We start from the raw sequence: 72,089 nt of genomic DNA, 5'->3' as shown, positions 1-72,089 counted from the left end.
TATGGAACAATTTCCCCATGGGACAGGTAACAACTGACAGTCACTTGCCCCCAAGCATTTTATCAAAGTGGGGGCTCATATTCATGGGTTTCAAGTAAATTGTGCATTTGTGTTCACAGCAGTATTGCTATGTTTGCTGCTGGGCCCACACAAATAAAGATTCCCTTGAAGGGTTTTGACTTACTATTGAGCTGCAAAAGTAACTGGGCAGCACCTAAAACCTGAAGTTTTCAAGGAGTTTTTTAAACTTCTTGCCCTCAGCTTAAGGGCAAAGAGCAGAAGCTGGTCACCTTTCCCTTCTCCACTTCACAGTGCAGAACGCTAGGGACAGAGAAGCCAGTTTCCTTTCACAGGTGCTCCTCTGTGAACCCCTTGGGAGGCATTTTCACATCAGATGGAAGTGTGCCCTTATCTGTTGTTGCTCCCTGGGTTGGAAGAGCTGCCCTCCCTCACAGTTGCAAGAATTTGCATGCCCTGGCCTTGGTGCAGCGCATCAAAGCACAGGCAGAGCACGGCCCCCACCTCAGCGCAAGAAAAGGACTGAAATGGCTGTATCCCAGCTGCCAGGGCGCTCCCCACTTCACAGCCTCTGGCCACAGCAGCTCCAGTAGCCCCTGCTACCCCACGTTGTTCCTAAGACAAGCTGCCTTCCAAATCTGTTAAGCACAGCTCAAGTCATTGCCAGTGCCAAGCCAACGCGTGGGGGCTGCAGCCTGTCCGGGAGGAGAGGGAGACCAACGGCATCTCTGATAGAATGAATGAATCTCGGTAGAGCAGAGGAGGTAACGATTTGGGGAAGGTTTCTGAAGGCATTGAAGAGCATCCTCGAAGGCTGCGTTGCATGGTGCTTTGTGAGCTAAGCTCCACTCAACCCCAGCCAGGTCCCTGGGAATGGCCCCTGCTCAGCCTGGGGACAGGGCTGCTGCCGAGCTGGTGGCTGAGCCAGGCAGAAGTCGTCCGAGGGCAGGCGGGCTCTGACGCAGTGGGGATTTAGACCATTTAGAGCTTTGCAGAGTATAAACTGCACCTTACGTCTGCCTGCTAAAAAAGCCCTGACAGCCAACAGCAGCCAGCACAGCCTGGGAAACCCTCTCCTTCCCTCCATGGCCTCTGCAACTCCCAGCACAAGCAGTCACACAAAGTAGGAGAGGAAAACTCCATCTGCAGTGTCACTTCATTATTTAACCTTGGTTCTGCTACCTCCACGCCATCACACATACATACATCACACATACAAAACATGTATGCAATTCTGCTCTGACTTCTCTGTGCACAAACAGAGCCCCAGTTGCTTGGCCACTAACAGGAGTTCACTTTAAATTGTACACATGCTGCCTTCCCCCCCCATCCCAATACTCAAGAAATGCAGCTCTTAGTGTCCAGGTAGCACCAGAGTATGGGTCATGCAACCCATCCAGTGCAGGACTAATGAAAAGAGGAGCCTGGTGAAACTTTCCTGGAGCCACAGCAGGGTTGATGGTGCTTCTGGTGAGCAGGTCTGGTACTGGGGGGAAGGATTTGCAGTCAGATCCCCAGCACTATCCCCCCCTCACCCCCCCACACCAAGATAGCCAAGGGTGCTGCTTCTGTAAGAAATGGCAGGTTGGGCCTGGTCATCAGATCTCTGGCTTATGAGGGGAGGGAATTGCACACAGTGGAAAAAGGGAACCAGGAGGAAAGGAGCACACCAGTGGCTCCAAACCCTGTCCTGGGATTCTCTTGCATTGCGCTGAATCATTTGTTTCTCTGTGACTCATCTCCCCTTCTCCTTTATCTGTCCTTTTTTCTTCTAAACTTGTTAGAAAAAACAGGTCTAGGCATTTATAGAAGTGAAGCAACACAGGAGCCCTTACCTCAGCGGTGCCATGGGGCCACTTCCATCACTGCCAGGGTGTTGCCTTGCACAGGTGTTCCAGCCCCACAGAAGAAGCACCTGCTCCTTGCTCCCCAGCTGCACACCAGCCTCCCGCCCTGCAAGCTCAGCAATGCCTGCACCAGGACATGCTGCTCCTCTGGGGCAGGCTCAGGGTGCTCAGTGCCAGGGCAAGTGCCAGCCCAGGCTGCTTGGTGGCTCTTTGCTCTGAGTGCACATCTCCCAGCTTCTGGAAGTGCGGCAGTGTTGCAAGCCATGCTGGGAGGGTTATGGTTACTCACCAGGCAGAATATTCCTCTGCCTGCACTAAACTGCTTTGGGCATTATGGTGGACACATTCAGGGGAGGAAAGTCCTCTTCCCACTACCATAAGCTGCCATGTTACTAACCCCACAACATACTATTTTAGTCCTATGCAGACCCACAGGTGGAGCATGGTGGGCCATGTATCACCTGGGACACAACCATCCCAGAGGCAGCAGGCTACACCAAGATGTTTGGCCTGTGAACTCCAGGCTGAAGCAAATCAAATCCTCACACTATGCTGGCAAATCAAACAGATGCAAGCACTTCTGCTAGGAAACAGATAAGTATTTAAGAGGTTGGATAATAGTTCTCCCACCTAGAAAGAAGCACAGCATGCATGAGAATGCATGGCAGACCAAAGGGATGGCAACAAGGAGAAGGGAAACATCCTTGCTTGAAAAACCTGGGTACACATTGAAGAAAATACCAGCAACTTTTAGAATATCTTCCTGTATTTTTCCAAAACCATAAAAATTTCTCTCTTTTATTTAGAATGAGAGGGGGCATGACAACACGGGCAGGGAGTGTAACAAAACTCAAAGAATCAAGTTACTAAGCTTTTATTGATGCAGCACTTTATGATCCAACTTACATGAGGCAGAAATCTGCCCTTGCAACAAAAAGGCTAACAGTATTCCCAGCTGCATGAGGGGAAATATTGCCAGCTGGTGGAGGGAGGTGATCCTTCTATACTCAGCACTGGCGAGACCACACCTGGAGTACTGGGTCCAGTTCTGGGCTCCCCAGTACAAGAGAGACATGGACTTACTGGAGAGAATGCAATGAAGGGCCACAAGGATGATGAGGGGACTGGAGCATCTCTCCTACAAGGCAAGGCTGAAAGAGCTGGGAATGTTCATCCTGGAGAAGAATATGCTCAAGGGGAACCTCATCAACGTGTGTAAATACCTGAAGGGAAGGTGCAAAGAGGATGGACCCAGGTTCTTTCCAGTAGGGCCCAGTGACAGGACCAGAGGCAATGTGCACAAACCCAAACACAGGAACTTCCCTCTGAACTTCAGGAAACACTTTTTCACTGTGTGACCAAGCACTGGCACAGGTTACACTGGGAGGCTGTGGAGTCTCCATCCTTGGAAATACTCAAAAGTCCCTGACATGTTCCTGAGCGACCAGCTCTAGGTGGCCCTGCTTGGGCAGGGGGCTGGACCACAAGCCCTCCAGAGACCCTGCCAGCCTCAGCCATCCTGTGACTTCACACAGGAAGCAGACAGGCACCACGTTCCTTCTTCTTCCACTTTACAGAAGGACAGGAAGATGGAGTGAAAGGCTCACAGATTTTTCTACAGCCAAGGAGTCAGGTCAGTCCTGGCCCTTATGTCACTGGTTCAACAGCCCACAGGGCAGAGGAGCAGAAGGGACATTGAGGGACACTGCTGGTCCCTTGCTTCTGCAGGCAACCACGTTGTATACATTCTGTAAACCAACAGGCTCCCTTTTTAACCCTGCTCATGTTGCCACTGCATGCTGTAACAAAAACCACCAGCCACAAAACCAGCAGGAGCAGAAGCTGCCTCAGGCAACTCATCACTTGCACACCAGGCACTGACGCTTGCACAAGCGGGAGGACAACTAGATGCACCACCAACGCCCTTCTGACAACCGAAACAGCCTCTTAACACAGGCACAGCCAAAGAGCACCGGATCCAAGACAGAAACTGCAGACAAAGCTTCTCAGGCAGCAGCTTCAGTGCCAGGTATTTGCTGCCGAGCCCCACCTACCCGACCAACGCCAGGCGACACACATGAAACAAGCTGAGGCTTGTGGCTACCAGCAGACTGCAGTCTCTGTACTTGCTCTACTCACCAATTGCAAACTTCACCCAAACCCATCTGTACCCGAGGGTGATCTGCCCCGCACCCCCTCACCAGCTCTGAGCTACCCAGCCCACTCAGGTGGGGCTTGCAGAAGCACAACCAGGCAGCAGAAGAGATCCCAGCATTTCTTAAGAGTTGCTGTAGAGCAGTCAATAGCACTGGGCAACCCGTTGCAGAGCAGACAGACATGGGGTGTTTCAGCTGGAGCATGGCTCCTTCCCCATGCGTGGTTTTGGGATGGCATGGAGGGAAGTTACCTGTCACCACAGCAAAGGAGCTTCTGGAATTTGCAGCCATGAAGGATCATGCATTACACTTTTCAGCATTGATTTGTACATGCTGGCCAGCAACAGCAGTAACTGTTTCTCCTTCCCAAATCATTCCTGTCTCTTGGAACAAAGGGTGACAGGAACCACATTAGCACTGTACTCATCCACTGCTGAAGACTGGCTGTCACCACCTGTAAGCCTGAAGCCACCACCCTCCACTATACAGTACACGGGGACTGCTTTGTTTTAGGCATGAGGGAAACTGCACTGCACTTGTTTGAATCATGTTAAGTATTCCTGCAACAAGTAAAATGGGCTTATTCACAAAAAGCAGAGTTCTTCTTGGACCTAACACATTTAGCCTCCATTAAAGGAGGTAATAAACCCCTTTCATTACATGCACTACAAACACTAGGATGCAAGTCCCCCACAGAGGGTAACTTTGCTTCCAGAGACCTCATGTCAAAAGACAACTATACTTAAAATAGGCTTGTTAATGCATCCCCCCTCTCATACACTATTTTTTCAGTGCTGTTAAAAACATTACACAACTCACTTTTATAAAATCCAGGTTGGCCCTTCAAGCCATTAAGATATCTCTACTCAAAATACCAAGTTATGTAGCATACAAGTCAGGTCATTTGCACACAATGAGTTACACTATTACAGAGTGGTTGTTTTGGGTTTTTTTAAATACTAACTTTAGCTTCAGAAGAAAAGCCACAGAGCAGACTGCAGGACCTCTAAGGGGACCATTCTCTCTGAAGCCGCTTGCCTTTCCTTCTGCATCTGGCAGTAAGCTCCACAGCACTTTGCATGCTCAGGATAGACTGAAAGGCTGGGTCTTTCCTCCCAAACAATGTCAACAGAGTGTTCATCTTCTGAGCATAGCAATTAGCTCTGTTGTCTTCCTTAACCCAGCACACACATACACATCCCACATCCCTGTCAGACAGGAGAGGCAGGCTCAGCCCTCAGTTTATTCACCTTATCTTCCAGGGCGATACCTTGGAAGCAATGCCAGTATGAAGCAAGCCAGGTGGGGAAGGAAATGACCCTACCTATGTATTCACGTATACAGAAGCAGGTGTCCCAGCTCATTTTGGAGCTGTCATTCCAGAGAGAGAGCAGAGGCCTGGATTGGAGCAAATAGGTACCAGAAGGAAGCGAGTGCTATTTAAAGCAGACCAACAAGTCCCTTCCTTCACTGCTAGACTGCCAATGTTGTGCAAACCCATTACAAGCTCATAAGTCAGAAGTGCTCAACAGCAACACCAGGCTCCATAAAAAGCAGCTTAAAAAGCCTCAATTCTTGCTACAACACCGACTATGTTTAAATTTGCATATAGGTAACAGCTTTTAGAGAGAAAAACCTAAATACTAAGTCTAGCCAGAAGCTAAAATGAACTGCTAGCAAGCAACTCACAGCTGTAATAGAGCTGGCCACATCTACTTTTCATCAGCAAAAACAACTACCTAAGAAAGGTCAAGAGAAAGGTCAAGGTTGAAGATCTTTAAGCCCTTGAACTCATTAGTGTTCTGCCTCAGAACATCTGAAGAAAATGAGCTCTTGCTTTCTGCCAGAACACTACTTAGGCTGGGGGTGTCATCTTGTGTGAAAGGATTTCTAAAGAAGGTTTCTTTTCAATATGTTCTTACCACCTAATCCAGTTACCCTCTGTGTAACTGAGAACCCACAACAAGGTCGGGGGTAGAATCAGGTCTCTGTATCACCTTAAGTTTTGTTGCAGCTTAGTAGCTTTTTATGCTTGCAGAAATTAACCTGAGACAGAATTTCTTAAAATACGAGATAAAAATAACTGCAAGTTTTATAAATGTGAAAACTCATCGCAGTGGAAAGATTATTCCACCTAGGCAGGCTAAAAAACACTTAGATGCACTGAGTGACCCTGAAATGCCTCCTGCCCCTTAGCAGATTATTCCACTGTCAATTCAATCAATTTACATTGTTAGTTTTTATCCTTAATGTGTCCAAATGCAGTTGAAGAAGAGTTTTGATTTTTCCTCTGGGCACAGGTAGTGTTTCACAGACTATTACGATGTAATCTAGAAAGCAATGAAACTCTGCTCTGAAGACTGAGGTTCAGATTTCTTTTTCCTGAGTTTAAGAACATTTTCAGATACATGCAGTACAGTGCAGCTGTCTATCCCTGTGCAGCAGACCCATGGTTGCTGTGCTGCACTCCCCAGCAGGGCCAAACTTGATCACAGCAGGGGAACAGAGCAGAGATTCTTCGAGGCGAGAGCGACGCGAGCGATGAGTCACGAGAGCCCGCGCTGGCAGGAGAGCGGCCACGGGCACAAACAAGGAGTTCAGATTTCACCAAACGAAAGGCATTAAACATCCAAAAGACTTGATAGTATTTACTACATTAATTTTCTACAGAGGGGGGAGGGGGGAGGAATCAGTATCCCAACTCTTCTCCAGCTGTATCTGCTAACAGAACCAGGCATTCTTCTGTCGGATCAGAGAAATTACAGGAAAACACAAACATCACAATAACTTGATCCATAATCTGCTTCCACTTGAACATCAACCCGGCAACTGTTGTAACCACAGTTTCACTTGCATGAAGAGATTAGCTAAAGTGTATCCCCCAGGGGGAAAACCCCACATAAATACAAGGCTTTTGCATGTCATTTTCATAATCTGCCTGTTAGAGAAGAGACCTCAAAAGCCTCACTGCAAATGCAACGCTCATTAATCCACTCGCCCATGTTGTTAAGCTATATTTTAAACTGCATAACAGTGCCTGATTCCCAAAGATTACTCATTAGCTACAGGAAGCCCAGCTGCATCAAAACTGAAAGAAAAAAAAAAAGTCCAATGTCTTTTAATGTAACAACAGTTCAGGTGCAGAGGCTAAAATTAGTAGGCTTTAATTAAAACCTTCAGAAGAGAGACTTTTCCCTCTCCTTTAATATTCCCAGCAAATTAACTATGAAGTCCCAGAAAAGAGTATGCATAAAACACACAGAGACTGACAGCACCTAATCACTATTTTAAGATCTTAAGAGTGTAAAAGGTACAGGGAAAAGAACTAAGTTGCTCTCCAGTTTGATACAATGTAAAAGTCTTGTCTCCAATAGTGGGTTCGATGGGGTCCAGAGCAGAGACCTGCAGCACTGGGGCTGGGCTGCTCAGCACACTGCCATGCATGGGGCATCCTCCAGCCTCTGCCAGTGGCTCAACTGACACGGGTTCCACGAAAGCCAAACTTTGCAACTTGCGTAGTCATCCTTGTTTTAAACAGTTACTCAAATGAATAAGTGGCTTCTAAATCCATAAATACATTTATTTCCAACTTGCTCTTAAATCTCCTCCTGTATGCTTATACTCCCAGGTTATTAACCCCTCCTGACAGTGAATGAACTTGCTGCTAAAATACTAAGATAAAAAACAGCCACCCTATTTGCTGTCACCCTTAAAGGCCCACGGTTAAAGAAAAGTAAACACATAGGCTTGAAGCTACACCATATATTTGTAAATAAAATAGTTTGACAGAGCAAGACTACAAAGTACGAAATGAGCCCTTTCAGGAATTTTTAAGTACAAGAGAAATAAATGTTAAGTCCATTTTGTAAAGTTTTAAACAAACACCACTGAGGGATAGGAGTATTACCATAAAACACTTTTTTTTTTTAATGCTTTCTCAAAAAGCTTGGACCATGTACATCAATTCCAGATGAAAAAATCCCACACACACGCATTGGTTTGGTTACAGCTTCGGGAATCAGTGCAGCACAGTGCAAGTTTCATTCACAGATAAAAAGGTATTTGACGTAGGTATAAGAACATTCTGCAAAATATAGGATGTTGGCAACCCTCTTCCACCCCCTAAAAAGTGCTGAAAAGTAAGCACAACATACAGAAACACAGGGAAAAGTACACAAGGAGATGGACTCTCTAACAAGACCAGTTAATATTTGACAGCTTAAGAAAGAGGAAACAGTTGCACCAGGAAGAAAATTATTGTTAGTCACTAGAAGGCATGTACAAGGGAGGTCTGTACTTCAGGTCTGCAGAAAAACTGAAACTGACAAGTCTCTATTCCTGAAATATAAATATAGAGTAAGAGAGGTACAAAAAGGAAGCACTATTAACTGAAAGTACCCTTTCAGAATAGCCCATTTTCCCCTGCTGCAGGTCATCATTCCCCTCATCTTTCAGGGAACAAGTATATGTAACTACTCATTTCAGCTACTCTTTCAATATATACTTTTTTTTATTGCTTTTCTGGCAATTTTACAGAATCCTCGTAGTTCCTAGTCTCCATCAGAAAGCATTTTCCCCTCTTAAAGTTCATTTCAAAGTAGATCAAATACTCTTCAGTGCTTTTAAAATAACGTACTTTTGGAAATTGCCCAAGCTAAAAATATTAACACAATTTTCACCTGAAGCAATGTCTTGCAGACTATTAATGGAGAGTGCCTCCCTAAAGATGCTAAGTGCATCTTTAGCTACCAGAAATCTCATGGATGGCTTTGAAGTGCTTTGCTAATTTTTATAAACAAAATTATTACTAACATTTACAGTGTACAGAATATGGGAGACTAGTGCAATATGCAGCATTGATTGTTTATTCAATAAATATTTAACCCAATTATTGCCAACCAAGGCAAACAGTGCAGAAATTGTCAAAGAGATACAAAAGTTTAACATTTTTTTTAGAAAGTCGGTTGCTACTAAATTCATACAACTATTTCAAAGAGGTTTTTCTGCTTCAAAATTGACACTACCATTATAAAAATATAGAAACGTAGTATTTGGGGGTTAAACATGTCTTTGCAAGTCTAGCTTTTACATTTATAAAGGAACATGCCATTTCTGTATTCGAGAACTTATTAAAAATAAAAATTAATACTATGGTAGAGACATTTTCTGCACTGACAATTTCATTATAGCTCTTAAATACATCTTTCTTGGTCCTGGGTATACATTTAGAATGAAGTAACTTGCATCTCACATTTATCCTGAGGTCAGCTGTGTAAAAAGGAAAGCCAGTATTCTAAGGATGCTCGCAGGCTTTTTGTTCAAAATACTAGATTATTTTTAAACAAGCCAATAAAACTCCTAGGGGGGGAAAAACCAAACCAAACAAACAAACAAAAAAAAACAGTCTACAACCCAACCTTCTCACTAACGTTTTAAGAAACAATTTAGTGTCATTTGAGGGAATTATATCAAAAAATATATAGGCTATCACTCAGTAAGTATCTCAGTATGCATTTGCCAAATTTTTAACTTAGTAACTGTTCTGAAAAGAAACCATATAAATCCCCGTGAAGAGTCCCCCTAAGCTTCTCATCTCAAGATCCCGACCCACAGTGCAATTCCTGCGAGGAGAACCCTGCTGAAGCCTGTGGGAATCTGCAGAGTCTTTGGGTCTGCCTGCACAGGTGGGGACATGTGATCTCAGTCCCCATCACCTACCATGGGGTACAGTTATGACCTTGTCAAAGCTCCACTTTGAACACAGCAGTTATTTTCAATAGCACCAACAATCTCTCAGATACCAGCATCAGGCAAATACAGACGACACAGAACAGGTTTGTTTCTTCCTGAATCAGCACAATTGGTACAAGGCACTGCTTGGCGTAGAAGTCATAAATAAGAGCAAAACAAGACAATTTCCAAGTTTTGTGACACCTAAGTTTGTAAGTGATGTCACATTTCAACTTCTTATACAACATGATTAGAAAACCAAGACAGTCAAAGGGATTAACCAAAACATTGTTCCATGCATGCTTACAGTCTTCTGCCCTACATCTGAAAAAACCCACAGAACAGCCTATCGATACAAAGCATTAGAAAATATGGGTATTTAAATTAAGAAAGTACATTTTACTCTCCAATCTTCCACAAAAGTCTAACCTAGACACAACTCAAGTAAAAGAAGTTGGAAAACATTCCGGTAACATTTGCAACGGTCTATCCCTGCAGAGGAGTGAAAAATACTATTGTCTAGAGAATTCATAGACTGAGGCACATCACAACTGAAGATACTCAGGCATATTTTATGGCTAGAACACAATTTTTCTGAGGAACCTCACTAAAGACTTCCCCAAAAGCAGCTCCGTATCGTTTGAAACACAAACTGCAACACATGGAAAAAACGTTTGCTGCTTAATCGCTACTGTCTTCGTCGTCATCGTCATCAGACACATCATTTAAAGATGATTTAGGTGACTGGCTGTAGGAGTCTGATCTAGCGGACTGACAAGCTGTCATCTCCCCAGTGGAAAGAAGGTCATAGCAGAAGTCGCAAATCCGCACAGGTTTGGAAGACTGGCTTGGGAGAAGAAACCTCTTTTCAGAGCAAGGCCCGCACACGACAAAGCCGCACTTGCGACAGTGGTGGCGACGGTTGACGGGTGTGAATTTTGCTTTCTGGCAGCGCATGCACACGGTGGCTTCTGAGTCTGGCACCCAGACAGCTGCGTGTTCATTGCTAGGAGTCTTCCCGCTTTTGGAAAGCAAATCAGACACACACTTATTTATGTGGTTCATCCACTCAGACTTCTCTGTGGCGGTGGCAGCGTACACGGCAAAAGACTTTGTTGGTGTCTTGATAAGCCACCCGTTCCGTAAGTCTCCTTCATCCTGGATGGAATCAATAGTGACATTTTCCAGTGGGATTATGTGCTGTTTGTTGTATTTCTTCTTCTGGATGACAATGTTACCGTAAACGAGAATGTCATTGAACAGGAAGAACTGTCTTGCTTTGGGCTTCTTCCTACACAGCTTCGTTAGTACTCCCTCTCCGATCAGAACACGACCAGGAATAGTCAAAGGTTGACCGGCTGCTCCGAAGCAGTTTTCCACTATACTTATTCTTCTAGTATTTGCCTCACTGTTTGCCAAGCGATCCACCATCTTTCACAAGTATCCTGAAATTAGGAAAAAAAAAAAAAAAAAAAAAGGTTTGTTGTTAGAGCAGGACTGATTCAGCAGCAGCCTTCCCCAAGGAAGGTACCAACCCCGCATTTCTTAAAATATCTGACAGAACCTGCTGGCTCAGAGGCACCGACTTGGGCTAGATTTAATTAGGTATTAAAACCTAAGAATTTTTAGCAACCAATTAGTCTTTTTTCCAAAAGTAAAAATGTTCCATCCAGCTGACAGCTATCTTTATCACACAGACAGCACCCACAGCACTGCTCTTGAGGGCCTCTGACAACCAGCTGGGAAGCTTCCCCTCTATTAAGGTTACTGCATCCTGGTTTAAGGTTGTAAAGGCTGAGAGCTGGGTCTGTTTAGCTTAGAGAAAAGGAGGCTGAGGGGGGATCTCATTAATGCTTATAAATAGCTAAAGGGTGGGTGTTGGGTGGATGGGGCCCGACTCTTCTCAGTGGTGTCCAGGGATCAAGGGGCAGTGGTCACAATTTGGTACACAGGAGGTTTAACCTAAATATAAGAAAATAGTTCTTCACTCTGAGGGTAACAGAGCACTGGAACAAGCTGCCCAGGCAGGTTGTGGAGTCTCCATCCCTGGAGGCATTTAAAGACTGCCTGGATGTGTTCCTGTGTAATCTGCTCTAGGTGATCCTGCTCTAGGAGGGGGGTTGGACTAGATGATGATCTTCAGAGGTCCCTTCCAACCCCCACCATTCTATGATTCTTTTAATGTTCATCTTTATCTGTATATCCCCCTGCACCTACCACCTCTGGACGGCAAAATAATGTATCATTAATCATTCCAAATTCTAATACTGACAGAAACATCAAATTAATGGAGCAGTTTGAGGTCCACATTTGTGTTAAAGCGACAGAAAAAAAAAACAAGTATCGTTTATATTCACATAGGAAACCACCATACCCAAGCTCAGTATTGCTCTTTTTTCAGTATGCAAACCTTAAATCATGGGCTAAACTCACCAATCTACCTAAAAACATTTTGCACAAGCCACAGCTTGGAGCAGGGAGCAAGTTACAGCTAGTGGCCCATCACCTGCTCGCTGCTGCAGTCTTTTTGCAGGGGCCCCACAGTCCCTCCCTCCTCACCTACTTCAACCGTATCTGCATCCATCATAATGAGGGGACACAAAGGCAGACGAGCACAGAGGACAAGTCACACAGCTTGCAACTTCTGAGGAGAAGTAAGTGACCTGCACCAGCTGAAACTTATGCAGGAAGGCTTCATATTTCAGGAAGTGCTGATAAACTAGAGAGTACATATGTTTCAATTACAGATCAAAACCACCTTTCATCCCTACCCCAAGTGTGAGATTCCTAAGACTTCCAACAAGGAACTGAAAATAAGAAATTACTACAGTGATTCATACCTTGGCAAACCATTATTTAGCCTATCTTTTACCCAGAGCTTCCCAGGCAGAAATCAGGCAAAGGAAACTCCTGCCAGTCTGATCCAGATCTGCTTCCCCCAGGCTCCTCCTGAACCCCATGCATGATGGAGCAGTGAGACAGCCAGCAGAGACAAGAGCTAAGGACAGACCCGACACTCCATTCTTATAGAAGACTGCTCTCTTGTGCCTTCCTTTCCAGGGCTGATGCTCATGACACCCTTTGGTACAACCACAGCTTTGAACAAGCCTGAAGAAAATCAGAGCAGCAAATATGCTGGTGCCCTAAACCCAACAGTATCCCAATTTGGGAAGTTCTCTACATTCATAAAGCTTTTATTTTACATCTACACTGTGTGCCAACAATACAGTATCAGCCTATAATAACCAAGATGAAACTAGGCTCAGGCTTGATGCTGCTCAGACTCTTGCCATAATGTCATCCAGTCAATCTTCTTCCTATGAATCAGATACTTCCTTACAAAACAGAGATGAAACTTCTTGATAGAAATCTGGTGGCAGAGAAACCTTTCATGAAGTCTCATCTAAAGAAGTATGTTACCTGTGATTACACAAATCCACATGGCCGACATTAAGTGTAATTAAAAAATAACTTTTAAGTTACTGCTTTGAGAATTTAATTAGTTCCACATTAGAACAGCTTGACAAGTGGGCTTGCTCAGATAGAATTATAATGACCTTTTTTTAAGCTCTGCACATTACATCAGCTTGTACTAAAGTCTGACACCGAAGACAGAAGAACCTAATAAAAGATATTACTCAGCACTTCATTTGAATTTTCTTTATATGCCTTACACCATTAGTTAGAATACATAAGCATTGTGTTAACCATTGTGTTTTAGGGTTACTGGAATCACAAAGCCACCAAATCTGAAATTATTTTGATCAGCAGAAGGTCAAGACAAAATGCAAACTGACATAAAAGAGGTTCAAGAGATTTAACTGTGCTGCATCAAGGCACACAAACAAGTACACTTAAGCTAGTTCCAGCAGGTAACAGTTCAACCTCAAAAAAAAAAAAAAAAAAAAAAAAAAAAAAAAAAAAAAAGAGACCTCCTTCAGTACCCTGTCCAGTGGCTCCCCATTTGATCAGTTAGAAAGTCATCTTTGCTGCAAAACAAACTTTTTTTTTGGTCTTCAATCAGAATAACCATCACTACCTTCTTTATTAAGCATTTTTAGGTCTGAAATTCTTGTCATTTATCTAGAGAGGTCTGGGAGTCTGAGTGGAAGGGAAAAAAACCCCACACAAAACAAAACAAACCCTTGTTATTTCCATCTCCTTCATCAGCCCAACTTTTCTGAACCATTGTTCATCGCTCCCTTTAAGAGATGCCTACAAGTGGGACATTGTACTAAATCCCTAAATCCTTCTGCTACAACAAACTTAGCTGATATGGTTCTGCTTTGTTTCCTTCTGAGGCAATACCCATTTATGCTACCTGCCCCCCTCCCTGCTCCCTTTTGCCATTACAAAAGGTGCACACTGAATTAGATCAGGGCTGATCAAGTTGAGAACTAACTGGAGAGTTTCAAGGCTTGGGTTGGCAGGATTGCTGCAGTGGAGGGGGTCAATGGAGGAATGGGAAGGGAGGTACTTAGGCAGTGCCCTGCATATAAAGTACATTTGCTAAAACTGATCAGTAAACAGAAATACTTTGGGTTTTTTTCCTCTCAGAGAACAGCAAAAGACTCAAATTACATCAATAAAAATATTTTTTTTTTAATGCTACAACTATACAGGCATATCCAAAATTTACCTTTCAACAGACACCTTATTTCTTTCAAGCATTCCAAGCACTAATACTAACTTACACACATGGAGGGGACACAATAACCACCCTTTACATGTTTTATTTAGTGTTAAGGTCTAGCTGGTTTTATTTTTAAGTATACACCTTCCATCTATCTACTACCACATGACAAGGAGGCACAACACTGGCACTTGAGAATGAGTTTTTCAGGTAAGTGATCATTTTCACTTCTCCTACAGCCTTGTTTAACGCAGAGGTGCCACTCCACAGAAATGCTGTTGACTTATCCCAGCTATTCTCTGTCTACCACAGACTAAGGAGGGAATGCAAAAGATAAACTAGGAACTTTCTGATGGGCATTTACTGTAGTATGAAGCTCAAAAAAATAAAAATCACATTCAGGTGCTTGACTGCAGAAGCCCTGGGTGTGGAATATGGGGTTAATTGCCATTAACTCCCCAATAACCATTCCCATCTAACAACATACTAGGAATAAACTGCTTTTGCAAGTGCCAAAGCTGAACCAACAGCTGCTTCAGACTTAGAAAGGAAGGAGTCAGTCACAGGGTCTGCATAAAGTTATTTAGTAATCCCATGTTCCCTGTCAAGAGGGGCAGGAGATCAGTCAGCAGGGTGCACAGGGGACAGATCAGAAGAATACACTTTTCTGCAGGTAAGTATCAATGTGCACTGCTTCTAAACTTACACTTTTATACAAGTAATCTGCAAGTTACAGCAGGTTAAATGCTTTTGCTAGTTGACAAGGGGAAACATCACTGCCCCATCGCCCCCAAACCATACAATGGTACTAATGAGTGTGAGCTCTTGGTGTGAAGTTTCTGCAACCTGTAGGAAGAAGCACTCACTGCTCCACAGCTCCAACTCAGCCCTCTCTGCACTCCCTGCCAATAAACAGCAAACTCGATTCAAGGTCACCATGAAAACTTTCAAAATACAAGTCACTGGGAGAAGAAAACAGGGGGAGAAAAGGCTAAAGGTTTTAATTAACTGTTCTCTAGGATGACCTAAGAGAAAACAACTCTAACCAGGCTCATTTAATAATCATGGCTTGAAACCAAGACACATGACTCCAGACCTCGTGCTGAAGACTGTACTTTTAGCTTGCTGTGAGAATAATCACTAGACTTAAAGTCAGAATTCTGGGCAAGTTAAGAACTATTAAGAAACACAAGATAATCATATCTCTTCTAGATTGAAGATTTTGTCTATTAATGTTCAACAAAATTCTCATCTACCAACCTCAATTAAAGTACCTCAATCAAGGTAAAAATCAGAGTGCTGATTAATTACTCCACCTTTCCAGGGCATGAATTTTATTTCCCCACACTAATAGATCAGACTGTTTAAAATAAGCACTCTTGACATTTTTCTTATAAATTTTTAGAGAACTAAAATTCAAAATTTCATCTGAAATTCTATGCACACTAATGCTCATTCACTTTCACTGGTCTCTTCTGAGAAAGGAAAGAAGTCCAAAAAAAGGATAAACTACCTGGAAAGTACGATTACAAATAATAATGAACCATGGAAAAAAATTATCAGGAACACAAAAGAGAAGGCATCCCTAAGCCACAAGAGCTAGTTAGGAGAAAAGGTGCACCTCTTCTTCTCATTGAGCGCACAGTCCAAGGAGATGCTAAATTAAAATACTGTAACTCCTGTAATAAAAAACCTGTAACTCCAAGAGGTCACAGTCCAAAAGCTATGCAAATTTATAAATTACCAGTCTTTTAAAAAGGTAACAATCTTCTCTTAAAGCATATTCTAATGTATTGTGAAAGACAATAGATCATACTCTGGAAGCAGGTGGCAATGTAGTCCTCTCTGCCAGCTAAAACCTGAAGTTTTTACTGTTGGCCACTACAAGAAAAAGATTTTGGTTTACTGTCCTCAGGATGCAGGATCTCAAGACGTGATCAAACAAAGCAATTCCCACATGATGGCAACTTGCTAAGAACATGCACCAAATCTTCCCCAAAGCAAGTGAGGAATAAACCAGAACCAAGGGTCTCAAAATGACAGGCCAGACAGCTTCACTTAAGAAGACAGGAGGAGCATCTTATACATAGTCTCAGTTCAAGAATGCTATGAAGTCAAAAACTTCAGACCTATTGTTCATATTTTAACGTATCTGATTCCAGTTTCATGCTTTTTGCATACAAACCCCTGAAGGTCCCATGGCGCTTAGGCAAGGAGGACTTAATTTGTCTATAAGGAGCATCACTCCATCACACAAATTTCATTTTCTGTGTCCAGACTGCAGCGTAGTACTAGCTGCTAGTCAAAACATCACAAAAATAAGTAGATAAACTTGTAGGAAAAATTAGCTAGATAGAGCTGCATCATGCACAGGGTTCAGTAGCCTTCCAAATAAATCTCAGCTCTTAAAATGCTACAATACCTTCAGTTCGTCCTCCTCCTCACACATGTTCTGAATAAGCCTACTTCAGGATGAAGATGCTGGGCAAAGGCTTTCATTTCCATAGCCTAATACACTATTTAAAGGTGACAAAATATTTCATAACACAGGAAGTCTCAAGTCCTCTACCACATGCAGAGCTGCCGTTGACATTAAGTGACTTTTACTTTTAGTGACAAGAAGCTTATACAGAAATAACAATTCTGTTATCAAGTTCTTGCTCTCCTATTTCACTCCAGTTTTACATTTGTATTCTGTTGATGAGAGTAGTTAGTGAGCAAGTGTAGATATTGCAGAAACCTTTAAAGAACTAACAAGTTACACACTTACCTAAAACACAACTGATTTTGAAGAAGTCATACATTTACTACAGTACTAACATTCCAGACTACTACAGCAGGGAAGTAATCCTGCTAGGGTTGCTATGCACTGGATAAGTCACTTCCCACATAACTGGTTTTTTTTCTGTCACTGTATCCTGGTGACCAAACTAACGATCTCTCAGGACTCAATGCTCCTATAGGTCTTACTCAAAATAGAAGAATGTTTATTTTATATGCTAGCTCTGCTCTTGATAGAGGCCAGACTAAACTGCAAAGAATAGCAGCTGTAGTTGAAGACAGACATAAGGAGTCAACTAAAAAGAAAGCAATCCTGACTTAGCTACATCTAATTTTACACTGCCAGAAAAGCACTGTAGCAGCTGACCTGATCACCACGGAGCAGAACCAGAGATAATAGGGTGCTGGAGGGGAGAAAAGAGATGAAAAAAACCTATTATAGCATAGTAATGCAGACTGCACACAGGTCAGCACAAAAGAATTTCCTCACCCCAGCTCACTGCTTACTACCATCACAACCAGCACTCCCTTCAGACTGCAGGACAGGCACAAAAGATATGCAGGACAGGGACACAACGTGAATTCCCAAGCTTCTTCAGCACTACAGCAAAACCAGCAGTGCTCCATTACTTTCTGGCCTGGGCAAGCATAAGTCCCTGCTAACAAGCATTAATTAATAAGCATCTAATTTTTAGCATTATTTTTCTTCCACACTCCTTCAAGAGAGGAAAATGCTGCTGGCCTTACCATAATTGCTAGTTTATCTATCATAGTCTGTACAATTAGTAATTAGGCCATTAACAATTCATTTTAACACACTGCATTAATGCAAACCAGGCAGTCCAGATTTCTCAGAGCCATGGTATCAGGATACATGCAGCTCATCCATTATTACATACAATCACAGTTAAGGTGACAGCCTTAAAGAAAAAGTGTTTAAGCTGCTAGAAAACGCACCAGGGATCAAAACTAACCACACAGAGGCTCATCCAGTTCTAAAGCAGCAGCAGTTCCTGGATGTTTCCAAGTCAGATTCAGTAACACAAGTCCAATTAAAAAAAAGTCACTAACTGATCACACCATTAGAATAAATTAGATCATAGAATCTTGGAATGTCTAAGGTTGGAAGGGACCTTAAAGATCATCTAGTTCCAACCCCCCTGCCATGGGCAGAGAGACCTTCTACTAGACCAGGCTGGTCAAAGCCCCGTCCAACCTGGCCTTGAACACTTCCAGGGATGAGGCATCCACAAAATCTCTGGGTAACTTGTTCCAGTGTCTCACCATCCTCACAATGATTATTTTCTTCCTAATGTCTAATCTAAATCTACCCTCTTCCACCTTGAAAATGTTCCTCCCTTGTCCTATCACTTCATGCCCTTGTAAACAGTCCCTCCCCAGCTTTTCTGTAGCCCCTTCAGGTACTGGAAGGCCACTATAAGGTCTCCCAGGAACCTTCTCCTCTCCAGGCTGAACAACTCCAACTCCCTCAGCATGTCTTCATAGCAAAGGTGCTCCGGCCCTCTGATGATCTTCCTGGCCCTCCTCTGGACTCACTCCAAACAGCTCCATGTCCTTCCTGGATTGGGGCCTCCAGAACCGGACACAGTTCTCCAGGTGGTCTCATGAGAGCAGAGTAGAGAGGGAAAGTAACCTCTCCCTTGACTTGCTGGCCACTCTTCTTTTGATGCAGCCCAGGATATAGTTGACTTTATGGGCTGCAAGCAGGCATTTCTGGCTCATACTGAGCTTGTCATCAACAAGCACCCCCAAGACCTTCCCCTCAGCACTGTTCTCAATCCATTCTCTGCCTGATCTATAGCTATGCTTGGGGTTGCCCGCTCACACGTACAGGACCTTGCCTTGTCGAACTTCATGGATACTGATCTAAATATTGTTGAAGTGAAGCAAATGTAAAGAAATGAGAAGACTTGGAAATGGAGGAATAAATGAAAAGTAGGTAAAACTTTTACAAGACAGAAAACAGTAAATTGTAAATTTAAAGACTGACAAGGACTATCTGGAGACCAGATATCTAAAGTGCATTAATTACTAGTTTGTAAGATGACTCAACTTTTGGATCTACAGTGGAAAATAGGAAAAAAGAGTTCAACAGGCAGAATCAGTCATTTAGTACATAGTTACGTTTTGGATATTTTTTTAGTAATAGGTTCCAAATAATTGTAATACATTGTATCATAACAACAGACTTTCAGCTTTCTTCTTGCACTTTGCCTGTGCAAGGAAAACATGTTAATTTGACTTACAGTTGAATAAACACAAACAACTAAGTTTCCCTGAACCCTTATACATCCCTCTGATTTAACCCTCTGAAACAGTAATATCACCACTTTTTGTGGACAAACTCTCAGCTATGAAGGCATCTCAGTACTGTAATACCATACTCTAATCTCCATTCATATTAGATGTACTGCTCTTAGGAGCAACACTTGACTTTTTGCACCACTGCCAAGTAAAACACAGCGTAAATTTCTGAAGTGCAACTTGTTTAAGGAAACTTATCCATGTCTAAGGCTTTGAAAATAGTTTTAGTGTGGCAAATTGCTGAACTAAACACAGGCACAGCAGATACTCTTAAGTTTCTGACACAAGTCAGGAGAAATCAGCATACATTTTAAATCTCACTTTGGTCTCACGAGATCCACCTCCCGCATGTCCTCCTGCAATACACATAGAGAAGGATGATACCACTGCTTGTCCTGAATGTTGCACTGTGTCATCTGTGCTGGAAAAATCAAGCTTTCTCTATATACTTAGTTCTAATTAGCTATAATCAGAATCCAAGCATTCATGCATAAGTCAGCACTACCTGTCAAGGACCATAAAGGTAATCACAAGAGGTGCATTAAAGATGATACAGAAATACCAGCAAGAGGTATTTAATTAAAACTTTTTGTCTCTCCTTCAGTATGTAGGATAAAATATTAAGGAAAATGAAGTTTTAAGTATCCATTAACCCATTTATTAATTTGTTACTATTTCATTCTATATTTTACAGTTACTTAAATAAATCTGTAACAATTAACTGCAGGTTTTTTAACATTAATTATATATTTCCACTATTTGTGAGTTGCTTTTTATGAAACAGTAAAAAGACCAACTTGACCATTAAAGTTAAGTGGAATTAAAAGAAATGTCACCCTCAAAAAACTCAGTTGACAGGAGATACAAGTAGGACAAACACCTGCTAAAGGTTACTAAAAACTGACTTGACAGTAACAACTAAATGCCTCTACTGTGCTGGAGCGAGCTGTCCTGGATGCTATTTAAAATACTATGACAACTGTCACTTAAAGAGAAATACAGCCTTCAAAAGAAGAGTTCTCAATTAATTCTCTTCACAAAAGTATTCCCAACACTGTTTTATTTAATAAACTGTCTGGCTATCACTACTGTAACCCGCTGGTAAGGATGCAGATAACCCTGACGATAGCTGAAAGACAGGAGGACCAAGAATGACAAAAAGCTACATCATGATACTGCAAAGATATAAGCAGGACCAAGAGATTAAAACCAAACTGTATTAAAGGCAGAGATGACAGTAGGAAAGAAGGCAATAAGATCCCTCTAAATTTCTTCAACATAGTCTTTATCCAGAATCACTTTGATTAACCCATTAATGGCTGCGGCACTGAGAAAGGTACTGGTAGCAGGACCAAAACACTGACTTGATTTACAGACACAAAAAAATACTACTTTTTTATTTTTATGCACTATTTTTATTAATTACTGGCCTTTAACAACAGAAAAAAGCAGCAAGATAAAACACTGGAAAAGGAAGGCAGCAATAACAAGGCTGCTTTGTATCACAAGCAAAGATGCTCATGACATTTTCATTCAAACACTATAGAGAAAACATAGTGTAAAGAACAATTGATAATACTCTTGCAGGGAAGTGGAACAGATGATACCGCAGACCTCTCCCAACTCTCATTTCTAAGATCCTCAGTGTAATGTATCTACAGGAATGTAAAATTTTATTCTTCCTTCCCCACTGTGTAGACACAGCTTCCTGCATTGCACAAGCCTGTGGAGCAATGGCCGCAGTGTGGGGAAACTCCCTTACTGGTATAACCAGCACCAAGCAGCAGCCTTAACCTTTCATTTGTTTCAACCTGTGGCTGATGTTCTGGCACTGGCTGCAAATATGTTAACAGCAACTACGTTACTTCATACTGTGCAACCTGGCAAATACTCTACCTTGCCAATATTTTAGAAATCTTCAAAGTATTTCTCAGTCCAACATTCAGCCATGTCCAAATACATCATGAAAGCAAATACATGGATTTGCATAGCTGGATATCATCAGAAACCTGTAATTACTGTAATAACCCAGACCAGTTTTGTGTTGGTTTTTTTTAAATGCTACAAGTGACTGTCACAAGTCTAGTCTCACTAGAACTCTTATTGAAGGTACAACATAGAAATCCCCATTTGTACAGCCTAGTATCTTACAGTTTAGCACTTATTTCAATACTTTACAGTTAATTTTAGTATACTCTAATTTCCAACTTACAAGGAAGGATTGCTGTTTCACTTTAATTGATCAGCTGTGTAAGAATTACTCATAGAATATAAATTACTCTAAATGAAGAACAACAACAAAAAATATTTTCAAACCTGCATGGCAAGTGCATTACACTTCAAAACTGTAATAGCCATTATCCAACCAAGCTAGGAATGCCTAGAAAGGCCAATTCCATTTTGGGGATGGAGATAATTGTCTAGGTAAGTCTTTCAAGATGTATGACCTTACATTCCCCAACCCACTCAGAAGGTAGTTTGGGTAGAGAAAGCTATTTTTAGCAAACGACTGTTTTGCCAAGCAGCATATGTATTAGCACAGCAAGAGCAGAGCAATGTTGTTTTACTACCCAGGCTACTCTGCTGAATAGTTAGCACACTGCCTGAGCTACTGTATGCAGGAAAAACCATCCAAATTCTGTACATTAGCTTCTCACGAGGTTTGGTATTTAACACATTAAACCTCAGATGGAAAGAGAACACCAATTTAACCTGCTTATAAGCAGTCAGACTAGCTCCCATGCCCTGAATAAGTCATAATGCTAAATAATCACAGAGGAGAAAAACCAAGGCATGCAGAGGCGGGCTGCCCCACCAGACGAGTTCAGCCAGTTTGCAGCCCTCCCTGCATGAAGGGTGAAAGGAACCACTTTGGCCGTGACACGTGCCATAATGCCAGCATCCCTGCTCCAAGCAACAAACACGTGGCAACCATTACAGAGACTCAGAAATGCAGAATTGCTAAGTTCCAAAGATGTTCTCACTAACTTCTGCTTAGCAGCAACAGGGAATACAAAAGATGGAAACCCAGACAGCACTGATGGGCTTGTACCAGTGAAGTACATAACCAGGAAAGCCTTAGTCCACTCCTAGATCAGCTGGAAGTGGTTGTACTTCCCTCCTGTCTCCAACTTCACTGCAAGAAGTCACTGAATACCTCTTAGGGGACAACTCACTGCAGAAGCTCAAGAGCAGCATTCTTGTAAGAGAACCTGCTTTTTAATTAAATCAGATGCTTACTACCACTGTTAGTCTTCTATTTATAATTAACTGTGGTAGGCGATACTGGTTTTGTCTCTTGGCATAACAGAGATACAGCTGCTGCTGGAAAGAAATACAGAGTTCTCCATCCCCCACTTGCTGGCCAAGGGCTGGAGCAACAAAGGGAACAACTTCCTAAACTCATTTCAACTCCATGTCTTTACCTGTCCTCTAACGAGCTGCGCACTCCCCAAGCACTGACACAGGCTGACAGGGCTCTGGACAGCACTTGTGGCACATGGAACTGCCAGCCAAACAGCTGCCAGTTAGCTGAGAAAATTCTTAACGCCTTTCAAGATGTGAAGGAGAAGAAAGACAACACATGCCTGTGGAAACCAGGTAAAGGCTAGAATGAAAGGAATTTTTTCAAAAAGGCCACAACAAAAACCCCCCAAAAAACCCCACAGCATGGAGCCACACAACCCAGGAAGCCTGAGTTTTGCAAACAGAGGCAAACAGGCAGACTTAACCCACCATGAACAGTGTGTCCAATCTGACATCAAACAGATCTGCCAAAGCACAGAAAGCAAGATCCAGGCCACTATGGGCGTACCAAATACTTGCAGCTGTCAGCATACTGAAATGGGTGTAAGTAAAAAGGCTGAGATTTTTATGGCTTTTATATATACAAAATTTATCAAGCTCTGTATTAACAAACTATGTATAATATACATTTGCCCTCTTAAATTGATCAGCAAAGAATTAACTGAAAAAGGCCAATATTCAGATAAAATCTTTGACATCATGGGATAACAACCTATTATTTCAATGTGCATGTATTTAGAAGCACTAGCAGTGGTTAGACCAGCCTCCAATGCCAGTAAACTGCATCCTTCATCTTAACCAAGGCACTGGGAACATACACCAGAACAGTCTGAAAAGCAGCTTTCACAGGTCTAGTGCCCATAAAAGTTTAAGTTCCTTCTGAAGTTCTCTGCAGCAATGAGTAGCTAAGAGTCATCAGAAGAACAGCAGACAACAGACCAGCACCTTAAAAACGTGCCAGAGGAGTCAAGGGCAGAGGACAGGAGCCTTGGATCCTGCTGCTCAAGAAGCAGCTCCAGCAGACACAAACCCCACGTGCGAGACCTCTGCCTAGAGGACCACTTGACCAGGCTGAGACACTGAACACTGGAATACATTTTTCTGCTTACAATGTAATGTTTCCCTACTCCAATTGTTTAGCTGCGTGAAGAGTCTCTCCCAGCAAATGTTATTTTCCAGTTTGGCAGCAGCGACTTACCGCTCCCTTCCAGGCTGCCTGGCCAGGCGCCGCGTGTGCCCTTCCCATCTGATCCACTGCCTGCAAAGGAACAGCTTCCCTGCCAGCCGCCTGCTTTGGCAGCTCCAGAGCTCCCACCTGGGCTAGCCAGGACCTTGACATACCCCAATACTACCACATCTAACATTAAATAGACATTGGGTAAGGGCCATGAAAAATAAATCAAAAGGATCTGACCTATTTCAGAGCAAGCTAGATCCTGCCGTAAGTTTTGCCAACCAAGCACAACTAAGAGAATCCACAGCATCTACATAGCATTTAAATCTCAAAATAGACATATTTGAATTATTTCGGGGAGGGGTCACACCATTGTTAGTACAGAAAAAACAGACCCAGATGCAGCTGTTCTACAAGAAGTGTTGTCAAATCCATCTTGCAAGCAGTTCTCCAAAACCAGATTGGTTGTGTGGTTTGTTGTTCTTACAGATTATTATGTTTAAAGCACACACAGAGGCAACTCCTGAACAGCTAGCTACAAGGTCTCTCAGTCAATGTGAAAAAGGGGTTTAGTCTTCAGTGACTGAAATAAGTCATATTTATCAGAATGCCTTTTGCCATGTTTTAAAACACAGCAAAATTTTCCCATGCAGTCCTGTAAATTACAAGCACAGTAACATAACCACATCATCATCATTTCATTTTTATTGTATCAATATTATTTTCACATGCACGTGTCCTTTACATTCAGATATCCTGATATAGGAAAAATAGCTGGACAATGAAAAGGTTTCTTTTACCAGCTCAGTAATTCCAAGCATTTCCACAAAACTAAACAAGACACAAGCCAAGTAACAACTCTCAACCTCCTTCTCTGGCAACCCCCTCAACTTTCTGCTGCTCTTGATCTAAGTAAATTAAGAAATCCCCACTTTAAGGGGCAACTTTAATACTATATTATGCTGCAAAAATACTTCCAGGAGGCCAGACTACTGGTCGCTACGTAACAGGGTCAAAGTACTGCTGCAGCACATTTTCAATACCATAGTAGGAAAACAAGACTATTCAGACATACATTAAAATTCTTAACTCTTTAAAAAAAGAAAAAAGCCAAACTATTTCTACCAGCAGTTCACCAGCAGGAACAGACTACAAGCATGGCTGGCTGCAGGGAATTGTTTTTCCTACTATTTAAACCTCACGAAAGTTGCTCAAATTGGTACAAAAAACCAGCTCAAGCCCCAGTAACCACGCACACAGCAGAGCTGTCATCAGGCTGCAAAACACCAGCCCAGCAGAAACCAGGGTCTTGCAGGCAGCTGAAACACAGCTTGGGGCTTGGAATCAAACCACATTTTGGGAAGCCTGACAACAATGAAGTGCTGCAATCATGGACCTGTCACTGTCACCCCCCAGCAATATTTTAAACTTATTTACCCAGCAACATTTGAAATATGCAAGCCAAGAAGTAAATTGCTCCTTCTTAAGCACAGGACATAAGCTCCTTTTTTTAATACCAAATGCTGTTACCTGCTGACATGCCTGAACTGTGAAGGTCTAAAAAATCAACATCTGACAGCTATCAACAGAAGCCAAAAGGAAAGCTTTAGCAATGACATTGTACATAGAATTTCTCCTTCTTCAATGTAACTTGCTTTTCAGCAGTTATAAGGGCATTTATAAGGGCAGTCTACCTGCCTGCATGCTGCCAATCTAGATGAGAAGTGGGGGCTGAGAGAGAGGGGGAAGGGCGGGAGAGAAACTAAAACCAAAAAAAACAACAACAACCAAAAAAAACAACAACAACCAAAAAAAACAACAACAACCAAAAAAGTCCTTGTCACACAGCTTTCAGAACAGAAGTACACTGAAAATCAGCCTCAGTTTTATATTACCCAGTATTGACTGCTAAGTCAGGAACAATTGAAAACATAAGACGAAAAAAAAAAAAAAAAAGTCATTTCCTGAAAGAACCCTGTAATCACAGCAGCTTACTGTAGGTGGCCTTCCTGGGAAATGCACTCACTGGCCTATTTTCCCTTTTACTGCTTGTCAAATGTGTTTTGATACATCTTAAAGTTACGTGGAAAGCACTTGGAGTACAGACATCAGAGCACTCAGCACAATGCAGTCCTCTGACTGCAATAAACAGCATCCAGAATACCACAGGGGCTTGTGGTCCACGTGATTCTCATCCAACAGGCCACTTTCCTTTGCTCTTAGGCTCTTATTGTTGCAGCAAAGATGACATGATCTAAGGAAAACTCTGAAGTGCACAAGGCTTTGCACTGAAGCTAACCTGCACAGATCACTGTTCCGAGAAAGATGCTATCTGACACCCTGAACGGCAGCGTGTACAGTACACTCTTAAATATTAATTTGCATTAACAAATTATGTGTACACTTTAGAAATGTAAAAGAACATGCTGTAACTTTTCTTTTTGCAGAAGGCATACTAAGTACATCAAGTACTTAAAACAGTTACCAGTAGATGACACGTTTGAGGTCCAAGAGGTAGTAAACGAAAGTTCAAGCTGCTGATTGAAGATCAGATACTGGGGGGTCACTAGAGGGTGATGTATCTGAATCCCTACAGCTTCCCAAGAGATTGCATCTCACCACAGTAACTAACTGCTTTTGCATGTCATCTTATTCTATGCAGGAATGGTGAAATGTACAGAGAACATTCCTGTATCTTAAATTCTTAACTTTCAACTGTTTTCTTTTACACTTAGGCCAAATGCCAAAATCCTGCTATATCACATACACAATATGCCTAACAATGTTTTACTGTAAAACACGATGCCAAGAAAAAAAAACAGCCACTCTCTTCAAAATACATTTTTTTAATCATTAAGTTCTTTATCATCACAAAAAGGTTAAAAAAAAAAGCATCACTATGTCCAAAGCAGTAGCACTCTAACCTATTTATGTAACTTTAGAAAACCAAAGTAAACATGAAGTGCAGTTTTTACTATGTAGTACTAAAACATCAGGCTGAAAAACATGAAGCACTCTTCTGCTCAATAACACTTACGCACAATAATATTTATTTTCATAAAAGGAGAATCTTTGTCTACAACTCTCAGTCAAGCCACTTCTCATGCAAGCAGACACATTCAACTCAGCACGACTACACAGGTGGCTCATAATGTGCAGGCCTCTACTTGCTAACAGTTGTCATCACATCTTACAGCTTATGACCATGTTAAAATAATCTTTAGTATGGTAAACACCACACCTATCTACAGAGTAGCTTTTCGTCCTCTTCAACTGTAAAAGCAAGTCCCCCACTAAACAGTAGAAAAAAGTTACCTACCACAGCCAACTTTGCATTTGCTGCATAGAAAGGAAGTTTTAAATACACTGTCCCATTTCAAAAGTCTATTTTTGCACCTTATTTATTATCTTTCAAAACAATCTCAGTTATCACACATCAAATTAATCAGTCTTTGATAGGACATATATAAAAGTGTTACCTACAAATTAAAAAATAAAATAAATCATAACTTAAATGGAAAAGTAAGCTTAACTATTAACAGACTTTGGAATAAGTCACCAACATACCTTTAGAACATGAAGCAATACAGAACAAGGTTTAATTTCTTAAAACAAAAATCAAGTAGTTAACGAACTTTCTTACCTACCAACACCTAAGAAACTTATCCATCATTAATGCTGGGGTTTCCTCATTTGACACTGCCTGCTGATACATGGCCTGTAAGAACAAAAACTTGCATGCTGTTTGTTTGCTTGACCACCACTTCTGACGCTTCTAGTTAACAGACACTTTTTCAGAAAAATCTATCTGCAAGTTTTAAAAATTTCAACTCTCCCGCGTCTACACGCCATGCTTCGACCCTAAGCTGCCACTTGAACACCTCTAGTCTTCTTTGGAGATGAGTCACCAAAAATGCTGCAAGTGTAACAAAACCAGCTGTTTGTACGCTGCCTGCAGCCAGCACCCTGGCTCTATTGCCCTCACTTGGCTCTTGGCGAGGTCAACGAGATTTGCCAAGTTCTGTCATATCATGCCTCACCTGAAACTGCAGTTCTGTCTCTCTTTAATGCAGTGACTCAGGAGAGATGAAACCTTCCCGCGTCCACTAACTACTGCAGTGAATCCTAAAAGCCACCACGCCACTTGAGTACAACCACCACTTTACTGATTATAATTTTTGTAAACTAAAGGGCTTCAGGATGTTACACATAGATTTTTTTGTTAGTCCCAGGATGTATGTAATACCAGAGTTAAGGCTCAGCCCATAATTTAAGGGAAACAGAACAAAGCTCTTGCTAAAGAATGATTTCATCACTGCAGCTAATGAAAACTTGCTTCTAGGTGAAAAGACACTACTCTGTCTCTTTCCAGAGGACACAGCAGAGGAAACTGATCCAGCTCCTCCAGCTCCAAATTTCTACTCACCAGTTTTCATTTAGCATTTAAGGGACTTCCTCTATGTGGGTTTCTATGCAGAGCAAAAAATCACAGACACTCCAAAAGGCACATGGCCAATTTGCATTCAGAAGCAAGAATTTGGAGCTCAGGCTTACAACGCTTCACTTTCATTGCTGTTTTCAACAGAAGCAGCACGGCCCTAACACAACCAAGAAAACGTTATTTAATAAAATGAGCTGATACACATGACATTTAAATACATAAGGATTTGATTAGTCAACAGTATTTTGTGTTAACAGCAAAAAAACGTTACCTTCTGAGCTAAAGAACCAATTACTTTCTGCGTGTTGATGACTGCATACAAAGCAAGTAATCTGTAGCATCTCAGCAGTGATTACATTGCCATCTTTAAATACTACCCTCCTTTCAGACAGCTGTTCCTAAAATAACTCAATATACAGTTCTTAGACCTTGAATGCTGAGTATTTAAGTTCTTTTTATTTTGAGAAAGGGGAATTGGCAATCTCAGTTCTGAAACTGATTCTGGTGTTGTGGGTTTGATGGGAGACTCACTTTGCCAACTGTATTAACCCTGTCTGAACTGTCAGGCACATCACAGCCTTGGATGCAGTGTCTGTCAAACTGGCAGGAACCCCTACAATAACTACTCAGCAGCCCAGGCAGCCCAGGTAAGGGCTCAGGGATGCTTCTCATCAATTCAAAAGACAGGCACAGGAATCCTTAATCGCTGGTTGAGGATACAGCAGGTTATCAGAAACTACTGCACTGACACTTCACACCAAAACTTGAGCTACAGACGCTTCTCCTAGCAGGGACAAGCCTTATGCCAAGGCGCGCTGCACAGCAGACTCACTCATTGCTGCCTTGCCGTGCTGAGCAGTTGTGCCATGTATAAATACCCGTGTCTGGGCTCACAGTATTTCAAATGAGACGAAAGGAAAAACATGCGGCTGTCTTTTTCCTGAACCGCCTTCAGACAACAGCTTATGTGCCACACGTATCTTAAGCAGATCAGTCACGCTCCTCACCAAAATATGTGCCTTTTACAGGAAAAAAAAAAACCAACACCCAGCACCTGATGCCGGCAGCCGCACCACCCGCGGGTTCGCTGCCTTTTGTTGTTTGAGTTTTTTTTACCACAGCATCAAGACTTTCCAGGAGGCTCGCTCCGTGACCGACGACGAGGAGTTTAAAAACTCCAGGCGCTTCCCGGCGGCGGGAGAAGGCGGGTTCCCGAAGCGGGCTCCGGGGGGCAGGCTCCCGGGGGGCAGGCTCCGGGGGGCAGGCTGTCCCGGGGGGCAGGCTGTCCCGGGGGGCAGGCTGTCCCGCCGGGCCCGCCGCGGAAGGGAGCGCCCTCCGGGCCCCGTCCCGTCCTGCCCCTCCGCCCCACGGAGCGCGGCCGCCGCCCGGGCCCGTCACTGGGCAGTTTCAGGCACTTATGTAACACGGCGGGGCCGCCGCCGCGGTTGTTTTCCAACCCCTTCCGAAGGCGAACTCCTTTCCGAGGCCCCGCAATTCCCTTTCGCGCCCTGGGACCAGCCAGCGCCCGCCACCCCGCTTCTCCCCAGGCCCTTCCCGCCCCTCCCGGCGGGGAGCGGCAGCGCCGCAGCCGCGCGGCGGGACAGCCCCGCACCGCACCGCAGCGGAGCCCAGCGCCGCCTCCCGCCGCGGGAGCTCCTTCCCCGCCGGGCAGCCCCGGCTCCCAACATGGCCGCGGAAAAGCGGCCGGCGCACCGGCAGGGGAGGGCTCCGCCGGGAAAAGTTTTCTTCCCCCTCCCCGACCGACCGGCCGGCCCCGGCTGCCGAACGGCCGCCACCGAGAAGATCCCCGCACTGCTCACCCGGCGCTCCCGCTCCCGCTGCCGCCCCCGCGCCGGCCGCCGCCCGCCCCGCCGCTCGCAGCCCGCGGGGGCCGGGCCCGGCACCGCGCCCTGCGGGCGGGGCCGCCGTCCTGGGCGGGGCGTGCGGGGCGGGGCGGGCGCTGCGGGCCCGGGGCAGCGGGGCAGGGCCGGCCCTCCCCAGCCGGAGACCCACACCGGTTCGGTTTGGTTTTTTGTTGTTGTTGCTTGTATTTTTTAAACCCACATCGCCATTCTTTGTTCACCGTCCCGAACCCGTGATGTTCTATGCCCGCGCCTCCAAGCGCGCTGTCCCGGAATAAGGACGGTCGCGTTTTTCCGTACCTCTCTCCACGTAAACCTTTCCTAGCACACGAAGGATGTTACTAACGTGGCTGTGGGTCGGCTTGGAGAAACCAGCATCCTGCCAGTACGGCTCCCACCAGAAACAGCGTTGACCAAACTTAGCCAGCTGAACAGCAGCTAACCTGGTTCTTCCGAGATTCCCAGATGACGGGTGGCACTGGAGCGGGAGGGCGGCTGGGGGGCTCTGGGGAGCTGTGAAACGGGAGGGAAAGGGGCACAGCCCCCCTGCTTCGGCAGCAGTGCCGTGCCCTGTCACAGCCCCGCTCCGGTGCCAAGTCCTGTGCCCTGGAAAATGGCCCCAGGGTTTTGTTGTTTTGTTTTTCTTAAGCAAGTTTCACTTACACGCAATACAGCACAGTTTCGTTTTCCAAACTTCACATTATTCGGCAATAAAGCTGGTGGCTTTTCTGGGAAAAAAAAAAAAAAACCCAAACCAACAACAAAACAGTGTGGTTGGCTGGTGGGGCTTTCCAGTGGTAGTAACAAACCCACTGAAATTTCGTAACTTATCTGAATTTTGTATGCCAGCTCTGACAGGGAGATGGATAGGTGAGGGCGGCATCCCTGAGCCTCGTCCCTCCCAGCGTGGGAGAAGGAGAGAGGGAAGGGAGCAGGACACGAAGGGCTGACCACACCTGCCTCCTCCCACCCTCCAGCATGGCAGCCTGGCCATCTGCTTCTGCCATCAAACCCACCCGGGGTTCAGCCCAAGCTGGATGCTGCCCTAAGGGTTTTCTGAAGGACAGAGAAGACGGAAGGGCCCCCTTTCACTGCTGTGACCGACACGGCCTCCGCACACGGGGCACACTGTCTGGGGGTGTGACAAGTGACTGTGGACAGCTGTGAAAGACCATGAACACATGCTCCCAGCTCCACGAGTGAATTTCCTACAGAGCCAAAGCAAGTGAGGCTGCTTGAACCCACATCCCTTCTGCGAGTAGCAGACCTGACCCCTTCCAATGGACCCTGACAAACAGCGAATGAACAGTGCTAAGGAGGAAGTGCCTGATGAACGACACAGCAAATCTCCCACCAAGACAAGAAACCCATCTCGAGCCACTTGATTTCTATGCAGAAAGCAATAGTTAGAAAACCAAGTATACATGAAAAACATTTTTTATTAATGCTTTTTCTTTCTCTAAAGAAGATTGTGGTAGCTTTTTAAGCCCTGGTATAAACCCATATATGTTGCCTATCAACAATTTCATTTTTTGAGAGCATTTTTGCAAAATCTGAGTTTTCCTTATCACCCTTATCACTTCCTCACTCCTTTCCGAGATCTGTTCATTTTGTTGTAAACAAAAATAGAAAAAAAAAATCCCCAACAAATAAAAGTGCCAAAAAAACAGACCACTCTGTTCTTGAAACTCGCCAGGAGCCACAAGATGTGGTGTTTGACCTCCGTTTCACTTTGTGCCCTGTCCCCAACAGTGACCACTAGTGGAGACTTAGGGGGGGAAAAAAAAAAAAGTAAAAATAGAGCAATTACCTATTTATCTCATTAACTGAGCTTCTTCTAAGTCTTCTTTGGGGGGGGGAGCGGAAGGAGGAATGTGGGCTTCACGTGATAGAGGTTGCAATTAATATACTCCTTAAGAGGAGTTGATAATGAATCCCTACATTTATCTAATTCTTTTTATCACCTTCGTAACATAATGAGTTAATTTATTGTTTGGAAATTCATTATGCAATGATCAAATGATTCAATTAATTAATTCACACGTATATTACAAATTTTTTTTGTGACACCTATTTCTATTCATTCCATAGGATTCAACACACCTAAGAGTATAGCTTGTATTCAGGAAATTATTACACTTGCTTGCTAACCTTTGAGCAGTTCCTTCTTGGCAAACCCACCAACAGACGACTAAACAGCTGACTAGAGCCAAAGATGACCCATGGAAACTTGCTGTTAATCATTTCTGAACACCTTGGTTCTCTAAACAGAACTCGGGTCAATGAGTGTTCTACCTTCAGTTGGGTAAACGTGGGGTTAGAATTTTACTCTTGGCATAGGAAAACAAAAATTGTTAGTAGCAAGCAGACCACAGCTGCAATGGAAATAGCCAAGTGACAAATAAAGGTTCTCACACCATTTTTGTGGCATTGCTTTTAACACTCGTAACATTGATATATTATGGTTCCTATTTTCCATGTAACATAATGCAAAGCAGCAGACAAAAGAACCTAATCTGGTAATTGTCTGTCAACATTTCCCTTTTAAAAGAAAAACATCTAAATACATGGGCTTTTTTTTTCCTCTGTGAAAAGCACAACACTTGTCTATCTTGCATATCATTAACATGTCCAGTAAAACAGGCCCATCTGTGATTTTATATATAATTATAAAATATCTTGTCAAGCTTATGTTAACAATATAAATTTTTGGCTGTTAAACAACCTCAAAAAAATTGTGGCAATGGTTTTGAGAGTTGTATTAAAAGTACATACACTGTTGCTTAATGAAGAGCTTGCACTGACCTACTGAGAGTATCTGTACATGCACAATAGAAACTAAACCTGGGGGCTCAAATTCAAGGTAAGACTGCTTCTCAACCTCTCTAGGTTAAACTTGCTTATGTGTGTTCTGTCAATTAAGCCCCAGGCTGTGAACTTGAATTTGGATGATTATCTGTAGTTTCTGTCTCAGTTTTTGGTTGAGCTCTGTCCATGTACAACTATTGCCAGAGTTTAACATTTTAACCTACCTTGAAAGCTGAGCTGCAAATGGATGGGTTGTACTGGATGTGACATCAATGACTACAATGCAGTGCTTTTCCTCTCTGCCCTTCTGCTGCACATACCACACAGATGAGACTCAGCAATAACCACTTAAAACTGTATCTTACCAAACAATAGAGCCAGAAAGGCTCACTCCATGCTCATTTTCTGATGGATCAATTCTCTGACACTGACAGAATGGGATCACAGATTTTGACACAGTAAGGATTTCGGCACACCATCTGCATATTCAAAATCTCTTTGGAACTACTTGAGGGCAACTTCTAATCAGCCAAGGGAAAACTAGCAAAATACATTATTTGTGCTCAGAATTTTCATATTATGAGAATTCATCATAACCAAGAGGATGCACTCATTGTACACCTGAAGTATGAAAGAATTTGGCAAAGAAGTAGCTGTGACAAGCATGGCCTTTCCCTAGAAATGATGCTTACAGTAGGAAGAAATATAAACATAGAACAACCTTTTATTTATTTGGTGTTCATGCCTTTTTCTTTGCAGAAGATCAGTTCTCTTCCAAACAGCATTCTTTTTCCTCAGTTTCCACAGCCAAACTCTAGCCATGAGCCTGAGAAGACAAGGCGCAGAAGCTGAACCAGAAATAACCCTTAATTTCCTAGGGATGGACGTGTCTTGCTCTGTGCCTGAAAATATTCATGTCATTTTTAACCTTAGCTTTCATTAAATAATTCATAATGCTGAATTCTAAACTTGCACTGCTGAAATAAAAAGATTATTCTCTACTCCTTATTAGAAATTAATCTAATAGGATAGATTTTTTTTTTAAGGCATAACCTTGAAAAGGTGGTAAGTTTCTTGTTCTTGGGCTTTCCAAGTGTCAGAAAAGCATACCACTTCAGCAGTTCAAAGCATACTACCTTACTAAAAGTTTAGACTATATGATTTTTAAGTATAAAAATCGTATTAATCAGTTTTTGCAGAGGGTTCTACAAAACACTGGAGGAGTTCAGTCCTATACATTTGTTTCTGAATAAAAAATTAGATGAAATTTGGAATTCCATCCTTACAACAGTCTTGGTTAGAGCTATGGCTTAAGAGGTTGAACTCCTTTGTTGCACTTGGGCAATAACGAGCCATAGCTCAATTAAGAAATTGTGGAAGGATAAATCTTTAGGATGCTTTTACATCTCCTGACGTTAGAAACAGATGTTATGCTGTATTTGAATCCCTAGGGGTTTTTAAGCAGTGATATGAGTGTCTGAGTGTGGGCTGGCAGGAACGGAGCTTCAGGCCTCCATTCCTCCAAGAATGGTTTGCAATGAAGCTTCCCGACAGGCTGACATCCAAACCCACACTTTAAAAGCACATACATGCCTAGTTTGCATTCTCAGAAGTAGGTATCAGAGCTTTCTGCTCTCTTCTCAGAGGTGACAAATACAATTGCCAGGCCCGTACAGTCACGGTCCCTCTCACCTCTTTCCAAATGCATTGTGAATTTTGTGCTGCGTCAAGTAACTCCTGTGGAAGAGGCTGAGTCACACAGAGTACCATTTACATCTCTGACTACTTCAGGTTAGCAGTCTCCTGGTGGATAAGGCACCCTTCTGCACAGTGAGGACTGGAAAGGGCTACAAGTTAGAGGGAAGCTGGGTTGAGGTTCCCAGGATACCCGTGAAGGACCACAGCTGATGTCTGTGAAAGCCCAGCCACACTGTTATGTCCTTAGCTTGCCAAGGGGCTCAAGAGGCCTCAGTAGAAGGACACTGTATAATCAGAGCCTGTATGACATGGTCTCAAGTGAAACATCAAGCCACCCATGCTGGGGCAGGTCCAAACCTGCCCAGAGACACAGATGCAGGCACCTCAAGACCTTGAAAGACAGGGGTCTGTTGAGATTAGTGGCAGCTGTCAGGCAGCAGTTACTTGCACAGTGATTTTATAATTATGGGGCGATTTTCTCCTCTGCCTCATATTAGTTGCTTATGTCCTTCACTTACACTACAAAAAACAGTAATTGCAGGCAGGCAGATTTCATGCAACTCCTGCAGCTACAGTTCAGACTGCTCATTTCCAAACATTTCATCTGTTATGATGCCCCTTACACGTGTGAGCCATTAGTCCAGCCCTCCTATGGAGTTTGGTTTGGGTGAGGGGTGTTGGGTAGTTTTTGGGTTTTTTAGTTAGACTGAAAATATCTAGGGGAGTTTGACTGAATCTGGGAATCTCTAGATGTGTACAGAGTGAAAACAGCAGCAAACCTTTGCTTGGGCTTTTTCAATAGGACAGAGACCAGACTTGTAAACCAGAATGCCACGTGCAAAGTCTTTGCTGAAGGAACGTGGCTCTTCTGACACTGAAGAAGCCCAAGAGTTACATCTTAACTACTTTTCTTTCCCTTTCATTTAATTTTATGCTTGTTTAAGCATGGCAATCTAAATTGGCATGGATAACCTAGACCAAAATGTTTTGCTCTGCCTGTGGTAACTCAAGAAGGTGTGAAATTACAAAACCTAAGCTTTCACGCTTCAGCCTTAACTGATTATACACAACAATATGTAAAGGAACAGCATCTAGATACACTCTGGCAAAGCTGGACATGTTCTCTCAATCTTAAGTGTTCAATCAGTTTCATTTTTTTAAAAACTATAAACTGAGAGAAGTCTAAACCATCTCTCAATCATAGCCCCAATACATTGGCTTTGATTCTCCAGAGCACCGTAATTCTGATGTAGAAAGCCATGAGATGGATCCGCATACAAAATCTCTCCTATTACAGCCCCTCTCTTGTTGCACAGATGAAAGACAGAACAATAGTAGGCAGCAAACATGGTGACAGGAGTCACCTCTGGATGTATTCCCCACCTTGCTCCACTGGCAACCCAGTATGATTTAAAATGGCCTTTATGTTGCTTTAAAATAATCCTAGAGAATAGCTGTAAATCCTGAAAAACTGAAACCAAAAATTAGATTGAGTCCTTTCTGCCATCTTCCTAAACTGTAATAAATTCTAAATCCCAATCCCCTGACAACAGAAAAAAAAAATCCTCTTATTTGATGCATAACATAATGCATTTCTGTCCACAAAATGGGTAACTAGAGGCTATGACTATAGTTGATTCTGGTAATAGACGCACTGGTAGTTTAATTTCCAGGGTCCCTCTCAGCCGTTTTTATGATGCTGTACTGAATATCTTAGTGAAATCATCAAGATGCTTGCATAGCAGATCTGTTTGTCCAACTGACCTGATTTGCTCCTGCTAAGATATTGCCCATAGCAAAAAGCAAACAGAAGACACACATTTGTGGCTATCTGGGAAAAGAGGATCTTTCAACCTATTAAAGCAGCTTGTCAGTGAATATGAAGGTTAAATGGATATACTGATTCATTAGGTGCTTAAAGAAAAACATTTTTAAGGCTGATGAACTACAACTGAGTTAATTCAATAAAAGAACAAATCTAACAATCTAAACAAATAAAAGAACAATCTAAAAAATCTAAACTAACAAAAGTGCCCTGTCTTGCCACACCATGCCTACCTGCTACTTGAAATACAGTGAAGATTTTGTGCAGGCAAATGCCAACCTTCTGGATAGGACTGACAATTACAGTTTTAGGTATTTTTTTAATTCCTTTTGGAGTCTTTAGATTAATAAAAGAGAAAGTTTGAACAGCCTGAATAAGAAGGTAGTGTGCTTTGCTTAATATGAACAGAACAAAATAATTCTCAGCTCCAGACAGCAGTAGTTGGGTAGCTGCTCCCAGACCTTACAGGAGGCTCTACAAGAGTAGCTACCACTTAAAAGTTGTCTTCTAGCGCTGACTTGACAAAAAAACCTTCAACCACTTACTCCTGCACAATTAAAGGCTTCAGAATTTCCCTCTCTAGAATGAGGAAAACCAGCATCCTCCTTTAAAGACTCCCATCTTTTTTATCCATGAAACAGAAATGTACACCCATCCTATCTCTTTCTGACTTTGTGCAGATCCAGAGGGCCTATCCTAGAATAGGGAATCTAAAATATTCATAGATTAAACCTGAATATATAAATCAAAATTTGCTCCATCTGGGAACACAGAACAGTGAGTGATTACCTGCAAATTGTCACCTGTCTATAAAGGCAAATACCAATCAATGTATAGCCTTTGAAGCATAAGAGATTGCTTGTGTATTTATATGGTCCCGATTTATGTATCTGTGGATATTATCACATTTCTTTTACTGGATCACCTTCAATGGAAAGCTGCATTTTGAAAAAAAAAATAATCTGTAGACTGAGAGTGAGATTCACGAAATCTGAAAAAAAAGTTGGAGATGTTTTGAGATAGAAAAATGTAGTTGAGAATGTACAACTACCATCAGCAAACGCAATGGAAAACAGGTCCTGAGAACATCTGGCATAACACCCTATCCCCCTTCTAAATGCTTTTATAACTAAACCTTTGTAGTGCTTAACCTGGCATCAGAGCAGTTAAGTACAAAAAATCCTCACTATTTTGGTGGACTGCTCATAATAATCTAAATGGTTCCTCTTGTATTTGTACTGTTTTCCTCTTTGAAAAACACAAAGACAAAAGTGTTTGGCCTTCCCATTCTGCAGTATAGCAGTTCCTTTGTTTATGGCTGGAAAATGTTTTTTGGTAGTGTTGAAAGTTTTGACACCAGACTGGACTGAAATAAGATGCCAATCTTCAGATGCTGAGCTGTGAGGGAACTGGGGACAAGCCGAAGGATGTATTTCTCAAAAGCAATGACTGCGATTTTTGCATTTTTCCTTGAAAATTAAACTTTCCTTTGGTTTGCTTTTATTAAGACCATTATATGGCTAAATGGGAAATCAATGAAATGGAAGATCACCGGGCACATGATGTCTGATGTGTTTCAGTTCATTCAGGACTTTTGATCCCACAGCTGTTACCTACCATGGACAAAATACCACCTCTTACAGGACTAACACAATTCTCATGTTTTGCTATCTTAAACATGCAAATCTATGTGGAAAGAGATGCTGGAACAGACTCCAGTGAACTGCTCCAAAGAGAAGATGGAGATACAATTCTGTGCTTAACCAAAAGCAAACAAGACCATAAAGATCAAAGACACACAAAACATGTCAGCTCACTGAGGAAGTCATCCACTAGTGTGTAACTGATATTGCTCTTTTACATGGACCAGGCTAACTAGACCTGGAAATTCTCTTCAAACATGTAATAAGCAGCTAGCCACAGATTTGCTAACTGACAGTTTTCTGATGCGAACAGCCAGTAGGTTGGCATCAATATGAAAAAGTATTTTGTCATATCCAACAACAATCCCCAAAAAACCAAACCAAAACGAACAACAAAAAGGAGAAATAGAACATTTTATAGGATGTATAAATATAAATTATCAGAACTGATGAATGGAATTTCTTATAGGCCACCAATTGCTGTGAAGAAATAAAAAGAGATAATACTAGTGAAAGCAGGCAAATTAAGACTACCTTGTTTGACAGGTACTTAACGTCTCCTTTCACAACATTGTCCCTAAGGGTAGAATCAGGCCTGACGATCCAAGAAAGCTGCTCCCTGAAGGATATAAAGGAGACATAGATTGCTTATTCAAGCAGCCTCCTGTCATCTGCTTTACTTTCTGAGGTCACTCAAAACTGTCTTGTGACTGAAGACATAACTTGAATTCATTTATTCCATATCCTGTTTACTAGTTCACTAATAAGCCTCTCTCACCATGCTAACCATTCACTGCATCACATAGTTTCCTTTCTACACTAGAACAAATCAGCCCTTCTATTAGATACCTTTGTAAGCACATTGTCAAGATTTGTTCCACTTCAACACCAAGACAAAGTGCTGGCCTTGTGACCTGGAAGCAAGATATCAGTGCAGCAACTCGATGTACTGGTGATACTGCATGGTTTCCCTTCCCTCCCTCCTTACTGTACTGCGCTCTTGCCAAAAATTAACTTGACAGAAGAGTGACTTCTGAGAGGACAGACAGGGCTGCCTACACTGTCCTGACTCAGCACACTTAGAGCAAAATGACAGACCAACTGCAGAACTACAGACATTTGTAACACTTTCTCCAGAACACAAAATAAACAGAGCAAATGCACAGCTGCCCTGGTAGCAGCAGCAGAGCCTAAGGCTTTGCTCTTCGTCAGGAAGAGCTGTGGTGCCTGCATAGGAAGGAAATATCTTATTTTCACCAGACATGCAAGAACACCAATGATAAGGCAGAGCAGCTGACTTGAGAAGTGGACAGAGCCTGCTACGATTTTACTTCTAGAAAACCGCCAGTATTCTCCTGATCCCACATACAGAGATCTTTTCTCAGTTCATATCAAACTTTATTATCACATCTCCAGTAATACAGAAACCAATATCCTGAGCAGAACAAATTCAAAGACAAATGTCTAACTCAGGAATAGGAAACTGAAGAATTAACCAAAATCTTGTTCATAAATTGACTTCAAACGTGTAAAATAAAATCACCAAACAAAGGATTTAATGTTGGTTTCCTAAGACTTCTACCATGGTGACAGTCTCTGTGATTAAAAAAGCTAAGTATCTGGTTCTCAGAGATTCATTATGTAGCATTACACACTAAAATACAGGATGTTGTTACACAACCAAGCATCTGGGGAGATTAACCCCGATTAAAAAAAAATAAATCTCTGGAAAAAGCAGCTATTTAATAGAACAAGGACGACGGCAGAATAAACTACTAGATTTGTGCAAGTTGGATGCTAGGAAGTATTATTTTACCAAGTAACAAATCAAACAGAAATATTTGTGTTGATCCTAAGAGATGCTGAGTACAAAGCGCCCAGTAATTTCAGACAGGCGGCCAGGAGGAAGATACAGCCAAGCTAAGAGCAGAGTGAAGAAGCCTTTGGCTGAGCTGGAGATAAAAACTGCATAAGCATTCTCTTCCTGTGTTGTAAAGCTATCCTCCCACTACCTACAGTCACTTCAACGCAGAATCTCAACACAGTTACAGCTATATTTTACCATTCTGAAACTCTACACAAATAATTACAAAATTAAAACAGCTAAAGCTTTTCCTGACAGATTGCGTGCATTCAAATATCTGTGCTCGTTCTTCCAACTATGAAGCATCATCAGTACTTGCAAAAAGTCTACTCCTTGCACTGAATAGTGTTTCTTTGCTGATTTATAAGGCATTCACTGTAACTCCTCTTGGGCACAGTCTTTTTTTTTTTTTTCTTTTTCTTTTGTTTTTTTCAGTAAAGTGTAGAACTGCCACAAGTATCCATTAGAATAGAACTTGTCCAAGAGAAGTTTTATCATATTGCTGTTATTACAGGAAAGACAAGAAAAGTGATCTCAGACAAGGACGTAGGACTTGGCAGACATGTGAAGCAGAGATATCAGCCTAATATTCCAAGAACAAACAACTACTGCCAGCAAGCTGACAGCTCCAGTTCACGTGCATCTGCTGTTTCCCATGAATTGCAGAAGTGTCAGGTTAGACACTTAATAATTCTATCAAGTTAAGACATTAAAAAAACCCTCATCACTCTGAACCCATGCTTAAAAAAACTTTAATATGTTTTTTTCCAAGATCTAACATATAAACGCAACGGTAATAATGTATTCTTCTTTTGTAAGCTTGGATGAAATATATTGAAGTCCGTTTTTTGTAAATTACATAAATAATCATCTAAAGCAACCTAGAAAAGAAGAAAGAAAGCTTAGTCTATACAGTGCACACAAATAATTGGGTATTCAGTTAAAAACCAATACATGTCACTGGATGAGAAACTGCAAAAAAGGCTTGACAGTTTGCCTGTTAATATTATTAAGTGGTAGCGTAACCATCACATTCAAAGGATATAAAAAAGGCAGGTTTTGTGATAAGAAAGAAGTTTTATCCTTTACTAGACCAAACAGTGAATTATAAAAATAGACAAGATTTTGGGCCCTTGCATTAGAATTGTGGTCTATAAATATACAGAAATCTTGGGCAAAACTATGTAGTTAAAGAGAAAGGATTAGAAGTGTTGATCAAAACTATGAAATTCCATAACCAGGCACACACTTTCACAAGTTTTAGGTATTAAATACTCCCAAAAAAGACACACGAAGCATTAGTTAACCATGCTTAATGTGATACTCTACTATTCACACACATATTAGCACAGAAATGAGTCCATCACTTAAAGATTGCATGATATGACACCCACCGTACAGAAGAAAGCAGGGAATGCCTTCACAGGAACTTTCTTACTGAAAGATCTAGCCTGAAAGTAAATGGGGAGAACAAACAAACAAAAAACAAACAAGAAAAAAGAAACAAACTTATCAGAAGAATTTAACATTTTGGATTAAACATGTTATACTATATATAATGGTTAGAGCCAACAGATTGTGTTACGAGCTTTGTCCCTCTTTACTTTGACATCTTGAAACTGTAATTTTTCATGACGTGCAAGCCAGCACCATCCCCCATTGTGCACAAAAGTAATCTGGATGGGGCCCTGAGTAACCTGGTTTAGGGGGAAGTGTCCATGCCCATGCAGGGAGGTTGGAACTAGATAATTCTCTAGATCTGTTCCAAACCAAACCATTCCATGATTCTATGATCCTTTGAATTACACAGAAAGTTTGTAATACCAAGAGTGGCCTGCTAAAATTCTTACATGTTTTGATAACCTTAGAGCTTACACATAACAAATCAATATAAATTAGCATCCTTTGTTCCCACAAAGTTGCAAGTTGTATCTGATTTAATAAACATGGTTTAACACTTTTTTCCCCTGCCAAATAACTCCTCCCAAGAGACAGGAATGATGGAAGACCAGAAATGCATTTCTCTGAGTGCATCTTTTTGATCCAGTGTTCCCTTCAGTCCCAAAAGTCCAGTTATGCTCCATTTGCATTTATGGGACTCTGAAAGGATCTTGATGCCTTAGGTCCTCAGCACCTATGTATAAACTGAGCCTGAACCATGGCTGAATTAAATCTACCATTCAAGCCCATGTACCTCTCAGGTACATCTAAGATAGTTGAAGCAAATCTTCTTGTAATGCTTATTTATAAACATAAAATCCTTCCTCCTTTTGCCTTTTCCTACAGGTTAAAAAAAACAACCAAACAAATCTTTTATGAATACAGATGAGCATGCATGAGTTTGTTAGTTTTTCGTGGCTCTTTCCAGACAACTGAAAAAATCAGGCCAAAGCTTTAGGAGGGAAAAATACTGAATCTTTTCAGAAGGCAAATTACTTTAAAACTCTGAGATGTAATAATGTGTGTGTGTGTGTATAAAAATAAAAATGCTCTTCCCTGATGTAAAGCTCTGCCTTTACTATTATTAATTGTAAGATGAAAAAAGAAAGTAACCTTGCTTGGCCTTCTTAACCCAGAATGGTTTGCATGTTATCTTCCTTGGTAAATTGAGTCCATAACGATCTAGAATAATTAAGATAAATGGAAAAAAGCAAAAAGGAGACCTTGGTTTTAAAGAGGAATGGGGGAGGAAGTGGTTTAAGAGTAAGAGGAGAACACGTAAATGCATTCCCAGGCTTTCAAAAGCATCACTGTGGGACAGACAGAGCACTTCTATTGTATGTTTTTATTCTGATAAAACAATCCCTAAAGAAAACTACAATCTTCATTGCCTTATTTTGCCCTCTGCTGGTCATCAGTCGCAGTATCAGGAAGAGCTGACCACACTGGAAAGTTTTCTCCGAAGATGAAGTGCCTCATTACTACAATGTGCTTCATATAATATAGCTGGGAGTTCATTTAGCCTTTGAGGATTATGTTTCCTCTGACTGTGAAATGGGGCTGGTAACTGTAACCCTCATCCTCCCAAATATGTGAGTTTATGTGGTTTGTGTAATAAATGCTGAGATTGTTGAAACCTCTCTGCAGGTTTAAACTTTACCCTATCCCGTAATTCCAACTAAAACAAAGGGTAAGCAGCTGAAAAGACCCTGAGGTAAAACAACTCGGTGATTTTATACAGAACAGATGCATTTAAAGGCACCAGCCCTTTACAGTCACCCAAAGTCTTGAAACACCAAGCAAATGTTGCCAGCAAAAGCCCATTTCATCCATTAGGGGAGAAAGTATCTTTATCCTTGCATTAGCAAAGATGATCTGATTATCAAGGAGGCTAAGACTTTATTATTACTGCCATTTATTGCCAATTCAGGTGATTTGAACACTCTAAAGATCCTGCACTGTCAATTATTCTTCACTGATGATGATGAAGGCTCAAAGCAAGTATTCAGAGAGGATGCTGTTTTTTTTAAATTAAGATGATGCATTAAAAAAAAAAGGAGAGGGAGGTGTGCCAAGATCAATATTCAATGTAATAAAATGCTACTGCTGCCCTAACCTAGTCTCCTTCCTTTTATACTTTTCTAGATACTCTCCAATTACATGATCACATTGTGTACATTCAATAGGACCCTCCCAGAGCATAACATGGTCAGGGCTCTAGGAATGGAGTGGGAAGGAAGGAGGGAAGGACTAAAGTTCTGGCTGTTCTCCTCAGAAGCTGGTTGGCATGTTAGGAGCCAGGGGACCAGTGCACAAAGAATTTTGGATTATCTGAAAGGCTCTGAAGAACTGAATTCTCTCCCTGCTTCTGTCCCAAGGTTTCAATGCAATACCAGCAACCAAATTTAAACAGCTGAATAGTAAATACACATTGCTAGTTTTCCATGCCTCCCATCCCTGATATGAGGCATTTCAGGCTAGGCACATAGCATTTTTGTAAGCCACAAATGCAGCCAAAGTCTATGGGTTTTATATACTCTGCATTATGGGTTTAAGGGTGGAGAATAAAAAAAGAAAAAGAAAAATACATCAGCTTGATAAAAATATAGTGGACAGTTTTGACCTTGCATTTTCTTTGTCTCTGCTTCCTGCTTCTAAGTGGAATAAACAGTTAGCCTGGGCATGTGACAACAAAAACTGAGACATGGATGAAACAACCTGAATTAAATGCAAATTATAGTCTGTATTGAAAATAAAGCCCAAGGGTAAATATTAATAACAAAAAATAAGAAGATTAATCAACTTACGTTACTGACTGAAAAAACCAAGGGATGCCTCATTTTGCCATCAGAAAAATGAAGAAGTGCTCTCCTGTCTCTACCATATAAAATCCTATCATCAAAGGTAATGCTTTAATTTAGGATTATATGCATGGTGTAAATGCAGAGATAAATCTGGCATTTCTTCACTTTGAAGTAGCATCTTTTCAGACTACCTTGATCGGAAGTATTGGGTGCAATACTCAAAGTACATGCACACATGTACTTGTAGACGTAAGAAACTCTTTACAGTGCTTCTTGCAAGCTTTGTTTTCCAGATCAAGGCAGACACAGCACTGCTGATGGAACATTATTTTGCTTTTGTATGAGGTACCAACAAGCAATTCAGAGCACAGCTAAAGAGCATAAAAGAAAAACAGAGTAGGACTCTGCAGTTCTTGAGGATTCATTTTCCACTGATCCAAGCAAATGAAGTCCTTCCTAATTCACTTGGCTGTGAGCCAGAAAAAAAGAAAAAAGCCAGAACAGAAAGGACCTCTCTCAACATAGCTTTGAGCATGGCTGGTCATGTCAGGGAAAGAATTCTTCCCTCCCACACACACTAACCAGAAGTTAAAGGCAACATTCTTTGCCTTCCTAGCAGCTATTCCACTGTGCTGTGAAGTACCATATGCAAAAGTGCTTTCTATGGTGCTGATCCCATGCTGGCACATATTTGCATTTATCAAAGTCTGCTTGGAGTTTCTTTCTCAGTAATAAGGCTTTCAGGCAGTATTTACATATATGTAATTGAAACTGGCTGTGAGTAAACTGCATCCTGTACATACAGATAAAAATAATATTCATGCAGAATTAGTTGTAATATTTAAAGGTTTTTTGTCTTAGTTTATTGGTTTTTTTTTTTAATTTAAACTCTCAAAGTAATTAAGGGTAAAATATTTTAAATCAAGTATGCAGCTGTAAGCCTTCTAAGAACACATGCACAATGGTTTGTGAAGATTAGCATAAATTATGATTATTTAAATAAATAAAAGGGAAGGAATCTCACATGTTCTAGATGAATATGGGCCTGGCTGGCAATGTCATAAATTACATCTCTCACATTTTTTTCTTGCTTGCCTCTTATGAAATCCTCTTGTGAAACTCCATGCTAGACATGGGAAGGAAAAATCAAAAAGAGAAAAATCCTCAGTAAGTATCAACTTTCCATTTAGCTTCTCAAAAACCTGTCCCAGCAACCAAACCAATGACACAAAACTGAATCAGCCTAAATATTTTGCCACTGCCCCTCTTTTCTTATTCCTCCCTCACCCTCCTCCCCTTTTTTTTTTTGACAGTCATTTGGAAAAACATTCAAGAAAACAAAGAGAACAAAAAGTCTGTGTGTGAATTTTATCCTTAAAGACTTCGTGGTCAGTTAGATAATTAAGTCAGATTTTAAAGTTTGGGGAATTCAGATCAGTTTGGATGCCAGTTTTTTCAATCCATAAGCTAAAAATTGATATTAAGTAGAAGAAAGCCAGTAACAGCTAGCACAGAAGCCATGCTGGCTTATGAAGTAAGTCATTACCTTTGGATTGGTGTGCACGACCAGGCTTGCAAAAACAAAACAAAACAAAATCCCAAACAAACAAAAAACCCAACACAGAGAAAACCCTATCCGAACCAAACAAAAAAATAAAACCACCAAAAATCTGCACCCCAAAATTCAAGAAAACCAATCCCAAACTTATTCATTTACTCTAGTGACTAATGTAAGACATAACATGGTATATTCAGAACTGCACCAGCTGCCTACTCTTCTCAGCACCACTCAGACTGTGAAAAGCTGTGTCAAAGGTGGGCAGGCAGGCTTCACAGAGAGACTTCAGCAGAACTCTGCACTACTTGCCAGCAGCTGAAATGCTTAAAAGATGCTCAGTCTGCACAGAAGGGCTACAAGCTGTTCTTAGAGTTTCACTGTGAAACACCTTCCATGGCAAGGAATGACTGTGAATTTCCAGGCTATGTTTGAAAAGCTAAAAACCTGGAAGGCCTCCCATACCACCTAGTCCCAGAAGGGCTGAAAGTAGGGTGCAGCTCCTTTCTGGAGTCTTATAACCCTAACCTACATTGGCACCTATGTTTTTTACAACTACCTAAATTACTAAACTTCACATAAAAACTTTCCATTTTATTGAACTGATATTCAGAAAACAGTAACACGACTGCCTTACATACATTTTGGTTAAGTCTAAAAAGAACAGGCTTAACATTTAAAAATAAAGACTGGAAATGAAGGAATAACAGCTGCGATGCCTACAGATCTAGCCAGAGAACATTGATGAAAAAAATTTAAGTTTTAATCCCATTTTACCCAAATTGCAAGATCTGCTAAATTCCAATGCAAATTAGGTGTACAGTTCAAATTGGAGGGCGATACCCCCTATAGCAATGCATGGAATGTATGCTTATAGCTATCAAACAAAACAACCCCCAAAACAAAACAAACAAAAAAAACAAACCACCAAAACCACTAGTATATTTATGAAAAGGGTAGTAAAGAGAAACCCAAGAAGGTTGCTCAGAACTAAAATTTCTCAGTGCTTCCTTTATAGGTGTAGAAAAATAATTTTTTTTAAAAAAAAGCCCAGCCAAAACCTAGGCCCCATTCCATAACTGTTTTTCCTACACATTAATAGAAAAATTCCTGAAAGCTAACATATTGCTACATTTAATTAAAAAAGAAAAAAGAAAAAAACAGAATCCGTAGGGTTTCATGACACTCACTCATCTCACCTCCCAAAGGATATAAAACTATGACAGTTGCATGTTACTAAAGCCACAGCAGAAAGAGTTAAAATAAACAAAAAAGGTGGTCTGTTTCTCGTATCTAGCATTGAGAAACAGTTAGAAACACTATATTGTTCAATTTCAGACAATTTGCTTCTCTTACCAACATACAAATGTCCATGGGAATAAAAACTTTTTGCCTTGTACTATGATAGGGTGTTGCTCTTAAACAGGTAACTATGCCTTTGGCTTTCCCAATGTGACTGGCTGCATGGTCAGCATGGATGTCCCTCACACCTAAAATGACAGAAATAATGTTTAGAAACAGTGTGAGGCCTTTTGACAGTTACAGTCTCCCCTGATGTGTATCACAGTCATATTTAAGGAAAACTAAGTACATTGGTCCATGATAGAACTGTCTACATTCATAAATTGCCTTAAGATCTCATCTCATTGTGTGCAAACTCACTACCCCAGACTTTAGGAGGGCAGGCTTTGACCTCCAGGGATTTGCCCGGTAGAGTACCATGGGATAAAGTCCTGGAGGGGAGAGGAGCCCAAGACAGCTGGGTCAGTACTCAAGGATGACCTCTTCGAAGTCCAGGAGCAATAAGCAATGAATCCCAAAAAAGAGGAAGGCAGACAAAAGTGCCAGGAGACCTGCATGAATGAAAAAGGAGCTCTTGGACAACTTAGATGTAAAAAGAAAGGGTGGAAGCAAGGACAGGTAGCCTGGGAGGAGCCCAAAGAAGTTGTCCAAGCAGCCAGGACTCAGGTTAAGAAAGCTAAGCCCAGATAGAATTAAATCTGGCCAGGGACATCAACGGTAACAAGAAAAGCTTCTACAGGTGTGTCAGTGATAAAATAAAAACTGAGGAAAATGTGGGCCCTGTCCAGAAGGACACAGGAAATCTGGTCACATGGAATATGGAGAAGGCTGAGGTATTCAACAACTTTTTTGCCTCAGCCTTCATTGACAAGGCCTCTGGCCACACCACCAAAGTTGCAGAAGGCAAAGGCAGGGACTGCAAGAAGGAAGATCACGAAAAGGAAGGAAGAACATGAAAATGCACAAGTCCATGGGATCTGATTACATCCATCTGCAGCACCTGAGGGAGCTAGCAGATTAACTTGCCAAGCCACTTTACATCGTATTTGAAAAGTCATGACAGCCTGGTGAAGTTCCCTCTGAATGAAAAAGGGCAAACAAAACCCATTTTCAAAAAGGGATAAAAGGAAGATCCAGTCTCACCTCTGTGCCTGGCAAGACCATGGAGCAGATCCTCCTGAAGGCACATGGAAAATGAGGAGGCAGTTGGTGGCAACCAACATGGCTTTGCCAAGGGCAAGTCACACCTGACAAATTTGGTGGCCTTTTATGATAGAGTCACAGCACTGGTGGACAAGGGGAGAGCAACTGACAGAATTTATTTGGACTTGTGCAAAGCATCCAACACTGTCCCCATGCAACATCCTGATCTCTAAACTGCAAAGATATGAATTTGATGGATAGTGGGTAAGGAATTGGCTGGACAGTCATACTCAAAAGAGTTTTGGTCAATGGCTCAATGTCCAAATGGAGACCAGTGATGAGTGGTGTTCCTCAAGGGTACTTGGACCGGTCCCATTTAGTATCTTTGTTGGCAACATGGATAGTGGGATTGAGTGCGTCCTCAGTAAATCTGCTGACAGCACCAAGCTGTGTGGTGAGGTATAAACACTGGAGGGATGGGAGGCCATCCAGAGGGACCTTGACAGGCTTGAGAGGTTGACCCATGCCATCCCCATGATGGTTCAATAAGGCCAAGTACAAGGTACTGCACGTGGGTCAGGGCAATCCCAAGCACAAATAAAGGTTGTCTGGAGAATGGATTCAGAACTGCTGTGAGGAGAAGGACTTGGGGGTGTTGGTTGATGAGAAGCTCAATATGAGTCAGCCATGTGTGCTTGCAGCCCAAAAAGTCAACCATATCGTGGGGTGCATCAAAAGAAGTGTGGCCAGCAGGGCAAGGGAGGAGATTCTCCCCCTTTACTTTCCTCTCTTGAGACCCCACCTGGAGTACTGTGTCCAGTTATGGAGCCCCCAACACAGGAAGGACATGGAGCTATTGAGGCGAGTCCAGAGGGCTGATGATGATCAGAGATCTCTGCTATAAAGACAGGCTGAGAGAGTTGGGACTGTTCAGCCTAGAGAAGAGAAGACTCCAGGGAGGCCTCATAGTGGCCTTCCAGTACCTGAAGAGGCCTAGAGGAAAGCCAGGAAGGGACTTTTTACAAGGGTTTGTAGCAATAGGACGAGGGGTAATGGCTTTGAACTGGAAGAGGGCAGATTTAGGTCAGATATTAGGAAGAAATTCTTCACTATGAGGGTAGTGAGACACTGGAACAGGTTGCCCAGGGAAGTTGTGGATGCCTCCTCCCTGGAAGTGAAGCAGGTTTTGAGCAACCTGCACCAGTGGAAGGTGCCCCTGCCCATGGCAAGGGGGTTGGAAACTAGGTGATCTTTAAGGTCCCTTCCAAACCACACCATTCTACAATTCTGTTATCTCAGAGCTGCAAAGCAGCAGGCAAATTCATCAACTTGCACATTCAGGAGCAAAATGCCTCTTAGCTTGTTGCAGTTTCTGCAACAAGTATACTTCACAGAGCAGCACCTATTCAGGTATCAGTACACAAACTCGTTTTCATTGGCATGTCCTCTCCCAGCATAACAGTATTCCAAGAACTGTTTTTTCTGTCATCAAAATCATTCAACTGTGAAATTCCTGACAAGCATTAATGCTTACAGCATGGTTTCATGATTAGCTGTAGCTGATTCAGCAGTGTGCTGAAGCCAAACAGAATAGTCCTGTGCTTCCCCGCCGAACCTATGTTTCTGCCACTTCCCTTTGTGCTGTCATGGCAAACTGAGTCAGATCAACAGAGCAATGGAAAACTAACTTCGGTTACTGCATGGTCACACAATTGTGAGAACTGAAAGAAGAGGGAGATAAGTGAGGCAGAGCAGCACCACTGCTCTTCACAGCAAGATTGCCCAAGGTTAGCTTAGACTCATCATAAAGCCATAATGTTTTCACAAGACTGACCCAGGATATAATGAAAATTTAAAGGAAAATGGAAATTAACATTCACAGAAGTTTTAACAGAAGCAGCACTGTACAAAGAAAGAAATGAGGATACAAGAGTTGCAGACCAGTGAGCCTAACTGACACCTGAAAATTATACTGGGTGTACCAGATTCACTGCCCAAGTGAAAATAAGGTGAAGAGCTGAATTTATCACTATTCTAGTTTGGTTTGGTGGGTTTTTTAGTAGCAGGGGAAGGGCCCCAGGAGTGGCTCCAGAGTAAGAAGCTGAGAACCTCCCCCTGCTCCAAACCCAGCCAAAGAGCAATCAGAGGGACAACAGATGTGCCTCTGCCATTAACATACAAAAGAACTGGTATGACACCTGAGCAGAGAAGCACTTAGGGGAGAACAGCTGTGCTGGAGGATGAGATCGGTGCTGGTGGTTGTTGAGGAAGAAGAGGAAGAATCATAGAATCATTAAGGTTGGAAGGGATCTTAAAGATCATCAAGTTCCAACCACCCTGCCATGAGCAGGGAACCCTACCACTAGATCAGGTTGCACAAAACCTCATCCAACTGGCCTTAAAAACCTCCAGGGATGGGGCATCAACAACCTCCCTGGGCAACCCATTCCAGTTCCTCACCACCCTTATAGAGAAGAATTTCTTCCTAATATCTAACCTAAATCTCCCCTCTCTCAGTTTAAAACCATTACCCCTTGTCCTATCACAATCTCCTTGCATGAAAAGCCCCTCCCCAACTTTCCTGTAGGCCCCCTTCAAGTACTGGAAGGCTGCTATAAGGTCTCCACGGAGCCTTCTCTTCTCCAGGCTGAACAGCCCCAACTCTCTCAGCCTGTCTTCATAGCAGAGATGCTCCAGCCCTTTGGTCATCTTCATGGCCTTTCTCTGGACCCTCTCCAACAGCCCCATGTCTTACTTGTGCTGAGGGCACCAGAACTGTACACAGTACTCCAGGTGGGGTCTGACCAGAGCAGAGCAGAGGGGCAGAATCCCCTCCCTGGCCCTGCTGACCACACTTCTTTTGATGCAGCCCAGGATGCAGTTGCTCTCTGGGCTCCAGCACACACTGGTGGCTCCTGTCGAGCTTCTCATCACCTACCACCCCCAAGTCCTTCTCCTCAGGACTGCTCTCCAGCCATTCTTCCCCCAGCCTGTATTTGTGCCTGGGGTTGTGCCGACCCCGGTGCAGGACCCTGCACTTGGCATTGTTGAACTTCATGAGGTTGGCACTAGCCCACCTCTCCAGCCTGTCAAGGTCCCTCTGGACAGTGTCCCTTCCCTCTAGGGTGTCAACCACACCACACAGCTTGGTATCATCAGCAAATTTGCTGAGGACACACTCAATCCCACTGTCCAAGTCTCCAACAAAGATGTTAAACTGCACTGGTCCCAACAGTGTCCCCTGAGGGACACCACTCATCACCTGCCTTCATTTGGACATTGAGCCATTGACCACAACTCTCTGGGGAGTTGAGTGAGCGGGGCTGTTCCTTTGTTGTCGTGTTGGGCCCAAACCACAACTATCACTCTAATAGAAGCAATTAAAAACAAAGTAACAAAGAAGGGAGCTGTAGGAAACTGCACTTCAATGAGCTTTCCACTGAGCAGCTTCTAAGGAAAGTACATAGTTGTAAGAGGGGTGCAGTAAGACGCCAAATTTATGGTTGAGCATTCAAAATATAACTTAAGAAGAAAACTTCTACTGAAACTAAACTCCAGTGGAAGAAGAGTTGGCTTTTTGAAACATCGATAAATATTGTCCTTGTACTCACAAGTCATCAACAAAACCTAAAAATGGGAAAACACCTACCCAGCATTTCCAAGGTGAGGTACAAGAGAGCACTCTGAGTATTCTCAGCATATGCTTCAAGCTCCTGGATGTTGCGGTATGCCTTATCATCCAAATTCTTCTCCTGGAATATCAACACAGAACTTCAGTAAAAGGTAAATATAACTGGCATCTGTAAAAGTTTATTATTACAGTCATGTCAGCCTAACCCACTATTAGGGAAAGAAAAAAAGAGACAAAATTAACAGGTAGAAATTAAGTATAAACTCCAATAGATGCAGTCATTAAAGCTTATAGAAAGTCTAACATAACCAAATATCCACATGCAACTGCAGCCAAGTCTGGTTTCTGAAGCAAATATACCCTTTTGCAAAAATAAGAAATCAGAACTTTTCATAAAAAAGATGCAGCCATAACAAAATATTGTATCGTATTCTTACACTACAGGGTTGCCAACTTTAATTCTTACTTTGCATCTGAAGCACAGAGAAATTAAGATAAATAGGAATGTGTATTTTAAAACATGCCCAAAAATCAATAAATCAAATACACGGGTTTCAAAGTCATATGCAAATACAACCCCAAAATATTAAATTCTCCATCATTCTTCCTGTCCTAGCGGCTTACATGGTAAAACATACCAGTCTTAAGATTAAAAAGCTCTGAAATATTTCATAAGAATGATGCTCCACGAGTAACTGACAACAGTTTTCGCACGGTATAACTTTATGAGACACTAACTTTAGCAGCAAAACTAGAATAAGAAATTCCTGCCCTCAGCAGGAATCTGAGAATTTCACTTCCTCTTGTTTTTCCCCTTCCCCAAAAAAAAGGTGTCCATTTTAAAATTCATGTGATTTGAATACTCCAGTTACTGCACTGCTTAGGAAATACTCTACAGTCACAATAAGGAGAAGCAGCAAATTCTGGAAAGAAGGTTCAGATGGGTCATTCAATTTTTGAAATGTTTATATCCATATTTCATCATGAGAGAAAGCTATTTAGGGACAAACTTGACATGGTAAGAAAAGAGGTGCGAACGAATAAGATTATGTGAACCTGATCTAGTGGGAGGTGTCCCTGCCCATGCAGGGATGTTGGAACTAGATGATCTTTAAGGCCCCTTCCAACTCAAACCATTCAAAATAAAGCAAAAATAAAATAAACGTAGATCTGTGCAACTTTTTGCAACACGCATGACATGCTTTCTCTTGGGGCAGGATTGGAATGGCACAAAAAGAGACAAAATATGAATTTCTTTCTTGCACATCTTCATTCCCATTCCTATAAAAATGTAGCTTTCCAGAATTCTTAACAGTTATATATGGACACCATACTAAATCCCACAGGATCGAACTTCCCTCACTTACATACAGAAAGGTATCTAAGTGTAACTCTCAGTGGGTTACCTCTAGGGGTAATCACTTCAACATAGGAATAAAGACAAGCAACAGAAAATACGAGCACAGAGACACTGGTTATAAGAGCAGGGAACAAAAAAGATATGGATTCACAAACTACATTTATTTTAAAGCAAAATCAAACACAGGATTCTGTTAGCCATTTTGGCCAGAAAGAGCAGAACTTATGAGTAAGGGCATCAAAGGAGAATTAAAAGGAAATACAGCAGTACCATTCTTAAAGAAATACTACACTCTGGAAAATATTACATTTTTAATTACTGAAGCTTTTGTTATATACAAACACATAAATATAAGGGGAAAAAACCAAAATGTGACTAGAACTGGAAAAAGACTTTGAATGGTAAATACTCACTCTTTCATCAACTATCTTCATTAACCACATTTTAGTCAAGTTATGCCGCTTGACAGCCTGAAAATTATCAAATAAAACATGTTAATGCATACAAGGTGATGGTAGTACGCAACTCTGAAGGCTGAAATATATCTTAGATAATCCTTTTCTTACAATTACTGCATTTACTGTGTTAAATCAAAGTGTCACATCAGTGGAAAATGAGAATCTTGAACTACAAGAATGTTTAGCATTTGTTACAACTTGTTGCACACAAAAAATGAAATACTGGAGATGAAGCCAGTTAACTAAAAGCATTTATTTTTAATTTTTGAAAGTAATTTATTCTTTCATGGAGTCACAAATTCCCACAAAACATTTGCAGATAACTATGAATATAGTTATCCAAAGAGAACAGTTTCCTCCACAGTCAAGCAATAAAAAGGATTTATCCTGTAAATTCTCAAGAAAACATCAGTACAACATACCAAAATATACTGTAAAGACAGCATCCTAAAAAGGTAAATATTATGGTTTTGTTTAAAAAAGTCTCCCACAGCATGTCATAATCCCACATTCTTCTTTCAACTCATTTTATTTTACCTCCTTTCCTGTAACACTTCTATCAAGTTACCTCCAATCCTCTTACTTGCACATAATGAATTCTGCAGACCACATTGTCAGAAAGGCTACAATCACACATATAAATATTCATAAACTAAACTTATGGAACAGATTTCTCACCATCTTAGCCTTTATAGCTCACTTTCAACTTCTTTACATCCATTCTATTTGTAAATATTTTGTCAAGGTTTGACAGGGCTAGGTCTTCTTGTTATTTCAACAAAATCTGCCTGAGAAAGTACCTGGTATGTGCAAAGGCAAATTTTAAGTTACAACTACAAATACTAGTTTTGCTTCTCACTTGTTTGTCTTCAGTATCATTTTATAAATTAAATTCTTGAAATAGTCAGAGGTCAAGACTCAAAAGCACCAAACTGAGTTATTCTAAATTATTAAAGTTTTACATTACATCTATTTTGAGCTACCTTCATTCAAACACACAGGTGCTCATTTTTCTAAAGTTTTGAAAACAAGCTTATTCCACAGAAATAATGGACAATTAGGCCTCACTTTTCATATGTTCAAAATGGACAGGTAAGTTAAGAACAAATATCATACAGTTGCCATATCAATTTATATTAACAGGACTGAAAGTAGAGCTATTAATAATTCAAGAAATAAACAAAGGCTATTTACATACTTTACTAGTGAATAAAACTTTTGGCATCCAAATGTGAGTATTCAGAGATATACAAAACTTTGGGAACATATCTAACATGACAAATCAGTATTTATTCTGGAAAGCCAAACTGTCCTCATACAACCTCAACAGTGAGAAGAATATACATAAAATACACTGTGAAAAAGACACAGTAATTCTATTAATGGCTCTGCAATACTTGTGAGTTCAGGTGACTTTCCACACCCTTCTTTCTATGAATTGCCATGACATTTTTGAACATTTGTGAAGCCACCCTCCAAGCCATGCTTGGAGTTAAACCATGACAATGTTTAGGGGATTTTCCTAAGTTACTCTTTTGCTAATAAACATTTCCATGCCACACTTGATATACACACAAGCAGGCTGAAATTTAAAGCAGTTGAAATAATATACACAACCATACCTAAAACTTGTACCCAACTGACTCAATCAGACAACTAAATGAGAGTATTATTTTCAGAGACAAAAATAAGTTAAGCTATACTAAAGCAAGTTCCTCTTTGAAAAGGAGACAAAAGCATTTTTGGAGAAAATGGTCTTGTTCCTTGGAAGTTTGCCATATACTGGAGGAGAGACAGAAAGAAGGAAACAAAAAACAATGTCACACAGACAGATGGACATGCAAAGCCACCAATTTTGCATTTTAACACCTGCGTTCAAATATCACCTGAGGTACATCCTCAAATCCCTTAATCCCATAAAAAAGGCTCAAAACATTTTGCAAGTCTTCATTCTAACAGCACAAACACTTTGTTGTGGCTAAAGGCACATGCTTTATCAGAAGGTCTGGTCCTCCAGAAAGCGACTGTAACAGGTGTTTTTCTTTTATTTTACTTCTTGGCATTACCTACGTACTCTCTTAGTTAAATAAACTTTATCTTGTTTAAATCCCAATTTTAATCTAAACATGCGTGTTGACAGAAACAAATGCTCACATGCTTTATTTCACATTTGAAGGAGGAAAGAGTCAGGGAGAGGCCACAATTTCAGCACTGCTAAAAATCACTGACAGAATATTTGGAAAGGACTAATTTTTGTGGTCTCAGAGGCACAGCAGACTGAATGTGAAGTCAAGACAGCAACAAGTGAAATGCCCTCATCCTGCTGGAACTGCACTGTTCTAACCCAGCATTACAGCAAGTGCCCTGCTTTTCCCCAGGATTTTAACAGGAACAATGCAGATGAATACTTGCATGAAGATTCCACACTTCACTGTCTGTTTTTCAGTAAGTCCATAAACCTACCCATGGGACCTATGCTAACTGTATTCAGCTGTTGAGATATAGATAACTGCATCTTTTCCTGCACAGGAGCTCAGAGATCTTTACTTTAAACGCAAGTTCTGATCTTACAGAGTAGAGGCCTTGCGGCAGCTGCTGTTTTCAAAGGTTTTAAGACTTGCTGTGGCCCATAGCCCTAAGACAACAAGTTAGCAATGTATGGAATTTTCATCCCTGAAGAAACTTAAAATTCAACTCAATGTGACACTGACAACCTGATCTACCTTTGATGTTAGACCTTCTTTGAGTGACAAGTTGAACTATATACGATAACCAGTGAACCTCACCAACTAAAGTATTTTGTGGTTCTATATCAGCATTAAGGGGAAATCCATTTACACTGCCTTCATCTGAATCACCCAACGGACATATCAATGACAATGTAACTAGAAACAAAAAATTTTGCAAGAAACCCTCTGTTTCTTTGGCCATGATCAGCAGAGGAACAGATCTGTCAGTGTACTTGATGTGTGATGCTCTAGTACCTGCAGAACTCAGACATCTTGATAAAAATAAACTGGTAAGTTCACAAGTACATTCCCTGTCACTCAATGCACTGTTAAGTTCTGAAGCACATTCCCTGTTACTTAACACACATAAAAGGTTATGTGCAAAACATAACACATAAACAGAAGCCATTAAAACAACTCTTGATGTGAGAAGACTGTATTAAGATTCTTCTTATTACCCAGTAACCAGATGTGAAGGCCTTGGGCTTTTGCTCATACTGTGTGTGCTAGTTTAACCTCTGTGCTTAGTCTCCTGTCTTTTTGCACAGCTTAATCTCTTCAGGCAGGAATAGCACTAGCTCAGTAAAGTAGGCTAATGCACTGCACTCAGCTTGCAGCCTACCACAATTTACTCTCTCCTTCACCTAAACATCACAGAAAGAAAAGCAGTTAGTTCACAGAAGTCTGACCTTCCAAGGAGCTCCCACCTAAATAACCTCTTCCAACTCTGCTCTTTGGTTGTAGGTAACTTAAAACATCATATATAGACACAACACAAATTACATTACCTATTTTATACAAAATAATGCTGTTAACTATTCAACACAGCACATACAAAACAATGACTTTTCCCACAGTAACACTTCAGTGAATTTTAGGACAATAATGGTGTATTTTACCCTCCACAGTTCTGTAGCAACTGGCTGATGAGGTGGGTTATCGCAGTATATAGCTTCCACAGCCTCCCTCCAGAACTGCATTCGCATCAAACCTGTAGTCTTCTGAGTTATGGAGTCTTTAATCTGGAAATAATACAACTGGAGTGAAATCCACAGTGTTTTTAAGGCACTTGGTCTATCTACACTGAAAAGGCAGATACAGGACAAAGCCAAACTCAGTAAGGAAAGTGCTCAGTTCTGAACTTACATTTTTTCCTTATCAAGCATACAAACACTACAGAGAGTGAAAAAAAATCTTCACCAGAACCTGACTCTGAAACCCATGGAGATTAAGCCCTGGGCGGCCCTTACTTTGGCTTTCTTCCCAAAAGGAAAATAAACAGTGGCAACAGCAGCGAGGGCAGGCACCACAGGCTGCCAGAAGTGCACCTCACAGAAGCCCCTCTGGGATTTTGCTTGTTCAGCACGTTCCCTGGATCGCAGCTTTCTGGCAAGTGCTACCAACGTTCCTGGTTGCACTGGCAGTTTCTGGCCACCTAGCAAGGGAAAGAGAATGCAGCTGATCACTTCCCACAACTCTCTGATTACTAACTTGCCTCTCACAGCCTTTCCATCACCTAAGCTTCTGCCAACAAAGGCCTGGGACTGATTATACATCCCAGTTTTTGACAGACCGTCTACAGACAGGATTTAGCTTCACTGTACCTATTCAGTCACTGCATTTGAAGCCAGGACATAGATGCAATCACACAGCAGTATCAAGGACCATAGCCTGTTATAATTTAATTTTTAAATGCCCAATACAGAAGAAGGTCAGAAAAACTACATAGATAAACAAAATTCATTGGAGGAAGATGGCTACCTTCCAAGGGCCATTCAAAACTAGAGGTTTGTATTTCTCTATTCACTGCCCCTTACAGTACAAAAAGCTAGTCTCAGCAAAACACCACCTACTAGTGTAACTTAGATTGAAACTGTTATTTTACATTTCCAGAGTTCACGAATATTTTAATACCTGCCTGAGCCAGTTCCACATTGAAGGCTCTCAAGGCAAAGGCAGAGATTCGAGATTCCGCAGGCAACAGCAAAGAACACAGAAACCCTTCATAGTCACGCTTTCTACAAAAGGAGGAAAAAACACATTTATTATTTATAGCTCTGTGTAAATTGGGTGTGCTATTGCCTAGCACTGGACTCTTAAAATAGCAGCAATAAGTTCTAGTTCAAAACCTTCCCTTTACAAAAGTAGCAGCTTTTCAGTGTATTTTAAAATAAGACAAATTCCAAGAGAGAAGGGATGCTGCCTGAACTCTCTGTGCACTTCTCAAATCCTCATCTCAAGATATGTGGCTGAAGATATGGACCAAGGCTGTAGCAGAACTGCAAACAGAATCCAACTTTCAGACTTCTGTTCCAAACATGAAACTACATTTCTTTAGAATGTGCTTTGGAGCTTGGCTTAACCAGCAAGTTTTTGTTTACTGGCAACTATATTCAAAGCATAAATGCGCTGGGTCTTGGTAGCTTTGATGCAGGTAACTTGTTGCCAGTCTAGAGTGACACACCTTTGTTTGGCCACTTGGGTGTGCCATTAAATTAAAAACAATCACAGTGCACAGAATCATAAATAGCAAAATCATGCACATCTGTAGCTAATACAAACACTTGGTCACGTCTGAAATGCTAAATTGCTTGTTTTGAACAACATTTTTGTGTATTCTCTGATAAGTCCGTAACTTGATTCTTTATTAGAACCAGACTCTGAGTTCTGCCTTGAGAGTGGAGCAGCAGGTGTCAAGAAAAACCACACTTACTCATTTTCATGAAGTCTGCTGTTCTATATGCACTCATATTTCCTCTGAATGTGAGCTATGAATAGCAAAGCCAAACTAAAACTGAGGGTTATTACAGTTGCTACTTCTAGCATAAAGCAGAAAGGAAGTGATATTTAACAGAAGTTCTTACCCTTACAATACAAAGCAGCTGATAACTAGCAAGTGCTTAGAGTTTTCACAACAGTTGTGAAACTTTTTGTAGAGCTTGATGCAAATCCAGAAGCATCAACAACAACAACAAAAAATCAAACTATTTTCACTATTTGTGAAGTTTAGAAGGCTTTAAAGTTCACCATGTTAGAGAAGCATCAAACCTCCTTCAACTATGACATCTTCGGAAAAGTACTATCAACTCATAACCTAGCTTTTTTTTTTGACAAGGCTGACTGTAGTAATGCCCAGTATTGCCCACCTTGGGCAGAGCTGCAAGGTTTAAAGCCACATTTTCTCTGTTGCAGGTAAGGAGTTTGCCTGGGTTGTTCACACAACACAGAACAACCTCTACTTCCAGAAAGAAACAAAGAAACATATTACACAAAGTAAACAGCAGCACAATAGAGAAATTTGCCTTCCCTCTAATAACGGTGTTGGCATCATGGTTTTGGGGTTGTTTTTTGGTGGGTTGTTGTTGGGTTTTTTTTCCCCAGCTACTCTAAGCTTTAAAATTAAGTGTAGCAAAAATATGCCAGAAAAAAAATCAGAAAGAAATGTGAATTTCATGCCAAAAGTGTGCCCCTGGACATAACAGTAGGAAAGCGTATCAGTTAAGCCTCAGCCTGTAAAATAAAATTGATATTGCTATAAATCATGTTACACTCCAGCTCTCTTTGTGTATTATTGTAAGGAATGAAGAAAGGAGTGAGTGCTCTTGAGTCTGGTATTGAGAGGTTTTCAGTTTTCCTCTCAAAGATGTATAACCTTGCATAACCTTCCACAGATGGAAGAAAAGATGGTAATGACCATTACTGGACTTTCAGTATAATGAAAAATCTAAAGTCTTAAAAATAATTTCTCCCAGGTTACAAAACTCTACAATATCACCAAGTCACAAGCTTGTCTTCCAGAGCAGACATGATAAACAGCAAGAGACAGAAAGTGTCACTACTAAGGAAACTTTTAATCAAATAGCTTAAAGGTACTTATAAAAGAGGTATTTAACATCAAAGGGAAAACTCACAAATCTGTATCATTAAAGCATAGCTTAAGGTTGGACTTGATGATCTTCGAGGTCCTTTCCAACCAGGATGATTCTATGATTCTAACTCAGTTGCTCTAATTTGTGGGAGACCCTAATTCAGGACTAGGGCATTGCTGATGCTTGCACAGCCTCAAATGGTTTATTTCTGTTTGAATAGTACTCTCTTCCTCTTATTTTGCTTGGAAAACTTAAGATTTCCATGCAATATATAAGCACTGTAAACAGCAGCTTCAATTAAAATTATGCCAAAAGCATAACCACCTTTCATTTCATTATTTTGAACGGTTGTGTATTTTGTAAGTAATCTTTTTAATGGTGTAACAAAAATAACTGAAAAAAAAGTTTAAATTCAACCATCTCAGCTTCTGTGCCTTGGAAAGTAACTGTTCTGTGCACAGTTGTTTGTTACAGAAAATGTTTTATCTGTATATATTAACCTTGTATAACTGTACACACAGCGCCTGATCTCCTGAGTAACAGATAAACAAATCCTAGATAGAGTAACCGAGAAACCAAAGCTGTGATCTGAAGTTATATAATGGAAAATGCACCCTGGCTATGCCTTCTGACACATCTGTAAAGGTCTGCTGCTTCGTGCTGCACAGAAAATCTAAGACGGTGACATTTACTTCTATTAGTTTTTCTACTTCAAACATTACCAGTGACCACACACACCTTTACATCTTTTACAAGCATCACAGAATCATAGAATTGTCTTGGTTGGAAAGGAACCCTGAGTCCAACCATCAGTACAAAAAAAACCCAAAAACAACCACACAAAGAAAAGCAAACCCCAGCCAAAAAACACCCACCAAAAACCCCAACCTCGGCCACTAGAGCATGCCCTGAAGTGCCACACCTACGTTTCTTGAATACCTCCAAGGACAATGACTCAACCACCGCCCCTGGGCAGGCTGTTCCAGTGCCTGACCATTTCTTTCAGTATAGAAATTCTTCCTAATATCCCATCCAAACCTCCCCTGCAGCTACTTCAGGACATTTCCTCTGGTCCTATCATTATTTACTTGGGAGAAGAAGCCAACACCCACCTCCCTACAACCTCCTTTCAGGTAGTTGTAGAGAGCAATGAGGTGTTCCCTCAGCCTCCTCTTCTTCAGACTAAACATCCACAGTTCCCACAGTCGTTCCTTGTATTTGTTCTCTAGACCCTTCACCAACTTGGTGGCTCTTCTCTGGACCATGCTACAGCACCTCAATGTCCTTCTTATAACGAGGGGCCCAGAACTGAACACAGCACTTGAGATGCAGCCTCACCAGTGCCAAGTGCAGGGGCACAATCACCTCTCTACTCCTGCTGGCCACACTGTTCTTGATGCAGACCAGGATGGTGTTGGCCTTCTTGATCATCCTGGCACACTGCTGGTCCATGTTAAGACAGCTGTAAACAAGCACCCCCAGGTCCTCTTCTGCTGGGCAGCTTTCTAGCCACTCTTCCCCAAGCCTGTAGCATTCCCTGGGGTTGTTGTGACCAAAATGCAGGATCCCACACTTGGCCTTGTTAAACCCTGGCCCATTGATCCAGCCTGTCCATGTCCCTCTGCAGAGCCTTCCTAGTCTCAAGCAGATCAACACTTCCACCCAATTTGGTGTCATCTGCAAACTTACTGAGTTTGGAGATTATCCTCTTCCACTCCTTCTACCAATGCTCGGAAGCCTTCTCCCTGTTTTTATCAACTATGTAGGACAACTGTATCCAAAGAGAAATTATTTAAGTATTTACAAAGAGACTTGTTTAATTTTTTACTTATGAACTCTTGTGGCCTACAGAGCAGCTAACAGGCCTTGCAAGCTGTTTTATGGCCCCAAAGCCAGCAAGTGTCCGAGCAACGTTCCCGCTCCTCTGGGAGGATTTTGGATTTGACCAAAATTGGATACTTTTGAAAAGTAGCCTTCCTCCCCCTTCTGCATTCAGGTCAGAGAAGATACTTGAGCTGTCTGTCCAGCTTTTGCTCATTTTCCTCTGCTTTTGTTCATTTTCCCAAGGATTACTTGGGCAGCTTGGCTACTTCCCAGTAGCCAAGAAGGTCCGAGAACACCCCTTATTTTTAAACATCCACTTGCGTGACCTTCCTCTCCAAAAAAAGCCAAAGAAACGAAAACGTTCAAGTACTTCAGAAGAAAATCAGCTGTGAAAGGAGCAGGGCAGGAAAAACTGTCATTGACAGGTTAAATCATCCACGGAGCTTAAATATTTATACGGTTTCCGTCTCTCTCCTCCAAAAAGGCGGGGGGGGAGGGGGGGAAGCACCGGAGCGGCTCCATCCACCGGCCCCGCTCACTTCGGCGAGGCCGAGGCCGTCCCGGCGCCATCCCCGGCCCCCGTCCCAGGGGAATCCCGCAGCCCTTCCGCCCGCAGGGAAGCGCTCGCCAAGCCTCCGACGCTCCCGCCGCCCCCTGAGGCGAGGACACCCCGCCTCTCCCCCGACACTCACCGCACCAGCTCGGCGCAGTACCGCACCTCTCCTCCTCCTCCTCCTCCTCCTCCTCCTCCTCCGGGCTCCGGGCGGCCCCAGCCCCCCCCCGCCGCCCTCCCGCCGCCCAGCCCCGGCCGCGGGAGCCCGCCGCGGCAGGCCCGCAGCCCGCCCCGCACCACGGCCGCCATGCTGCCCCCGCCCCGCCCCTCCCGCCAGGCGCCCCGAGCCCCCGGGGCTGCCGGCTGCCAGCACGGCACCGGGAAAGCACCGGCAGGGGGCGGCCGAGGACGCGCGGCCGCAGCCCCGGGCGCGGCGCGGCCTCCTGCGGGCCCGCAAATGGCGGCCGCCCCGCCCCGCCCCGCTTGGGGTCAGCTCCTCCGCGCCGAGGAAACCAGGCGCTTCCGATGACAAACCCGGAGGCCCTCCGCGCTCCCCTCCAAAAGGAGGGAGCTGCGTGGTAGAAATCTCCCGGCTGCGGGCAGGGTGGCCTGGGAGACTTGACGGGGCGCGGGAAGAGCCCGCGGGCCGCGGCGCTGGGCGCGGGGCAGGGCTGCCCGGGCACCGGAGCTGGCTCCGAGGTCCGGTCCGCGGAAAAGTGAGTGTCCAGCTTTGCAGCAGAGGCGCTGGTTGCTCCTCTTGCCTGGGAAAGGGCCTGCGTGCCGTGCGGGCTGCCCGGGGGGCGTTAGGGATGGCGCTGCAGCCGGGCCGGGCGGGCGTGCTGCTCCCGCACGGTTCGGCCCGTGTGCGGAGAAGCCAGCACATCCATGCCGAGGTGCCACCAGTGCTTCAGAGCAGTTTGAGCTTAAAACTACACCAACCCAGCCCATTAGTAACTAGCCCAACCTAGTTATGACTGGAAGCAGCAGCAGTCTGGCTTTTCTTTCCGTTCCCACACTTGCCACTCTTCCCTGCTGCCAGCCGCTTTGACCTTCATTTTCTAGTACAGCAAGGTAATTCAAGGAGCTAAACAAGCAGAAACCCCACTTTTGGTTTTCCTGAGTTTGTTTTCTGCCAGTGTGGTGCCTTGAATCACTTTAGTGCAGGGTTGGCTGAGCGTCGGTGCCCGCACGGGGCTCTGGCACAAGCGCAGGGCTGCGGGCTGGAGGCAGGGTGGGAGCTGCCGGGCTGCGGACAGGCCATTAGCACAGCTGTAAAGTGAAGCCGCACAGTAAACACAGGGAGAGTTGGGAGTGGGCAGCAATGTTCGAGTGACAAGGCATCCGTTTGGAAACACGAGCAAGCCTTTATTCTGTGTCACAGAGATGAGGAGGAGACGGAGGTTAGGGATCTCACTTAAGACTTATTTATTTTATTGACTAGTGGCTCTTGTGGGTTTACCCTGAGCCAGCCTTCTTCCCTTTCCCTTGTCTCCAAAGTTCTCTTTGTCTTGAGACACTGGACCTTATTTTAAACCCTTGCTATGCCTTGAGCAGGATTTATTGTTTGTCAGGGCACCCAAAGGACGTCATTTAGCTTTGGGTGGAGGCTGAAACTGCTGTTGTTTAAGTTTTCAGAGAGAACCCCTAGATAAATGAATCCAGCTCTTTCAGCTGCTGCCAATTCCTGGCAGAAAGGTTACATAAACATACTCTAAACCTCAAGGGTATTATAAATAAATCTTATAAAATATTAACTTTCGTTAATCTCTGAATGAACCAAAATGGTGCTAAACTTACTTAAACCCTTAGTAAGAAAAGAATAAACCAGATGTCATATAAAAAACAATAATCTCAACTTCTTTCTCGGCGTGCTGACATTTGTTTCTTTTTTTGCTGTATCCTTACTGTTCTCATTAAATTACAATATTTTTTTTCTTTAAACAAATATTTCACATCGTGTATAGTTACTGAAAAGATTCTTCAAGTCTGTATAGATTCTAGTAAATCAGCCTTTTGTGTTTTCAGTGCAGTGGGAGTAATTACTTGGTTTAATGTCTTAGCAAGTTTTAAAATTGTATATGAAAATTTAACCTTAGCAAGGGGCATCTACAAACTGTTTTTAATTATCTCATTGTGTTTAAGAGCCTATTTCGTCACCTTTTTCAGTGTTTCTCTCAAACTGAAAGATGATTGCCTGTTAGTCTGATGCGTACTTCTTGCCAAAGTTCTTGTTTTTTGTTTTGTCCTGCTAACTCCTCAGAGAAACCCCTCAAAACCTAGGGCAGCAGTGCTGATGACCGCAGTGGCTGGTTTCGGTAGAAATAATTCAGTTACTGCTCTAACCTGGAATTTTTAGAAAGAAACAAGTTTTGTGTCAAGAAATATCAATCAGTTATAGCCAACCCCTGTTAAAAGGACATCCAGATATTATTTGTCAATGCATAAATTAAAAGAGACCCTCTGCTCTCTCACAATGGTGAAATTTAGGAAGCCTACATATGTTCTCATGCTTGTATCTAAAACAGTCTTCATGCAGAGGAGAATGGGGGAGAGAGAAACCTGCCTCAGAATATCCGATGGCCGCAGGCTGAGGTGGTCACGGGGATATGGGAGAATGGCATGAAGATCCCTCATCTGTAGCGACAAGAGCAGAAATATGAATAGTGACCTGACAGGTCTGTTCTCTTAAGCTCACATATATTATCTCCCTCATTTTCCTCTTCTGAATAATCCTGGATTCATTCCAGTATCAGAGTTAAGGAAAAATCTGTGCATAGTAACAATAGTGTTTCCTGTCCAGTTCCATGCCACAGCAAACAGGCATGTGCAGTTATTTTTTACCTGGACTACTAGAAATATTCAACCAAAAATCTTTATTTAAAGGAACACACTAAGTAAACATGTCTAACTGCAGTAATTTCAGTCCTGGCCACAGAATAATACATTAATGCATGTGGTAACAAGCACTAGGCCACTTTAAAACACAGTTTTCCCATTTTCCGTGGTTTAAACATCTAAGTCTTTCATTACGGAGCAGATGGAAAGTTCCAAAAGGATCTTGCGATGAAGGGGTTTCATCTTTGTTGCTGCTGCATTTGTTTATTTTTTTTAGGTTTCTCTGTAGATAAATTGCTGGTAAACTTCCATTCATGTTCTGTTAGGATTGTGCTCTTTCACTCCCCAGTTTCAAGCACAAGTAAAGGTTGTGAAGGGTGCTGTGCTAACAGCAGTGAGAAACAAAGGTCCCAGTGGTTTATGGAGAATGAGGGCTGCTCCATGCTTCCTTGGCTGTGTGCTGCAAAGCTGAGCTGAAGTGGCTGTCCTTCAGAGTGCAAGGAAACAGCTCTTTTTTCCTAATCCCCTGACTCTTTTGCCAACTGTGGGCATACTTCACTGCACTCAATAGGAATTGCTAGTCATCTGATAGTCTCAAGCCTCTGGCTTTACCTGAGATTCCTCTTTACTCCCATGAAGCTGATGTATCTGTCAACATAACTTCACATACATCATCAAGAAAGAGCCAGGTATTACTAGCTTCAGTTACTCCTGATTCAGACTGCAGACTTGTGAGCAAAGCAGTGGGTATTCAGGTCATGCAACATGATACCTTTTGGTACCTCTCTTTTGTTAAAATAGTTTCTTATCTCTTTTTAGCTAGTGGATTAAAATAGGGCTTCTACAGAGAGTAATTTAGAATAAGGACATAGCTTCAGTACTCAGATCATGCTACTGGTTGTACTGACCCTTTCTGGCCAGGAACCTCTTCACAGCTGAGCCTCCTGTGTGCCTTGTGTGTTCTTTGAACACGCAGGCAGGCAGAAGCAGAATTTAGGGCAAAGTTTTCAAGGGCTTAGCACATCCTAACTGCCCAGCCTCCACTTTGACATCAAAATAAGATCCTGAGAATTAAGAAGCCTTTGCTGTTAATCTAACAAGTTCCTTTGAAAGTCCTGCTCCTTGAGAGGACAATGCACTCATCGGTATTTTGTCTCTAGTTTTTCAAGGGTCATCCAAAAAACTCCATACTGCCATGAAAAGAGATGACTTGTGTGGCTGCCCTTGCACAGAAGTGCAGCCCCACGCAAACAGTTTGGTTCCATGTTGTTGCCTGGGGTGACACACATACAATATCAGATGCAAATACAGTGAATATTTGAATGGAATTCACAATGTGTATGCTTTTAAGATAAAGTAGAGCCAAGTCCTTCTGCTGCTGCTTTGGATGCAAATGTGTTTGTAATGAACTCCTGTTTTTGTATGTGTCCCTTATCTTGCACCTGTTATCATCTTTGTGGTAAAAAGCTTAGGGGTAGGCTTGCCAAATGATACGCCCCATCTGTACTACCTGGATAAACAGTGTTAGCAAGAAACATGCAAACTGAAAAGCCACAAGTTCTTGATGGACAGGTACCAGTGCTTTTTCCCTGGCTAGCAAGGACGAGGTCTTTGTGTTCTTTCAACAAGTTGCCAACCTTTCCTTGTTTGCAATTCTTGTGAAGTTGTTGAGAGGGAGATGAGAGAGAGAGAGGAAGCTGAGCGTGGGCAAACTCATTTTTGGCATGCAGGTGGAGTCAACTGCAAACATTACAGGCATTTCTATGGAATCTACCAAGTGAATTTTTAAAGTTTTTATTTTTATTTTTTTTACCAGAGCCAAAATGGAGCTAAATGTTGTGACTGCTGTGTTGGAGGTACCTGTATTTGTTGTGAATGCTGCTCTTGTTTATGCCTTTTTGCTTGGACCCCTGCAAATTAGACTAGAACTCAGAAGAAGGGAAGGTGAACAAAGGAAAACTTCATCACTAGGACTTGTCCCTGACAAGTCTAGAAAGAAATGACGACAGAAACAGGAAGGTGAGAAAGCCCTCAGGCATTTCAGCAAAGAGGCAACAGCAGGAGGGAACAACTTGTTCCAGAACCTTACCATGTTCTACTGGGTTCTCAACATTTTCCTATGTTTTCTTTTTTAGGAACTTAGGGTAGGGAGCATTATTGAATAATCCAAGGGTGGCAGCTTGGCTTCTGAAGTCTTGTCATTGAGTTCCTGAGGCAACACGTGTACTGCACTTGTCACATATGAGAATGGCTGACACTTCATGATCTCTGGACCAAGTAATTTTCACTGACTTGGATCTTTGGTGTTCACATCTCAATGCCTTTTGGGTGCACAGGACATATCACTATTGCATATTAGGTGGTATAAGACCTGTTCCACTGAGGAAACATCCACAGGCCTATTTTCAGCTTTTCCACCTCAGATGGAGGGGCTAAGACCAGCAGCACTGTCTGTGGCTGGGTCTGGACCACTCCCTCTTCTGCCACTCATCCTCTGCCTTGCGCTCGCCACGCAGGCATGCTGGTGCTTGCTGCTTTTGTGCATTAGAGTGAGGTAAAAGGTAGAACTTGGCACCATGAATGCCCTGTCCTGGATCTTCAGCTGTAAGGGAGTTTGCCCAATGCCATTTCACCAAAACAAGACTTAAGTAGGACCCATGTTCCTTTTGCTGCCTTCCGTATGGGGTCTGTATCAGCAAGAACTAGGAAGGACACTGCATCCTGTTCTGCCTGAGCCTTGTCAGTCAATGCGGATAATTCATAAACTGGTTGCCCTGGCAGAGTCCAAGATGACACCATCTTTTGGCGCTTGAATACATTCCACCAGACACAAGCCAGGAACTTCTACTGTCTTCTATTGTTTAAAGAAGTGGTGACCTGAGGGGATCCCTCTTCATTATGGTCAACTCAGCTTGGCCCCTGACCTGTCCAGGAACTTTAACCAGGCTCCAAACTTCTGCAGGGTTGAGTGTGCTGCCAGGCAGCTGAGCAAAACATTACAGATTTACTGGCAGTGCTACAGCATCCCAGGCACCCTTGCTGCCTCCAAGGCCCTTGTAACAGCTTGTAAAAGGACTCAGAGAAAACTTTCCATGCAGAACAGGCATTCCTGGGGTGTTGAAGGCAAGGCAGTGTGCCAGTCTCTGTGGATGAGATGGTGCTCTGGGAAGCTCACCTGTAATAAATGGCTGGCAGCAATGTGTCCAAACATTACAGAGATGCAAGGACACATGCATGGATTCATTCCACATTGACCTTTGCTCTCTGCCTCCCAGTGCTAGCCTCTTTCCCTGCTCCTACTATGAAGCTAGCCTCTTCTCTCCTTCCTTCATTCCAGCTCCTCATGGCAGGTGCCAAGCAGTCCCAGTGAGAGAAGGCCATACAGTCAGATGCTCAGCAGGAGAGTGCCCCAAACTTTGCAAGCTTCTTTTTGAAAAAAGTTTCTTTTTTAAATCCATTGTGCAAGAGTGTAAGACTGCCAACCCATCTGAAGTAGCCTGAAACTATTTTATTATTTTATACAGTGCAGACTGTAGGGAACAATTGTAGGGACAGGACTGCACTGCAGAATGCACTGTAGGGATACCCACTTAGGCTCCTGAGACACTGCAGCACTTGTTCCATTTATGGTCATTTTAAAATGATTGTTGAGAGGATACAGGGTTTCAGGGAGGGTTGGTCCCTAAGGTAGGGGACACTGACATGTAAGAGATGCTATGATAGCTGGCTCTACCAAGATAATGGCACCTACAGCCATGAGCAGCAGAAGGATTTTCGGTGCCTAAGTATTTTTCCTGACAAAATCTTGGACACTAATAGCTCCTTAGATTATCAAGCAGGGCCTGAATGTCCAGTCAAACTGCTTTCTGCCCAGTCTTCACTATAGGCAACCATGTCCCCTTCTGAAAGTCAGCTCATTTCTTCAGAGGTCACATAGAGTGCTTCCACCCTGTCACATTGGTCTGCTCTATCTCCCATTGGGATCGTGCTCTTTCAAGCAGCCATATGAGCATGTTTTCTCCTTCTGTGACAAAAGGAAGCCCAAACATGGGGTAGAGAATAGCTGTAGGTGGCTCTGCTTTGAGCAGGGGGGGTGGACTACACAATACCCATGTAGCCAGGGAATAATGTCAAATTTATTTTCAAGGGTTTGGGGTTTTTTTTTTCTTTCCATCCCCTGGCCCTGAGCATGTGAGAAAACTGTGAAGTAGAATCATCATAGGTGGGGAAACATGGGATTTGTAGTACTGAAATCTACAGTGGTAGGTAGAAACATTCTCCCCCGACAGTGCCCCTTATCAGCCAACCATAACTAGCTAAGTGCAGCAGTTGCTGAAAAAATGAGATGCCTAGCTGCTGCCTTGCTTTTCACTTCCCCACATTACTCTGGTGATGAGGGATCTGAAAGCATTTCTAAAACACCTTTTCAGAACCAACCTCTTTCAAACCCACAGACAGTCCAGAGTTCAGTTCTGAGCATTATAAATGGCCATGCTAATTAAATGCAGCTAAAATAGTGAAAAGAGTTGCAGGGCAGATGAGATCAATGACAAAACACCCTGAGAGAGCACAGAAGGGGGAAAATTGCTGATGTAGAAAGGTGATTTATGGGGAATTCTCTGGTTGCTGAAACAGAAGAATTATTGAGAACCTTAAGGAGAAAGGAGCTTTAGGTTGGAAGATTGACGACTCAAAACCATGGAGAAGTAATCCTTTCTGCATCAGTATGGCAAAGTTCAGTTCTGGGAGGCAGGTCAACGTAGGTCAATGCTTGCACTGGAAATGCTAAGCTGGGGAATTTCTCTGGTTGCCTCCTTCCCCCACCTTGCCTCCACCCCACCCCCTCTTTGACAAAGGGAGGCCAGTGTGTTTCGGTGTTGCCATTTCATGTACTGAGCACTCAGCTCCACAGTCTTACTCCTAACCAAAGACTTCAGTGCTAGGCAGCCTGATGTAAAGATAAAATAAGTTACTCCGAGTGTAGCATTTCTTATTTTATCCTAGAGTTAGCAAGGTATTAAATATGGCTAGAGTTGGGATTTGGCGTCTGTGAGTGTAGGGGGTCCTTCTCTCACCTTTTATCCTATATAGGCCATTATCATTCTTTAACACAAAAACATTTCAAGATCAATTTAATACACATACACAGCTGTGAGTTACTCACACATAACTGTGAGTTACATTGTGGGCCCCCCAGTAGCTGAATTAAAAATAAAGCAAGGATAAACTTCTATTCAGAGTACCATTTTTACACTTTCCAATAATCTGAAAACATTGTGTGAAAAGACTGTCACTCTGTATCCTACACAATAAGTAATATTCCGGCCTGATCTGTAATTCCATTGCAACACAAGATGAGAATGTGGGAAAATTTAGCATGTTGACTTTCAAAACTTTTAAATTTCTTTTGGGTGAACAGAGTTACATTTTTGAGAAATCATACTGTTATTTTTGGACAGTTATATTATTATATGACCATTATAGGCTGTAATTAGACATAGTTGTCTGCCTTTAAAGATACAGTTTTCTTTGTTTCAGCAGGTTTCAGCCAGCAATTATTGCAATTGGATGGCATTTCAATGACCAGTCTCCAGCAAACTCCTGTGATGAGTCACAGCATCGGCAAAACATGGCAAGTGTGGTGGTGTAATGTCACATAACAGCAAGTCAGTGTCTTCTGCTAATATTTTAATGACAAGTAGCTCAAGTTCTCAGAAAGTGTTATTCACACATAATGATCTGGGTTGCAAAAACACCCTTGGAGGATAGAGCTAATAAAATAAGCAGCTAGTTAGTACAAACGTCTTCAATTAATTTTATTGTGTGGAAAGAAGCATAGTTTTCTCATATGAGAAAGGCACTGCTGTTGTCTGGAAAGTTTCCATATGGCCCTGCAGCTTTCAGATTGCTCCAGTCAAAGATGTCAATCAGAAGGTTGCTGCACTTTCACTGTTACTGACTTCTATGTCTGTATGTATTTCACAGCTTGGCTTTATTTGAAAAGCAGTGTATAGCTGTAAAGTATTAGTCATTAATCTGGCACCATTTAGCTGCAAAGTATTTATTGTTAATCTGGCATCACTACGTGCTGGGTTTACATTCTTATTTCTTTTGTCTTGATAGTAAAATAATGTATTGCAAACAAAATGCAAGCTCACTTTTTAATTTCCTCCATTCCAGAGATGCATTTCAGAGGCTGCCTGTTGTGCTCCTTTCCATCAGGGAAGCAGGCAAACCTGTCCAGCTCAGGGAGCCACTGCACTGCTTCCTGCTTGGCAGGAGTAATGCGATTGCACCAGAAGGAAGTTGAAAATAAATATGTTAGCATTTGGAGCATGAGATTCATCTTCATCCAGACCTCAGACCCTGCTTTCCACAGCGTTTGGATCACTGAAATACTCCTATATAAGCCTAACTGGCACAATTAGAAGGATGACTGCTTACAGATATGTGTTGCTGTAGCAACCTAGGAGGA

The 72,089-nt window shown here is 42.3% G+C and overlaps 2 protein-coding genes across 6 annotated transcripts; both read right to left on the bottom strand.

The window, feature by feature from the left end:
* Positions 1-7,768: 7,768 nt before the first annotated feature.
* PLEKHF2 (pleckstrin homology and FYVE domain containing 2) lies at positions 7,769-30,321 on the bottom strand. Its single transcript, XM_051611689.1, has 2 exons — positions 30,232-30,321; positions 7,769-11,196 (listed from the first exon to the last, which is right to left on the bottom strand). Exon 2 carries the CDS (start codon positions 11,180-11,182, stop codon positions 10,433-10,435), a length of 750 nt encoding a protein of 249 aa, XP_051467649.1. The 5' UTR covers positions 11,183-11,196; positions 30,232-30,321; the 3' UTR covers positions 7,769-10,432.
* A 10,526-nt stretch (positions 30,322-40,847) lies between these two features.
* Positions 40,848-62,993, bottom strand: NDUFAF6 (NADH:ubiquinone oxidoreductase complex assembly factor 6). Of its 5 annotated transcripts, none has more exons than XM_051611693.1 (10): positions 62,919-62,993; positions 58,448-58,551; positions 57,784-57,968; positions 57,433-57,555; positions 53,760-53,816; positions 52,005-52,107; positions 47,267-47,400; positions 45,380-45,481; positions 41,506-41,562; positions 40,848-40,992 (listed from the first exon to the last, which is right to left on the bottom strand). In XM_051611693.1, exons 4-10 carry the CDS (start codon positions 57,517-57,519, stop codon positions 40,864-40,866), a joined length of 669 nt encoding a protein of 222 aa, XP_051467653.1. In that variant the 5' UTR covers positions 57,520-57,555; positions 57,784-57,968; positions 58,448-58,551; positions 62,919-62,993; the 3' UTR covers positions 40,848-40,863. The 5 variants fall into 5 exon arrangements, 4 of the variants coding, with proteins under 4 accessions (XP_051467653.1, XP_051467652.1, XP_051467650.1 ...); XM_051611692.1 differs by lacking the exon at positions 62,919-62,993 and adding an exon at positions 62,092-62,662; XR_007888716.1 differs by lacking the exons at positions 57,784-57,968; positions 62,919-62,993 and adding exons at positions 42,665-42,733; positions 62,092-62,663 and having other exon boundaries at positions 40,972-40,992.
* Between the last annotated feature and the right edge of the window lie 9,096 nt (positions 62,994-72,089).

This window comes from Apus apus, chromosome 2, assembly GCF_020740795.1.
Source record: "Apus apus isolate bApuApu2 chromosome 2, bApuApu2.pri.cur, whole genome shotgun sequence".
Lineage (NCBI taxonomy): Eukaryota > Metazoa > Chordata > Aves > Apodiformes > Apodidae > Apus > Apus apus.
Note: the sequence above shows the minus strand (reverse complement) of the source record. Positions and strands in the feature narration are given on the sequence as shown.

What these genes read in the sequence shown, in the direction of transcription:
- PLEKHF2 (XM_051611689.1), bottom strand. Translation starts at nt 11,182, where the DNA reads ATGGTGGATCGCTTGGCAAACAGTGAGGCAAATACTAGAAGAATAAGT.
- NDUFAF6 (XM_051611690.1), bottom strand. Translation starts at nt 58,468, where the DNA reads ATGTGGAACTGGCTCAGGCAG. An exon ending in TTGCTACAGAACTGTGGAGG is followed by an intron (nt 53,817 to 57,432) that starts GTAAAATACACC and finishes GATAATTTTCAG; the next exon opens with GCTGTCAAGCGGCATAACTT. An exon ending in CCTCACCTTGGAAATGCTGG is followed by an intron (nt 47,401 to 52,004) that starts GTAGGTGTTTTC and finishes CTGTCATTTTAG; the next exon opens with GTGTGAGGGACATCCATGCT.